We start from the raw sequence: 72,089 nt of genomic DNA on the forward strand, positions 1-72,089 counted from the left end.
AGGGACAGGAACGGAGTGAGACCGGGCAGCTGCCCGGTTGGGCCAAGGTAAGTCTGAAACATCTCTGTCAGTGTGGCTGCTTAGTTTGAGTGCAGCCACAATGGTACTGGGAGCCGTGACAGTACCCTAAGAAGGACTATTGCTCATATTGTACAAAGGTTCCTCTGCATAAGTATGTTCTTTTGTTACAGCACAATATAAGGTGTATATTTATTGTGTGTTTCTGTGCATTTCAGTTCAGCTGCCCTGGCATTCGCTCTGGCTTCGGCCATTAAATTCACTCTGAATTCTCACTTTAGTAAATATTCTTGTATATCACCACATATGACAGAAAAAGAGCTTTGCTGTGACCGCATGTGATATTTAGTGAGTGATTGAGTGAGGGAGTGAAGGCCAAATTGTCATCAGTGTGCCAGATTAGCACCATGAGCTGATTTGTCAAAGGAGTGTCACCAGTGTTCAGAGTGAACCTTATTGTCAGGAGCCTGCAGTTAGTGTGAATGGACTTCATTACGAGCAATGCAGCTCACAGAAGATTGCAAGCAGGGCCGACCCAAGACATTCTGCTGCCTGTGTCCAAAACTGAAATGCTACCTCCACCCCCTCACATAAACCACTCCCAGCAATACACGCTACCACATCCATTATGTTATGCAATGTGTTTAGTGAATGCAGTGTCTGTGTTTGTGTAGTGGATGCAGTGAGTGTAGTGGATGCAGTGTGTGTATTTGTGTAGTCGATGCAGAGTCTGTGATGTTGAATAAGTGTGGGGGGAGGGAAGAGGAATAAGCAGTTCTTTTTAAAATTGATTGGACTTATTCCTCCTATGGCCAAGAAGGGGGGACACTAGATTCCCTGGTGGTCCCAGTGGCACAGTGGAGCTTGCTGTTTAGTCAGTGCGTTCCTGCGGCTGTATAACCTGGTAAAGTGGTTCAAGAGACAAGGACTAATATCTGTACAGAACCCTTGGTAGTAGTATTTGTGAATGCTACGAGACGGAGTACAGAGATTAAAAAAAAAACACACAGCACAGAGTCGAAGTTGATTTAGGGCAAGAGGAGAAGACAAAAGAAAAATACAAGTATTAGTATTATTTTTAACAACACTATAGCTCTTATATGAGATATGCATATCTTTGAATTTACCAGCAAAATGTTTACAATGCCTTAAAATACGTGTATTTCTTTCATAACACAAGTACAGGCATCATAGTATCTTTTATTACATGCTCAAAATAGATATCACTTTCACAACCCATCATTTATTAAATATCATGGTCATTATCATTTATTTATATAAAGCCAACAATTTCCACAGCACAAAATATAGTAATTAAAGGTTTTTATTGGACACAAACCTATTGAGCAAGCAGCAATGGCCAAGTCTGCAAGCTTAAGATCTATTTATCTATATACACTGCACATTAAGATGTCAATTAAATCATTCCCTGGTACCTCCTTTGTCTACAGTATTAACAAAATATTAATATGTTTAATAATATATTACAAATGGCATGAACATCCATCAACATTTGAATAAATAAAAAATAAATCATAAATTTTTCAAAATATAGCAGAGACTTACATTTAAATCTCTTTTAAAAGTGAAAATGTTATTTTATTATTCTTTGGGTTATTATTGGTATGTAAAATTCTTGAGGCTGTATTTTACTACCAATGTCAGCTGTATGATATTTGAACTGACTACATGTTGTCCTGAATTGCCTCAATAAATTGCTTAACCCCTTAAGGACACATGACATGTGTGACGTGTCATGATTCCCTTTTATTCCAGAAGTTTGGTCTTTAAGGGGTTAAAGGAACACTATAGTCACCAAAACAACTTTAGCATAATGAAGTCATTTTAGTGCATAGATTATGCTTCTGTAGTCTCACTGCTTAATTGTCTGCCATTTAGGTGTCATTGTTTTCCTGTTTATACAGCCCTAGCCTCAACTCCCCTGGCTGTGACTCACAAAACCTGCATGAAAACAAAAACAAAAAAAAATAATTTATTTTTCAATCCGATGTTAACTTGCTTTAGATGTTTTTTAAGCTTCTGCTCTGTAAATGTAACTTTAATCACACATAGACATATCATGCAAGGTCTAGCAGGCTATTAATAGAGCATGAGATACATTCTAAATGAAACAGAATTTGCAATAAAGGAAGTGTAAACATTAAATTACTCTTTACAGGAAGTATTTGGGAAGGCTACGTAAATAACATACAGGGAGGTGTGACTAGGGCTGCATAAACAAAGTGATTTAACTCCTTAATGGCAGAGAACTGAGAAGTGAGACTGCAGAGTCTTAACATAGACATTAAAACTACGTCATTATGCTAATGCTGTTTTGATGTCTATAGTGTCCCTTTAATAGTGAAAGTTCTAGCAAATAAATATTCATTAAATATTTGGGAAGGTGATGCAGTAGATGAGATTTAAGAATTTACGATGCAGATAATTTCCATTAAGTATTTTTATAAACTTTAAAAGTAGAGAATTTCCTGTAGTTCTTGTTTACGGTATATAGCTAATGAAGTTGTAGATTAAAGTGAAGAAATTATGAGTTCTCATATAAACCTAGATGCCCAGCCTTAAAGGTTGTTCAAGATAAAAATGGTACAATTGTGCACAGGCTGGACTTGTGACTTTCAATATTATTATTAAAAGGACACTCCGGGCACAATAACAACTTCAACGGCATAAAGTTGTCCTGGTGCAAGAAAATTCCAAGTGCTGGCTTACATTCAGGTTTAAACTGCTAATGAATGGTTTAACTCCAAAATCTTTAATCCAGCGCTCATTTGCTCTGCCTCTTTACTTAAGTTTCAGTCTGAGGCTTCAATCACGAAGCCTCGAATCAGGCACAGCTGATGGAGAGTCAGCAGCTCTCAGCCTAGTAGCTCCCCATTCACAAAATGAAGTGAAAAAGATACGTACCTTTTCAACTACAATTTGTGAATGGGAAGCTACTGAGAGCATCAGATGACACTTTCAATCTATCAGTGGCACCAGGTCCGAAGTTTCTTGATTGAAGCCTTGGACGAGAAGTGAAGGGGCAGAGCTGAGGGGTACCAACCAGATTTAAAGTTTTGGAGTAAAATATTTGTTTAAATGTAACCCCTGAAGGTAAGCTGGCACCTGTGATCCCTTCAAATCATAACAACTTAATTTAATTACGTTTTGGTACCAAGGGGGGTTTCTTTAACAGCCCATCACACATTTGCAGGTATTACTTCAAATTATTTTTTGTCAGCTCAGACCACATTAGACGACACGTCTGTTTATACACTAAACATTGAACTCTGATAAATTGACAACTGAAGAGCAAAGTGTAGGGAAAAAGTGCTGAATTGAAAAGAGCTCCAACTCTGTTTGGGTATTTATCCTAAATTCTAATCATTACATTTCGAATTTAGTGGTTAACTCTGACACTGACTTACAGCCCCTCCAACATGTAAAAGCATTTGCTTATTCTTCTTGCAAATGTTATCGAAATCCAGAACACAGATATAAAATACTTGATCTTTTTATGTAGGGTGCATGATTCATTTAAATGACACTGTCATTCCCAAGATTTTAAATCTAACCTTACACAGAAAATCATACAAACTTCAGGTGAACTGCTAGCAGGTATAATAATATGAGTATCAGTATAATAATAATGAGTAAAACAAAAAAATAAAGTCAAAGCCAATATTGCAGGCTGGCAGGAGTGGCACAGATGTTCTGTGATCCACCGGGCATTCTCTCTGATCTGTGCTGTAATAGCTTACATTTGGGTCAGATCAGGACAGATCCTTAACAACAAGGGTGTTTAGTCAAAGTGGCTTATTAACTAGATACAGAAGCTGAAGTGAACTGAAAACTGAACTAGTATAACCACCCTGTGACTGTAGCTGTTAGAGAATTTTTCCAAATCAGCCCTTTTCCCTAGAATTTGCTAATTTGGTTTTCAATTCACTGCAATTTACTGTTTAGAAAATAAACTGTACAGTGTCTACTTCTAAACCCAGCATGTAAAGGATTACTCAACGTCCATGGCCACTTTTGCTTTTTGAAGTGGTCATGGAGGAAGGAATCTGGTTGTGCTATGTTTCAGCTTGAACTACTGCACATCCAGAGGTATTTGCATTTTTGTGCCAGGGACAAGTTGCACCCCATCACCCCCAAGTGGTTTACTTGTATGTAGTGTTTGCTTTTGAATTTAGGGGTGAGTTTGTATGTAATGTTGGCGTTTGAATGCAGGTGTGAATCTGTGTGTATGAAGGTTTTTAAATGCAGGAGTGTGTTTATATATAATGTTGATGTCTTAATACAAAGGTGTATTTGTATGTAGTGTTGATGTTAGAATGCAGAGGTTTATTTCTGTGCAGTGTTGGTGTTTGAAGGTTGAGATGTATGCACATATGCACATACACTGCCACACACGCACACTGACACACATACAGATACACAGACACACACTAACACACATGCAGATACCCAGGCACAGACACACTAACAAACACAGAAACACACACACAGATACACATACTAACACACGCAGATAAACAGATTCAAACACTGACACACATGCAGATACACAGACACATAGATACAAACACTGATAAATATGCAGATACACAGACATACAGATGCACACATTGACACACATGTAGATACACAGACACTCAGATACACACACTGACACATACAAATACAGACACAAAGCTACAGATATTGGGTGACCCTAAGTGCATGGGCAACCCAATGGGCCCCGTCAGTGTATGGGCCCCAGTGGAGCAACACCAGCTGCATCGGCGATACTTCCACCCCTGGTTCCAGGCTGCCTAATGTCAATTCTGTGCATATTTTAAATCTGTCGTTAGCACTCACTGTCTGGTAACAGTCGTTTGATTCAACCCTTTAGGGCAGAGCCTACAAGGGGAATTTTATGTCTCCCTCCCTGCCTGCAGTCCTCCTGCTTCTCGATCCCATCCATTCAGTTTTTTCTCAGAACGCCCTCTCTCCCTTCCATTGTTGGCTCGCATGCGTGAGCTGTCGTCTTGTCAGGAGTTTCGCCTGGTGCTGGATTAACGTAGTTAAAAACTTTAAACTATTTTTGTAGCATTTGGGAGTGGTTCATAAACAATAATGCCCAATAGGGCATTCTTTTTTTATTTAATTTTTTCTATAAGGGATGGAGTAACCCTTAATACTGAATATTGTACATTTGTATACAAATCTATAAACGTTAGTCATTCAACTATCACAATGGGGGGTTCACTCGCAAACAGGAACTGTAAAGAGCTGGAGAGGGAATTACAAGTTTTAGGTCTAAGTCCCTGTGCTGAAAAAAAACTGCTACCAAACTATCATGATTTAAAATGAGCAATTTCCTTGTCAATTTTCCACAACTCACTATTTAGTGAATAAACCCCAAATGTACAGTCAATGATTTGCTAGTTACAATGGGAGTCCCTTTAACATAAAATTGAGGTTGGCAAGACATATAAAAATGCTAATGTTTTAAAAAACAAAATAGTTTAAACTTGGAGAAGAGTGGTTTTAGGTTAATGTGTTTAAATAAAATCTTTAGCATGTATTGCAAGCTTATTAGGCCCTATAAACACTCACACTTTCCCTACGCTACAGAGTGGAAATTAAGTTGCGACACAATTTTAGTGCAATGATATTAACATATTAAAGTTTGACTCTTGGAAAATGCACACTAATATGTTTTACAGCACCAAAAAAAAATATTTTTCTTCCTGCGTTAGTGAATAAAGCACTTGCAATTGTACAATGTTGCAGAACATGTCAGTGCTATAAAAATAATAATAACTATTAGTTCAGAAAATGTTATTACTTGAATAAGAGTATGCTAAATATAAAATTAAAAGAGATAGGTGTATGTTAACCCCTTTATTATCTAGGAGATGCTGGAAATATCACTTTAAACAAAACAATAAACACAAAAGAAAAACACAGAAATTCCCTAGTGGATTCTTAAAAATCTTCCCACTAATGGACATGAGTTGTGTGAAAAAAATCTATGTTCTCTTTGATAAACATATTGATTACAGAAGAGAAAAAAGCAGAGGTGGAAATGCAGATAAATTGGTGTGAGTGAATAATGTGATAGATTATTTTTATCATTTAGATGTTTCCGGGTTCGACCTCCTATGAGAATACCCCTTAGATTACACATTGACGTTGGAGGCAAATTGGTTAAAACTGGGATGGCCAAAAGGTAGATCCCCATTTGTTGCAGAACTACACAGCCACTCTGAAGCTTTGTCCGCCTTGGGCCAAAGAGGGTGCAGATTAGAAAGAAGTATCACAAGCTATAACTACAAACTAGCCCCCCTCTCGGCATACTTACTCCTCTCCTGAAAAAGGAATTGCAAACATTTATGAAATATTAACTCTGTTGTTGCCTGACCCCAAAAATAGCAGTCTAGACACCAAGCAGACAACAGGAACATATCAACAGCTGTCTGAGTTTGTAACTCCTGATGTATCTTGAGTGGGTCATCATGCAAACTTTATTTTCAGCGGTGCATAAATTAATTACACGCATTTAATAACCAAAATATCATTAGATTTCCCCTTTAATATCATCAAGGCAATGCGCCAGGGAAGCTCTTAATAGTTCAGAGGGCCATAACAGGCCATTATCCTTGTGTAATGCTATTATAGAACCAATTAGGTACCATTATGATGGGTTTTTTTTCTCTCTTTTTTTTCTGTGTATGAGATTTGATCCAATCACTTCTCTCTTTGGCTTGAATGATACAAGCATGAACACTTTAGTTTGCACAAGGCTGAGAGAGGCTCTCCATTCAACCATGCCTTTTCCTCCCCTCCTTTCCTCAGGTCTCTGATGCATTTTAAAAAGTAATTGCTAGGGTCCCACTGCATAATATTTACAGTGGGAAGAAGTCATAAATCCAAGGACCCCATGCTGGGAAGAAAATCAAACTTTGTCTGTGTTACCGCTTGCAAAGCGCATCCCTGTGCAAGGAGTGCAGTAAAAGCCATCCACATGGGCAATTAGAGGACTGATTGTCAGTTACAAGCCAGCAGCTAGGATCCTCAGGGCACCCAGAGCAATCTGTGCCATGTACAGGAGGAGGGGGGCAGCCCCTGCTAGATTCAGCAGCCAGCACTCCTCATACTCTCAGACTCAAAACACAGCACTCAGAGAACCATCTAACCATCAGTTTAGTGTATCCTGCCCCAACACCACTCACCCACACAGGGGGGCAATTCTCACCTCTACTTCTCCAGAGATACCAACTCTCTTCAACAGTCAGCCTGACCCAGATCTGCCCAAAGGTGAGTTAATCCTAAACGCCACACAGATTTTTTTGAGCTCCTTTTCAGGTAGGTACAAGCCAACCATTAAATCTGTTTTGTCAAAAAGCCCCCTAACTGTGGATGCTAGTATTTACTGGGCCACAAAAGGGTTAACTATACTCCACTCACCTAGTGAGCTAGCCTTGCTGGAGCATGCACTCTCAAGCAACAAATTCCACTCAAATATGACTGAATTAGCCAAGATCAGTCAAAAAGTCACCTCCACTCACTCAGGGAAAAAGTCCCACTCACTCAATGAGCCAGCTCCACCAATGCCCAGGACAATACAGCAAGGATGCTTATAAAGTGATGTTGTTTTCTGGGAGGTGACGCAGTGCACCTCGTGATTCATTAGTGGTACCCAGCAGACCTATCCATGCTACTGACTGCACACAGAGCTACAAATAATCCGATTAGGGCCAATTATGCGTGAGATTATAAAGGCAAGTGCTGAAAGGCGAGGCAGGCAGCAAGCAGCAGCAGCAGACAGACAGCTGGCCCCTCATCAGAGCTCACACACACTGCTCTGGCTTCAGCACCAAGAGGAGGACAGCTCCTTCCTCTCCCCAGCCCTGCTCCTGCCCAAACTCTCCTCTGAGCCCCGGCTCTCCCCAGCTGTGTCCCTTTATTACTCCCCAGCTGCCTCTCATTTTCCTTTATGACCCAACTGTTCTTTTTGGGGTTTTTTTTCTATACAAAGTATCAGCTTTGCCAAAGTTGCTTGCTGCATGCTTGGTCCCATCTCCCTGTGGTCTCTCTCATTCACGCTGGGTTTTAAATGTATTGCAAATATTAGGTCATCTCTGACAATCTACATTCCTTGCCCAACGTTCTACTCTACGTGGTAGGTCCACCAACCCTCCATGACTGCTGATATCTCCAGGTCCTTCACCTAGCCTGGTTTGGATAGTGTCCCATCTCTGCCCACTGTCTCACTCCTACTACCACCCAAGTACCTGGTATCTCTGAACCCATCTATTGTATACCAAGACCAAAGGAACTACAAGATCAGACCTTCCTGACTGGCTCCAGGTAACTACATGTTTTATATATGTGTAGATTATATCCTTCATTTCATCAAATACAGATTACAGCATTACAGTAAATACGAGTAGATAGACATATTCTTTTTATCATATATATATATTATTTATAATTCTATTTCTTTATTTATTTTTTTTACACATTGATTTCATGTTTTTTTCTAACATGTTTGTGTTTTACAAAAACAGTCCAGAAAGTTAATTAAAATTGTGTATTTAGAGTCAATTCTGATGAGGGGGGAAAAAAATGATAATACTTTTTTTTTTCTACTTTCAACCCTTTGTAAAGATTCAAGTGATATGGTCATTTGAAATCTTTTTCCTCATATATCTTGCTGAGTAAGAGACGTTGTGAACAGATTTTCATCGTATAAAAAGAACAATATATTGCTTGTGAAGTTCAGTGTGTAATTAGTCAGGCTAACTATAAAAAAAAAAAAATTAAAAAAAAAAAAAGGTTTGTGTTACATTTTTGAAACGCATACTTCACACTAGCCAGTTCGGTTTATGTGCAAACAATAATTATGGCGCAAAGTTATTGAAAGTGCAGCAATCACTATGGAAACCAATGGAATGTCTCTGCTGATTGCTCGTTTTTTTTACCCTTACTTCAGAATTGCTGTCCATAAATGACTCCTATGGTTTGTAGCATACGGATGGATCAATTATGGGTAAACGTTGTAAAAGTTAAGGGACCACCAGGAACATTCGACTGGTTCCCATGGTGATTACTGGACTTTTAGAACTTGATGCATAGCCCACGGTGCGTTTGCTTAGATTACTGCCCCTGTGCAGGTATTCTAGGTATATCGAGATATATTATATTTGTTACAATGGACAAAAAGACCCTTGAAAGGTTTATTTACTAAACAGCAAAGTACACTGAATTGTAAACAGAATTGCAAAATGTAATTTAAAATATTAAATTAAAATAACCAAGCTGTGAGTGTGATTGTAGCTGATCTGAAGATTATTTTCAATTATTTTGATGATTAAGATTATTATTTTTTTTTTGCCTACAATTTTAAGTTTGGTTTTCAATTCACTAATTGGGTGCTTAGTAAATAAGCTTTCATATCGCTTTATATGTTTTATTTTGCATAAAGTAATACATTTATTGATTTGTATGTCTGCCACAATATATTACAACTACATAGAGAGCACTGTAATGAGAAACATAAAGGTGGGCAGAGGTCCCCCCAGAAGAAATACCATATTCTGTGAATAATGGACACTTATTTGCAATTAGATAGGTGGGCTCATTAGAACATTATATTAGAAATAATTGTAACATCTTCTTGATTGTCTGATATCTGGATAATAATATAATTTCTGATTGATGCTATGGCAGCTGACCATATGTCTTAATATGATTTATAGGGAGAAATCCGGTGAAATGTTTTATTTCCATTGCCCACCGCAGCTGGAAGGTGAGTCCATGCCTCTCTAACTCCATGTTTATTGACTGAATCATGTCATAATATATCCCGTGAAGCAGCATTAAGGATAATCTGCTATGAATGTCATCATATCTTAAAGACTAACTCAGAGAGCTGTATATTAGTAAATATTGTAAAAAGATAAGGCCCATAAAACTGCACTCACTTTAATCTGCGGTGCATAAAACTGCACTCACATTCATTTGTTCTAAATTCTGAATATACGACAGACCTGCACTCACTTTAATCTCCTGTAAATTAGTAATAACCAATAGAGCTGCACTCACTTTAATCTCCTGTAAATTAGTAATAACTAATAGAACTTTAATCTGCTACAAATACGGAATAACTCACCGAGTTGCACTCATATTAACCTGATGCAAATACGACTCAGCCATGGTGCTGCACTCACTTTAATCTAAATCCACAGAGCACTCACTCATATCTGCTGTACATTGTGAGTAATCCACTGAGCACTCACTCATATCTGCTGTACATTATGAGTAATCCACTGAGCACTCACTGATATCTGCTGTACAATATGAGTAGTCCATAGTGCACTCACTCATATCTGCTGTACAATATGAGTTATCCACTGAGCACTCACTCATATCTGCTGTACAATATGAGTAATCCACTGAGCACTCACTGATATATGCTGTACAATATGAGTAATCCACTGAGCACTCACTGATATCTGCTGTACAATATGAGTAATCCACTGAGCACTCACTGATATATGCTGTACAATATGAGTAATCCACTGAGCACTCACTGATATCTGCTGTACAATATGAGTAATCCACTGAGCACTCACTGATATCTGCTGTACAATATGAGTAATCCACTGAGCACTCACTCATATCTGCTGTACAATATGAGTAATCCACTGAGCACTCACTCATATCTGCTGTACATTGTGAGTAGTCCACAGTGCACTCACTCATATCTGCTGTACAATACGAGTAATCCACTGAGCACTCACTCATATCTGCTGTACAATATGAGTAATACACAGAGCCGAATTCAATTTAATCTGATATAAATTAAGGATAAACAACAGAATTTCCCCTAATATAATCTGATGTAAATTATGAATATCCCATAGACCTGCACTCACTTTAATCTGATGTAAATTATAAATAACTCAAAGAGCTGCACTCACTTTAATCTGATGTAAACAATATATATAGCGCTCTACTGTTTTAATGAACTGCTCTTTTTTTTATCTGTTATAACTTTCTGTTATAACTTTCGCAGTTTAATGAACTGCTCTTTTTTATCTGTTATAACTTTCACACGCTCATTTCCTGGGAAACTTTTTTTTTTTTTTTTTTAAGTACTCCAGTTTAATTTTCGATCTCCATCCCCTCTCTCTCATGCAAGGATCACTAATGTTGCATAAAATATGAAGTAGGGCTTTAGAAAGTCTTCCATTCGTTTCTGTAAAAGGCTGGGGGTGTAAATTGGATTTTTGTAGGGGAAAGTCTGCCTTTCCCACCTGCTCACTAGTGCCTGGGGCACAGGCTCCAGATCTGACTACACAGATGTTCACTGTCCAAAAAAAAAAGAAAAAAGAAAACCCCTTGTGTCAGACCTACCCCAGCTCTAGCACCCTGTCTCCATTACATTAATCTTTCATGTTGTTTTACCAACATAATGTGTGAACTTCAAAGAGCTTCTAACCTCTACAGTGCCTGGGGGCAAGGGGGATCAACAGCCCAACTCAAGCAACCACTAAGGGGTTAAAAGTAATCACAAATGCCAGCCACCAATCTCATGCCCCAGGTGCAATCACAAGCCCAAGTGAACCCAGTTGCTAATTAATAAATACAATCAATTATCGCCTTTAATTAAACACTAAATCTTAGTTTTTTTCTATCATTTTTTTATTTGATCTTTTTACAAACTCAGTTTGTGGACACGTTTCGCCCCCAGGCAGACACATTTATCTTTCTCCATTTGAAAGGTATCAGGGTTTGTTTTGGCTAATTTATTCAACCATACAATTTCCTGCACTTGTGATCATGTCATAATTGGGATTTGGTTCCACTTTTTTTTTTTTAAATGAACATAATGCAATGTGGCTATCTTGTTGAATGGTACGATTGATATCCATTTCATACTTCATTAATTATATATGTGCGTTTGTTGATTTAGCTCTATATACACATACACACACATATATAATTAAGAGGATTTTCTAACATGTACCAATTGCGGCCATAACTTAATAACTGTTAAGTATAATGCACACACATTTGTGTATCTTATATATAATTATTACTGGCTCACAAGAATAGCCACACATAGTATATAACTATATATACAGTACACTCATATATTTAGTCTTTATCATTTTATTGCATTTTTTTTAGACATGATCGTACAAAAAGTAATTTTCTCCTTAAAAAAAAAAAAAAAAAAAAAAACACACACACACATACAAACGTGTTTCGGTCGAAATATACCTTAGATGATAATCCAGGGTAATTTAAAATTCTGACAGATTCCCTCTGTATACAAACTAACAACTAACATGATTTTATATCTATTTATATATATCTAAAATAAATAAATTACAAAAAAAATGTTTTTATACACACATATATATATATATATTTATTTTTTTACTTATATATTTTTTATATATATATATATATATATATATCATTTATATATATATTTTTATATTTTATATATATATATATATATATATATATATATATATAAACACACAGACTGATTTTTATATATAAAATATTTTTTTATTACTTCTACCAGTTCTACCAGGTATTCATGATTATTCTTGAAATGATTAAATTATTTTAATAACATGTTTCAAACAGTTCAGCACAATGATTTGATTTTCTTTGTAAAACTCTTTCTGTCTCCTTACCAATCCATACAATGTCCTGGTATGACCCCCCCTAACCCCCTGCCTGGATAGATAGCAGTGATTAATATCTGTATATATAGATATAAATAAAATCACCAAAAATCAAACGAATGCTGCTCCATTAAAAAGCACGGAGACTTCAAAACTCAAAGCTAGATTAGTAACGAGTATAATTACCGAACTAAGAAATTAAGAGCCAATAATAGAGGGTTTATTTATTAAACACTGTAGTTTAGTGAATTAAAGGTCAAATTAGAAAAATACAGGAAATAATTGGCTAAACAGTGAATTGTTATGTAGTGTAAGCCGAATTGCAAAACTTATCAAAAAAAGCTAATTAATTTTTTTGGGGAAAAAAGGTCATTTCAAAATCAGCTACAATATCACATATTGGATATTTAAGCCTAAATTGTGCAATTTTGGTTTTCGGTTCATCACCAGCAATTCGCTATTTAGTGAATACATGTTTCTTCTGTATTTAATTAAAACCAATCGAATTATACAATATTTTAAAATAAATCCCAGTTCTACAGGGGAATTCTTCATTTGCAACAGCAGGCACCCAATCCCCAGATCTAACAAGCACTTTATTTTACACTGAATTCTTCATTTAGTATATAAGCCTGTATGTGCTAACAGTTACTTCTGATAATAACAATATAATCGTCAGTGTTCGCATTATTATATAATGTAATTAGTGTGATTTCACTTAATGGACTTTTTAAACGAAAAGTCTCAACATAATAATCTCAGCACATTTATTGCTTGTATGACCGCATCTCCTAGAATGAAATACATCTGATGTTCTATAATAACATGACTGATATTACAGCGAGTGCCAAATGAAATAACTGAATGAATAGGATTGCCTTAATGAGGCTGTGAATGTATATGGGAGCTGGTGAGAAACTATATAATGTGGGGAATGGTGGGCAAAGTTCTTCAAGCGGAGCTGTCTCCATGGAAACCAATGGAATGTTCACGCTGATTGCTACATTTAGAACCTTGCCCACCGTTGTCCCTTTAAATGACCCTCAATATCCTGTGCTGGCATTTTTAAGCGTAGTGTGGCTGCTGAACTTCTTATTAGAGGACCTCCATGTGCCTACATTAAGCTTCTCATTTGGGGTGCACAATATGTTTGTATTTTGTGGCTAATCCTTTGGGGGGCTAAGTGCAATATATTGGGGGGGGTGGTATGTTTTGTGCCTATGTAGAGGATAATAAACTATGTCATTATCGTCATTATTATCGTAATTTTCTAGTAATTATGTTACTTAGAGTTTCCAGAGTCAGAGATCATTACAAGGGGGGTTGTCTGATGCTTGTTACTCTCTCAGTAGGGTCTGCTCCCTTTGGGGGTCACTCGGCAGCCGAGTTTGATGATGGCTTTCTTCGGAGGAAACAGAGAAGAAATCGAACCACTTTCACACTGCAACAGGTACTTAGAATGGGTAGAGAATGATCTGGGAAAGAGACAACGCATGGCAGGACAGCTGCTGCTGTGGACTGCAACTCCCATCAATCTCTAATGTGATTACCAGCCACCAGCAGTTGTCCTGAGATCAGGTTTAGTTTATATGGTAATTTAGAACAATCTTAAGATTAGAACCTGCCCTGTCATTTTTTTTTAGTTTAGCACACAAACAAATGAAGAGACTGTGTGTCAATCCAAAATCATGCAATGGATGTCAGCAGTGATATAAGGAACAAGTTTTAATCATATTGTTTTGGAAAGAAGACAACACCTCACATTTAAATCTATAACTCTATGAATATAAAGTATATATATATATAATGTTTGTGGACCCAGAACATATTTGAAAATGAGAAACATATCAATGTACCCTTCCTGGTAAATAATATAAATAAAAAGAATAAATAAAATAAAGATACACACACACACACACACACACAAAAGAATAGGTGCTCAATGTAAAATTGCAATATGACTATTTGCTTTTTCACTTGACTGCATTCTTAGAGATCTTTGTACACATCATATCCTTAGGGGAGTATAATAGATATACAGCCATCTTTGTACATGGGGAATCAGATGAAATAGGTTGAGCAGATTTCGAGGAATAATCTAATGAATCTGATATCCTGTCTTCATAACTTGTGTGTATTTTCACTAATAAATCAGTTTAGGACTAAAATAATTTAGAGCCAGATTTCATTCCCCCCTCCTTCCTTACTTATTGGATTAGATGAAAGAGGCCTTGCATATGGAAAGAAAATAACCATATATTATTCATATTGGGTTGCAAAGAATTAGATGACCTAGTAGCAACCATTTTACTCAAGGCCTGTTAGAGGAGTGAGTGTGCCATTTTGTCAAGTCTCCCAGCAAAAAAAGACTCATTATTTACTAAACACTAAATATCTGGATTCTAAAGACAGTTTAAATACATTTTGTGACCATCTGCAGCTTTTGATTCGTTCACGATAAACAAAGAACATGTCAACAAAATAACAGCCATTTGCAAACGGCAGCAAAATCATAATTCTTAATTCCTCACGAAATTATATTATTGTCATTAGATTTAAAGCTGCACATTCTCATGAGGCCAATCCAAACACAAATAAAAACAGTTTGTGATATGTATCTTCAGAATATACATTTATAATGCATTCATATGAAATGGCTATTGATAGATCTAATGTAATATAAACAGCAAAGTAAATAAAATATGACATAAACATGATAATGATAGAAAAAAAACACGCACTCTGATCTCTGCCCTTCTTCGGGCCTTTAGGGTTGCAACCACGCATAGATAATTAATGTAATTACTACCAAGCTAGTTATAGTGAGCTCACAACCTAACTTGCAACATTCTGGCCCAAATAGCTAGGATAAAATCTCCCATTGTAGTCAATATGTTTTTTTTTTTCTTCCAATTCTGCTTCTTGAGTCAAAATGTCATAGCCAGTTTAGCCAGATGTCAACCCACTGAAACCTGTTGTTTTAATAGACCCCCTATGCTTTCAAGGCATCAGTTGACTCATGGCTTAATGGTATACACTGCTAGTAATTGAAATGGTTTATAATAACGGGTATGTAGAAATAAAAATGCTATTTTTGTCTCTGTACTCACCGTTTTACCTTTAGTCATCGTTTTGCCTTTGTAATTAATATTGAAAATATATATGTTCAGATAATTTTATGTTTTTCTTTAGAACGCAAACGAACAAACGAACAAGTTAAAATTTCGTTTTACTTTTCTTATAGTCTGTATATGGTGTGTCATGCAATTATAACATTACTCGTTGATCGAAAAATAAATGCACAATTTTTGCTTTTTTACTTTTTTACTTACACTAATGCTGGATATTATTTCTCGCAGTTATTATGTTAAACCTATGCTCAAGAACATATGCAGTCACAATTGTACTTTTGTCTTCTTGGAATGTTCATGGATCTGCCCTATATTCTAAAACAGTTTAGCTTTTTGCATTACATTAAATGTACAGATTAAATATATATATATATATAGTTTTTATAATGTATCAACTGTACAAGCTGTTCAAGCTTCATGGTTGCAAGTTGTATTCTTGGCAGGGCCAACACAACCTTTCTACACTTGAGATCAATAAAATGAGTATTATTGTCATGGAAAATAGTAAGATCTATTTATCAGCTGCTCATTCAGTTCTGGAGCGTGCTGCAAGCACTTTGAATCCCATTTAAGGGGAAAACCGTGCTGTATTAGTAGATTGTTATTATTATAAGTAAACAGAATGAAATTGCCTTATCCACATTGTTACAATTATAAATGAAGTGCATCTATCAATCTCTCCAGCACTTGGGTCAAACATAATGTAAAAATAATGTTATTGAAAATATATCAACTATGAATTTGGCAGAAGTCCTAGATTGCTAACATAACCACAATTGGATATTTGCCCAGTGTAATGCAGCAACTTATAAAACATACCAAACATACCAGCATTGCATTGAACAGTATATATATATATATATATAGTGCAAACAATACTTAAATGCGTTCAACAGACAAATGAAAAAATCAAAATAATCAAAAATATATTTATAGAAATTACATTAACAAAACATTTGTACATATCACATAGTTACATAGTTACATAGTTACATAGCTGAAAAGAGACTTGCGTCCATCAAGTTCAGCCTTCCTCACATTTGTTTTTTGCTGTTGATCCAAAAGAAGACAGAAAAACACAGTTTGAAGCACTTCCAATTTTGCAACAAGCTAGGAAAAAAATTCCTTGACCCCAGAATGGCAGTCAGATTTATCCTTGGATCAAGCAGTTATTACCCTACATTGAAAGATTATATCCTTGAATATTCTGTTTTTGCAAGTATGCATCTAGTAGCTGTTTGAACATCTGTATGGACTCTCACACAGTTTTACATTCTGTAAAATACAATTCCTTTTACATTTTGTAACACTTAATAAACAATAAATGAAAAAATAAAAAAGGGATAGGAGCAGATAACTGAATCTAAATGGTATATAGAGAACGTATAGTAGGCAGGAAGAACTAGGGGATCTAATTGTCTGTAGAAACACTCTATATGGTCCTAACTCACCCTGAGCCTAACACTCACCTTACCCTAAGAGCTCTCCCTACCCTAACCCTGCCTTTATCTAGGTGACAAAAAGATACCCTACTCCTCTGCCTATCAAAGCCCTACCTCCTTACCCTATCTGACCCTCTCCGAGTCCCTATCTTTCTCTAATCTATCCATCATATCAATCAAAACTATATATATTTGGGATATATGTAGACCAAAACTTACTGGATCACGTTGGCCTTTTAACCAAGAATTTTTACTTATTATTGGTGACATCATCAGTGGCGTTAATCCTCCTAATGAACAAGGAACAATCCTCAGTTTAGGTCTGTGCAGTTTAGGGCCCTGCAGTTTAGATTAGTGGGAGTTACAGTCTTGAGCAGCAGTTTCCTCCATATTATTTTAGCTCTTTACCAAGCTAAATTGATGGCGTCAGATGAAACAGTTGCCTCCCAGGACTATTACTGCCACTAATCTTGGGCAGAAGCTGGGCATCTTCCAATGTTGCTCGAACAATGAACTCCTTCTCTTAATCCCCACACTACCCTAACCCATAACAGCTTTACCATCGTACAATTACACTACCTCAATTCGCAACACCAGTCAATGGTTAAAAGTTAATGCTAACCCTAATTCTAACACCAACCCCAACTTCAACCCTAACTTACAAACTCTAGCCTATAAACATAATGTAAAATAACAGATACATAAGAATTGAGAAAATTATGCAATTTCTGCGTTCTACAGGCATTTATAAAACACTTGGCCTTTGGTGTCACGGTTTATTATGGCAAACCTTCTGTATTAGTACCTCATTGAACCAATCCTCAAATATCCCAATAGTTCATGTTTAACCCCTTAAGGACACATGACATGTGTGACATGTCATGATTCCCTTTTATTCCAGAAGTTTGGTCCTTAAGGGGTTAAGGAAACCTATATAATTAGTGGGGTAACAGCTTCTTGATCCAAGGAGATTTCTGACTGCTATTCTGGGGTCAAGAAGGATTGTTTTCTTAGTTTGTTGCACAATTGGAAACGCTTCAGACTGGGTTTTTTGCCTTCTTTTGCATCAACAGCAAAAATCTAATGTGAGAAAGGCTGAACTTGATGGACACGTCTCGTTTCAGTTATGTAACTATGTAACTTTTAGAACTGGCTTACAAGTGGAAATATGTGCTTATTTGCATGTCGAGCTTGGAATTCTGGGATAGTTGCTGAAACGTGATTTCTTGTAATTTCTGTGCACAAAGCAGACTTCTCAAGGTCCAACTTGATACACAACAGTTATGTGTATATATTTTAGTTATATAGAATTCATTTTTTAAAATATAAAACAGAAGCTCACAGCAATCTCATGGCTATGGGTACAGATCAATCATTATTTAGCTACATATTTACATACACACTATAGCGACTGGATAGGATATCCCATGTAATCTGTACAGTGCAAGTGTTTTTGCTAACAATATGTGTTAATAATTCTATGAGTGTAAATGAAAAAAAATAAATATATATATATACTATGCATCCTCTTGGGAAAAAAAACATTTAAAGAAAATCCAACTTCTATATTCTGGTACATCGGCACAACAGAGAATATCACATCTCCTTAATCAATTAAACACTCATTAGTGTCTGTACTGCAAACATTGGGGCAGCTTTAGCCACCCGCTGCTTGAGTAGCAGTAATTATATACACACACAAATATTTACATGCATAGGCCTGGAATGATATCACTATGGTCTAATGGTCAGAAAAAAACTATGGTACCCTGTTATATATGCAAGAAAGCTGTTTTCTATTTTACTCATCTGCTACCTTTTTTGCTTAATACAGTTTAATGAGTCAAAATAACCAGTGATGAGATCTACGTGTATTATAATTATAATTTGACTGTGTTTGTTTTGTGTGTTTGATCTGTAACTGGATAGAGAGAGAGCTTTGACTATCTTTTGCATACTCTGTTAAGTGAACAGTTTACCGTTGCTTATCCTGCGTTCAATGCAACTAAGGCTAATTCATTGGCCATTTTGACATTATTTTTTGTGACATACCAATTATGACGTTTTGTGTGTCTTGTTCAATGTGTAGTAGTAATATGACTGGTCTGATTCACTAATGTAACGAGAGATGGTTAAACTCCACCTTGTTCAAATCCACCCCTTGTGCCCGGTACTCTCTCCTACCAGGATCACCCTGTGTTGTTTAGCTTTGAAATGTCTTTGTAATTAGACAGTTATTCTCGCTCTGCTGATAACCGACTGTTTCCTTGCAGCTGGAAGCCTTAGAAGCAGTATTCGCTCAGACACATTATCCCGATGTGTTCACCAGAGAAGAGCTGGCCATGAAAATTAACCTGACAGAAGCTAGAGTACAGGTAAGAAGCACCTTAAAATTGTAAAAGAGCGATCACAGAAGACATTTTTGATTTAGCGAAGTGTAGGGCCTGTGTGTCATTGAAAAAGAAAAATACAGAACTAGGACTATGTAACGATAGTCTTGTAGAATTTGCATTTGAATTTTATAGTAGTGCATTACTGGTAAAGATAAATTTGTTTGATCATCATTATTTATCTATTTATATGTTGCCAATAAATCGTACAGTGCTTTGTATAAAAGTGAACAGGCATTTTAAAAATAAATTTAGAAATACTTTAATGCAAGTTGTAGTAGATGCATGGAATAATCTTTTAGCCGAGGCGTTAGAGAATGATATAGTGGAATGATATAGTGGAAGAATTCTAGAAAGATCAGAAGAGACCAGGAAAATGAAGAATGAAGCCTTTGCATTTTAGAAATCGAATGGAATAATGAGATTTTCTTATTTTCTTTCTCAAAAGGGTTACAATGGGCATGGCTTGTATCTGCAGTCTATTAATGTCTCTCAATGTGACTAACCACAGCAGAAGCTTGTGAATTGTCAGTTCTAATGTTAGAATTGTTAGGGATTCAAAGTAAATTTCAAATTCCGGTTAAAGAAGCCAAACTGGAAAAATTGGCTATTTTGGCCTTAAATTTGAAATTGGCTTTGACTTCACTTTGAATTTCCAACAATTCTCATTTAGTTCATAAACTTGTAGATGTCCAACTCGGCCTTCGAGTCCAAACGGTATGAGAGAGGTAGTCGGGTGCACGGATATGAATTTATTTTAAAATGTGTGTGGAGGAGGGGTTTGATCCTGCTGAGAAATGAAAGAAATTGAAAAATAATGAGTTTCTAAGCTAGCAAGTTACAAAGGAATGAGGCAGGTTCCAATATTTAGATTTTCAATACTTTCAGTTAAAACCAACAAGTATGTTAAAAAATTGTGACCGCACAATTCTGACTGCGTTGCAGCCCAAATGACAACACAACTCATCTAATAACTGCTTAATACCAAGGGTAACAGTGTAACATTTATACTGTCATCCTAAATAGTCTCAACATGCCCATTAATCTGTTGTGCCTTATTGTTCTGCTGAGTTATTTGATAAATGCAGGAATCAGTATGTCACTTATTCATCATTTGCCAACTTTCTTTTGAATCATGTCATAAACATAAATAAAAAGTCCTTAGTCACTTAATAGTGAATAGGTAAGGAAAACAGAAAAGTGCAACAAATGGGCCAAAACAGCCAAGCTGTATAAAAATCCAAGCTGGATTAATAGTTGGTGCTTTGCACTCGTCGTATCAAACTGTGATTACATAGAAACATAGAATGTGACGGCAGATAAGAACCATTCGGCCCATCTAGTCTGCCCAATTTTCTAAATACTTATCCTTATCTTATAGTTAGGATAGCCTTATACCTATCCCATGCATGCTTAAACTCCTTCACTGTTAACCTCTACCACTTCAGCTGGAAGGATATTCCATGCGGTTACTACCCTCTCAGTAAAGTAATACTTACTTAAATATTTTTAAACCTTTTCCCCTCTAATTTAAGACTATGTCCTCTTGTTGTGGTAGTTTTTCTTCTTTTAAATATAGTCTCCTCCTTTACTGTGGTTCCCTTTATGTATTTAAATGTTTCTATCATTACCTCCAATCTATACATGTTAAAGGGACACTCCAGGCACCCAAACCACTTCTGCCCATTGAAGTGGTCTGGGTGCCAACTCCCATCACCCTTAACCCTGCAAGTGTAATTATTGCAATTTTTATAAACTGCAATAATTACCTTGCAGGTTTAAGTCCTCCTCTAGTAGATGTCTATCAGACAGTCACTAGAGGGACTTCCGGGGTTCTTAAAATCCGAAAAGTGTTTTAAACGATGCTGGACGTCCTCACGCTATGCATGAGGACCTCCAGCATCGCTGGAATCCCTATAAGAAAGCATTGAATAATGCTTTCCAAGGGGGGGGTCTAATGCGCGCGGAGCATGGGCGGAGCCTGACCCTGCGCCGCGGGACATCAGCACTGGATTCAGGTAAGTCACTGAAGAGGTTTTAACCCCTTCAGCAACATGGGATGGGGTTGGGAGGGAGGGGGGCACTGCAGGATTCTGCAGTGCCAGGAAAACAGGAATGTTTTCCTGGCACTGGAGAGTCCCTTTAAGATCCTTTCACCTTTCCTGGTAATTCCTATAACACAGTGCAAACCTCCGGTTAAAGTATATATAATAGCAGATGAAGCGCACTCAGTGGACTTGTGTTCACTAAAACCATTTTTATTTACATACCATAAGTTTTGTCAACGTTTCAGTCTTTGAACGGATTTTTATAAGGACATACATACATTTTTATTTTTATTTTAATTCAGCAATTTTGAAGTTAATGTTGCAATTTTCCAAATAATTGACTGTTTAGAGAACAAACCCCATAGAATTTGAAGACAGAATCAATCATAGTGTGCAAGTCCAGCCAACCAGTTTCCCTATCATCTCTATTACATCTTCGTCAATTCTATATTTAGTATAAGCTGATGTCTACAACAATCGTTTTACAACTCCATTAATGTTGTATTCCATGCCAGATCATCTGGAAACTATTCAATGTATTAATCCACCCTTTCCGATGTACTTATATTTTAATGAAACCCTTTAAATAAGTAATAGTCACATATGGTAGATATTATTCAAGGAGTATACTTTTATTTTTTTTAGCTTTCGCTGTTAGAGGGTTGAGTAAAAGACTGCTGTCCCCCACCAAAATCTGACAATTAATAAAATAGACAAAAAGACATGTTTATTTTTTTTATTGTTTGACTATGTAGTAAGGTGTTAGATGTGTACCCATTAGCATAATTCTTTACACATATTGCATTTCTTTTATTTTTGTTTACTCTGTTTTTGTACGTTGTTTCTCCCTTTGCCAAGAGTATGCTCTACGCTCCCTGTGACTGAGAGAATTAAACACCGCGATAAATATTGTTAGTTAGAATGGGTTCCAGACTGGCTCAGGCTCTGTGTAATAGATAAAACGTATTCACTACCAGAACAAAGCAAAGTATTAATATAACATAACATATTCAATATAATATCGCAGTTTATTAGGGTAGTTAAAAACACTCATCCTTACATGCTCAGCTGTATATATGTAATAGATTGTGGTGCCCACCGGACTTCATAGTAAAAGTTGGTACTTGATGTAAGTATTTTTAATTGGCTGATAACTTTTTATTTGGTTGAATCATATAACCAAAACTCCTCTTTTCTAAAGTACCGTATATATACATTTAGTGTTACCACGGAGCACAAGTCTGGTTTTGTGTAATATGTAATTAATTCCGGTGATAGATATCTATCACTATAGGATACATCGCCACCTCCAGGCTTATGGCATACTAGGATGTCTTCAGAACTATAGAAATATATGCTTTTTGTATCTTTTATACTACATTTTTAGACTTGGTGAGTGTGTTAGATTTAGGGATAGAGCAGGGCTGTCTTATTATAGGCCCCCAGGCAAAGCAGTGCCTATACAACACAACTCACAGGAATAAATATGTGAATTATCGATAAAATGAAGCTTATATTTATTGGTACCTCAAACAAAATCAGTGTTTAAACATGAAATAACATGCTGTACAGCAGAGATTAATCCACACAAATGTTTAGTCGCTAGTAGGGTAAGGGGACTGACACAGACTGTTAAAAATATTAGAAGAACTTTATTATAGCTTTACGAGTGTTGATTTTGTCTTGATTATGTTCAATTACGGTAGTATGTGTACGCTGTTTTCTTCAAGGTCAAGATATGTGTTCACAACAGCAAGTTCGCATGTATAGATAACATCTGATACTGGGGTGATTAGTCCACCTAAATGTTTTAATAAAGGTTCTGAATAAATCTCCCAGAATAATATACTGAAAAATTGGAAAGCCTATGGCACCACCATGCTTGTGGGGCCCCCGGGACACTGCCCAGTGTGCCCATGTGTTAAGACAGTCCTGGGATAGGGTTAGAATTAGGTCTACGGTGACTGTTAAAGTTAGTGTTAGTTTAAGGATTAGGGCAATAAGGTGTATTATGTCAGAGCAGTTTGTGTCAGTACTGCCTAAAATTAGTAAATCCCCCTTCTGTGCGGCAGCAGTTTCAGCAGCCATAATTAAGTCAACAGGGTGACAGCTATCAGTGCCGTATGGATAAATAACAAACAAATAAACATACAAAAAAAACAACACTTTTATTAAGTTAATCTGAAATATGGGGAGCATAGTAAAGGAATTGGACATTTTGCCATGAATAGCCAAACAGGAAAAACTCTCAAATTCAGATACTTTTCAGTTTTGGCTCTTTGTCTTTGGTCTTACGTTTGCAATGCTGCACAAATTGCTTGTTTAGTGAATAACCCTGAATGTCTATGAGCTTGTAACCAGTTTAGTCCACCACTGTTTGCCATAATTGTACAATAATGCAGCATGATGCAGCTAGTTTGTTAATACATGCATTATCAGTTGATCATCCTATTAAGGCAAAGAGCACTCTGTGTTATAAGATGTGTTGACACCAACTGGCCAGACGTGAACCTAACATTTACTTATGTTTTAATTTAACCTCTTGAGTTGCAGAGAGGCGAGAACATATCTAAAATAACTGGCTTGTTCACCTCTCTGGGACTAATGGTTAATAAGTATTTAATTTCTGAGTGAGAATGATCTGAAGAACATTTTTCTCGAACTCTGTATGGAAGAAGAAACTTCTGCATTTATTTAGAAATTCCGTAAATCAAGTTATGAATTGAAATGCGTATGATAATTTCGTCATGCCTTTTTACTTCTTCGAAAACTCCAATTATATCAACCATAGTGGATTTGCTATTGCAAAATCAACCTGCGCAATGACATGTCTTCAGTTTTTTCATCTGTGAAATGCCGCTCGTTGGGACTGTGGGTTTGCAAATTGTATGGCAGATTCGTGCGGTTATGTCATTCGGCAATATAGCAAATTGATTAAAGATGAAAAAGTAAATCCGATTTGGTAGTTTGCAAATGTAACCCTGAATATTGCCTACTGGATAAAATGACTTTACATGCAAAGAAGTAGGATATCTTTTTCATATTTCTGCTCCTGAGTGCTCTGGTAGTAACAGTATCAGTTCAGAGAGATAGCCTAGCACAAAATATTGCAGCAAAACCCCCCTCACTCTGTCTCCAAAATGCTCCTGACATCAGTTTGCAGAGAACATTTGGCCACTGAGAGCAAATGAAGGCTATCTGTCACTTTCACCGTGCACTTTAATAACATCAACATAATGTGGAATATTAGATTAGCTTGATTAATCGGTCATTCATAATTAACTAGTGATAATGTTCTACACTAATTTGTCCGCGTCTCTAAGGTACTGGATTGCATCAGAGAACATCTATTTCCTTGCAATGGAAAAAAAATAATAAAATAAAAAATGCAGAAGCTCGCAGAACAGGCTCAGCATTATCATAGCTCGGAGTCCTACTTCTTATATACACTGGTTCTCCAGCGGCTGGGATTCTTGCATAAGAAAGCCCTTTGCAGCTTTATATGTGTGTGTGTGTTTGTGTAATCTAGTTTGCAAGGACATCTGGCTCTCTAGGGCAGGTGCAAAAATTATTAAACATTTAGGAAATGAGTCCCCCTATATAAATTCTTAATTTACAGATCTGGTTTTCAACCATGAGAGAAACAAAACAAAACAAAAAAAAAAGGAATGAAAAATGTTTCTTGAAGGGAATCATTTTCTGACTTTAAAATAAGGTTACTCTGCTAACTAGATGGAAAGATAGACAGATATGTAGGCATATATAACAGTATCAGTTTGTCTCAATCATCAAATATCAAATAAAATAGATACACACTGGTGTATACATTAAAAAGAATCACTAAAAAAAAACCTCCTCTAAAACAAGTCATTTGCCAGTCACAAAAAGTAGGTCTGCACTTCTATAAAAAAATAAAAAATAAAAAATGAGCCAGCTAGAATGACACTTCGGGGTGAGAGATAAACCCAAAATGGAAAAGTAAGTTTTTTTTCCGTCAATTTTAAAAATAAAAAGTAATTCAAGTGCAATTAATTTTAACACATTTGACAGAATTTGTGTAACTGCTTATTTGGTGCATTATTTCGCTATTGTATACATAATTCTAACGTATATTAAGACTTCTTTAACTTTGTACAATGTCAATTGCTACAGAACTAAGCCACTGACAATAAGGCCTGAAAGGGTTATGAAACCCTTTTTTTTAACTATATATTTATTTTATTTTAAAATGCCCTATTGAGCACCTGTATCATGTCCAGCTTGTAAAAAAAGATAATAGAAACTTACCTGGAATTCAGCGAGGATCTTCCATGCCCTATCCAAATTCATGCGGTATCAATTCTTCCCTCTCTGTGCTTCTCTGCGGAGAAGCATTTGATTGGACTGTTCTCGCTGGCTCAGAGTGCATGCGCATACTTTAAACTAATGAGGGGAGTGAGTAAGCGGGGATATACTAGGTGGGGAAGGGATTAAAACAAAATTAAAATAAGAAAGCTTTCCATATATGGAGCTGGGGAGGGAGTGCACTAAGGGGAGGGAGGAAGTGCACCAATGGAGGAAGGGAGGGAAAGGAGATCTGGTCTTCCTCTTGCAGGTTCATTTTGCACAGAATTTACATTTGGCAGCCTTTATTAAGTCACATGTCTTGTGGATATAACTACCCCCCTTCACAAACATGCATATTTCTTTGTATGTGCAGTATTTCAAGCAGAAATGCTACACATACAGATTCCTGCCAACATAACCATTTCTAAAAATAGAAGTGGTTGTGGTGGTTGGAGTAACCCTTTAATTGACATCTATAGAATAGGTGGTACGTTATTTATTTCTGCCTCATCCCATATAATCTATTGATCTGTATAACACTGGATAGCATGCATAGAAGATAAATGTTATAGCACTTTAGGGTTATAGGTGCTCCAAGATACTTTCTTGCCTGGAGAGGGTAGGGGGGATGTTTATAGAAACAATGCCATGAAATCTCACTCCTTGCTGCTAACCTAGCCTATGTAGCACAGGCCCATTGCTGCTTGTATAAAGTGTTGATGATTTTCTTCTATACAGAGTCAATAGTAGAGAAAACAATGAGATCCCTTTGAATGGTTTATTTCAGAACATACACTTCTGACCTCAAAAGGAGACTCAATACAGACTCCGAATAAGGTCACTCCTGTCCTTACTGAGAACATATACAATATTTTGGTTACATAATCTCTTACTAAGCAAGATGTGTTTTTGCACATAGTCACTCTTGCATTTAACCAATCCAAGTTTTAGAGTTTTTGCATTGACCTCTATCTAGACAAGGTTTGGGCAAATTTGCTGTGTTATTTAGAAGCCTGTCCTAGAGAGGAAAAGATAGTATAGTCTGCACTGTATTTGTAAATGGTACAGGTATAAATTCCCCCAGTGGCATATGTCTAAGGGGCTTATAACTGTAGCAGTTTTTGCAAATAGCTGATGTATAAGCAATTGCATACAATCAAACATTAAGGAACACTGCAAACACCATAACCACTACACCCTTCTCTAAGGGTTATTTTGCCCTCCCAGAGTAAGTAATCTGTTTGAACACTTACCTAGGTCTCGTTGGGCGCATGAGAGCATCAGCTATGTGCCAGGAATAGTTCAGTGTCAAAACGTCCAGCTGCAGCTGATAACTTGACTAGCTATTCTTATAATGACACCATAACCACTACAATGAGATGTAGTAGTTATGGTGGTTGCAGTGATAATTCACTGGTAAGTATGTATTGATGAGGACATTCTCTTGCCATTGCCAGACACTGCTTGATTTATTACTCTTTAAAAACTGGCACGATGGTGATCTGTATTATCTGAACATATGCTGTTTGTCATGCCTAATGAGATCATAATTAAAAAACAACAACAACAAAAATAAATTATCAGACAGAAATATCTCTTAGATTTCATGAAAGTTACCTTTACTTCAGTAAGTCTGCTTCTGTCATTAGAGCTAGTCCGTCTCTACACAGAGAAATTTAGAAACCAGCAAGGAATGAGTTAAGGGGATTCTCTGGAATTCTATGGAAGCTATTAATGAAGGGTCTTTGTATTGCTGCTATTACTCACATACTGTCATTGTATTGATTTGACTTATTGCATAAATAAAAAATAAAAAATAAATAAATAAATAACGGGTCCGTGAATATAAAAGTAAATAAATAAATCGCTCCCCATAGGTGGATCTCCCAGATAGTAAGAATTTTACCCAATGCACATAACCACTTTTTAGATAAACTGCATTAAAGCAGAATGCTTCGGCCTAGTGGCAGGAATTGACATCCTTTCCTCCAAGGGGGTTCTGCAGCTGATTTTAAATTCCCCATTTCAATGTGCTGCAATACCCCAGACTACATTCAATCTCTACTTGCTTATATGGTGAAATTATAAGGGCTATTAATATTTGGACTCATAATGAGGATATGCACCTGGTCAAAAAAAGCCATAGTCAGCCTCTGGCATAGAGACACATGCCAGAATATGGGCGGAAAGGAAGAGGCGATTGAGCATAAAAGTGGTTGGGGGGAGGGTTATGCTTTCTATATAGTACCCTCTCACCCATTCAATGATGATTAATGTGCAGCAGACAACAGCCTCATGTTGTCAAACAAAACCCTAAATGGGGAAATGAACGAGTTTCTCCCCAGCCCGCCAGTACAAAGTCATTAAAATATGATAATGAAAAATAACTCAATTAAAGATCCTTCTAGCTCCGACCTTCGCTCAATTAAGAGACAAAGCTTCTGCTCAAGTGACCTAAATTTAGACTAAAGATACTCATTACTCAGCGATTGCCGATGCGTGGGATTAAAGGCTACTTAAATATAATAACGAGAATCATTAATTACTGATAACTAATAAACACCCATACAATGAGGAGACACAGTGCCAGTAACATTTTCAGTGCTGGAGTTGGAACATGTTGCTGACCGGCCGTGTCTGGCCAAAGAACATTAAATATGCCTGGAAAAAATGGAAAATGCATTGTCTGTAGCAGCTGTTCCCCACTATTGTCCATTCTACAAACCAAAGGACGTATTTACTAAACAGTCAATTGTAGTGATTTGACTAGAGGCACATCATTTTGACCTAAACAGAGATAAAAGAAGAAATAAATGTGTAAAATGTGTAATTCAGCCAAGATTAAGATTTATCCAATTATGTCTGTAAATTTGGCCTGTCAAATCTCCACGCACTATAAAATCCTACAGATTGGTAATAATTACACATGCAGGTTTAGTTAAGTGATAATTCAAGGTGAATTTTAAGTTTAAGATTAAAGTAGCCAATTTGAAAGCAGGGCTCACTTATAGAATTTTGACAGTTGAACTATTTTGACCTTAAATTTGAAATTTACTTTGAAGTCTCACTTTAGTAAATAACACTGACAGTCTGTTTCACCATTAAAAGGGAATAGAAAAAGAAGTACAGTGGAACCTTGGTTCTGGAACGCTTCCGTACTCAAACAATTCGGTATTTAAACAAAATATTTGAGAAAGCAATGTCTCGGTATTAGAACAAAACTAAGTATTAGAACAAACTCATACAGCATTAACGTCGATGGTACCACTTTGGAACCTCGTTGGTATGACGCATCGGCCTCCTAGCACTAGACAAAGCGAACGGAGCTCCATTCTGTCTGCAAACAGAGCTCCATTCTGTCTGCGAATAGAGCTCCATTCTGTTGACAAACATCTCCATTCTGTCAGCAAACAGAGCAGACAGGTAAAGTAAAGTTACATTTTAATTTCATTTCCATTGTGTTTATTGGTTTTCTGTATGATCTTATGCATTTAAGGCATTATTAAACTGTAAAATGTGTGTTAAAATGCTGTACTTTTGGGGGTCTGGAACGGGTTAATCTAATTTACATTAATTGTAATGGAAAATTTTTATTAGATTTTAGAACAACTCGGTACTCAAACAGCCTTCTGGAACGGATTAAGTTCGAGTTCCGAGGTTCCACTGTACTTACAAATGCCTTTTTAGTTCTCCACAATTCTCCTTTGCTTAAATAAACCCCCTATGTGGTTGATAGTCTTTATTCGCCTAATTTTTATAACAAATCATGAAAACACCGCTTGGCCCCTGAAATAGCCAGAGACTTATATATTTTAAACTTGCACATAAGGGTTTATTTCTACATGATGGTTATAGCTGTGGATCACTATTCTTTAGACATGTGCAATTCGTTTCGGTCCAAATGTGAATTCGGACGAATTTCAGGCAATTCGGACATTCGGGTACTTCCGAATGTCCGAATTGCTGAAGTTCCGAAGTGCTGAAGTGCCGAAGTTGCAAAGATGCCGAACTTCCGAAGTGTCGAACTGCCGAAGTTCTGAAGTTGCCGAAGTGCCGAAGTTCCGAAGCACAGTATTGCCTAAGTACTAATATACTTACCCAGTGAAAGAAGAAAAATTTTACATTGTATACGATTTTAAATAAAAAGTATTCAAACATAGCCAGGATTCAGCTGTAAGCATTTGCAACACTTACAACAATCAAGTAACATACATTCATATAAAATGTAAGTTACTTGGCCAGTCAATGTAATGACAGGAATGAATAAGTAGATAACTCCCTAATTCCCACGGTATTAGGGAGCTATCTACTAAAAGGCTGAAAGACCTAAATTGGTCTTTCAGCCAAATTTACTAATACTAAGTAAAGATTAGAAAAAGAAAAAAACCCGGGTGCTTCCTCGGTATAAAACCTAGAGGGAGCCCCAGAGAGAAAGGGTTATTGGGGTGGAAATAAGGGCATAACCCTGCATATAGCACAAATGGAGAAAAAAGAAGGATGAAGGATAAGACTACCCTGTAAAAAACAGGCTAATCACCTTCAAGCCACCCCAAAAAGGAGGCGTCTCACAAAAAATAATAAATAACTTTAATGGAAAAAAGAGTAAAAAACTGGAAAAAATGAAAAGTGTGTAGGAATATATATATACACACGTGTACATTCTTGTATCCGTATACACGTGTGTATATATATATTCCTACACACGTTAATACATGTGACTTGCACCCCACTGACATATAAATTGGGTATGTGTACTCATTTCCTTGATATACTGATCGTGAAGAATTTTCTCTAATAGATTTTTTCCAACAGTAACTTGTTAATGTATATATATGTGTATACATCCACTCTGCATGTACATTGCTTATTTACTAAATGGACACTTGTATATACACATGTTTGGTGTGGTTGCACGATTTGTATATATCTCCATATATTTACATTCATATATATATTGTATTTATTTATTTATTTATTTTTTCATCATTTTTCATAATTTTTTCTGTTTCCTTTTCATTTTTTCCAGCATAGTGTGATTTATTTAGGTTTAAACTTATCATGAAGTCCTTTCTTTAGTCTCATTGTACTATTTACTTACATTTGGATTACTGAATATCATTATTGATCCTTTGTTATATATATATTTTTTGTTTTGTTTTCTCTCTCCCCTGACTCTCCTTATATAGGACCCTAGGGTCTTAACCATGGGGCTTAGTCGTTTTAACCTGCTCACTAGTTCCTATGGCAGTACCCGGCTCACTAGTATCAAAGTGAGAAAGGGACGACTCACTCCCTATGTTTTAGGTCCTGTCGCTAGACATATGCACGTATTTCTTCAAAGTTCCAGCGCATGCTTGATTTACGGCTTGCCGACATATATCGGCAATGTTAAAGTTCTTGCGCATGCGCGCATATAGAGATACTGACATGCGCATTTGAGTCCCTTGTTCTGACATGCGCACAGACGATACTGAGCGCCTGGTGACAAGTTCTTGCGCATGCGCGCACACAGAGATACTGACATGCGCTTCTGAGCCCCTTGTTCCGACATGCGCATAGACGATACTGGGCACCTGGTGACATGCGCATTTCTCCCTACCCCTCCCATTGAAAGGTATTACTTGATTGGTCGTCAGTGACCAATCACGATGGATAGGAGGCACAAGGAGACATTTAAATTGAGTCCCGGGAGGGAACCTGAGTGCGGTCTATTCTCACTCTATTTACATTTACTTTGTGCCCTTGAGAAAGGCGGCTGAGACCGCCGAAACGCGCGTTGGGCTACCCATGGGCTACCATGGTGTTTGGTACTTTAGACTGACAATACTTTTCTAACAGGATATTACACCCCTCAAACCTCGGAGTTACTTTGAAACTCTGATATTGGACTTAAAGGGAGATTGGGCTATATTTGTGGTTTTTTGGTTTTACAGTGATTACGATATTGTCTGTACTTATTACCTACATCAGGTTATTTATTTGACTACACTACACTTTATTTTTCACTCTTAAACTAAGCCCTCCTCTATCCTTTCGATTTCTGTTATTTTACTATTAACCATGTGGGATTAGGTGACTGCTATAAGGAAACTATATTGCTGAAATTGTATCCACACTCCATACCAGTGCTACATTTTTTCATACTCTTGAGAGTGCCAATAGGATACATCTTGCAGTTATCTAACAAGCACCTATCCCTGGTTTAGGCATTTGCTTGCCGTTTGAGTTTTTTACCCCTTAACTATTAAGCATGTGGAACCAGGTGACTGTTACAAGGAAACTATATTGCTGAAATTGTATCAATACTCCATACCAATGTTACATTTCGTTTCATAGTCTTGAGAGTCTCATGAGGATACATTTTGCAGTTATCCAACAGTCACCTCTTCCCGGCTTAGATATTTGTTTGCCGTTTGAGTTTTTTACTCTTTTTTCCATTAAAGTTATTTATTATTTTTTGTGAGACGCCTCCTTTTTGGGGTGGCTTGAAGGTGATTAGCCTGTTTTTTACAGGGTAGTCTTATCCTTCATCCTTCTTTTTTCTCTAAGTAAAGATTACTTAGTATTAGTAAATTATGCCCCTACTCGCTATACTGCGAGTAGGGGCAGGTCTATTAAACAGTGAGCAGCCTGTGGCTGCTCACTGTTAAAAGAAAAAAAAGGTCCCCCTTCCCGAGCCCCCACCCCTGAGCGGCGGGTGGGGGCCCTAAATTATAATAAGGGGGGGGACACCTAATGTCCTCCCCCCTGGTCCCCACCCATGAGCGGTGGGTGGGGGCCCTAAATAGTAATAGGGGGGGACCTAATGTCCCCTGCCCTGGCCCCCACCCCTGAGCAGTGGGTGGGGGCCCTACAGTAAAATAAGGGGAGGGACCTAATGTCCTCCCCCCTGGCCCCCACCCCTGAGAATCGGGTGGGGGCCCTAAATACTAATAAAGGGGGGGACCTAATGCCCTCCCCCCTGGCCCCCACCCCTGAGCGGTGGGTGGGGGCCCTATATACTAATAAAGGGGGGGACCTAAAGTACTCCCCCCTGGCCCCCACCCCTGAGCCATTTGTGTGGCATAACAGATAAAGATCAGAGAGGGGTAGCTATGTCATGTGACAACCATAATAAAAGGAACCCTCTGTGACCAAGATTAATGAGTGCTGAGTGCTGACATTAATAAAAAAAAGTAAAAATTAAACGTTAAAACAAATTAAACTTGCCAGCTCAGAGATAGATAAGGCGGTTAGTGCACATGAGTTGCGTTGAGCAGGGTATTGCAACATCAGCATAGTGTGTGAACACTCCGTAGACCCCCATCGTGGGTAGTTGGATAGTAAGGCCATAGGAAAAATTAAAGTAAGGATATAAACATAAGATTAGGCTCAGAACATAAATTAAAATCATTTCTTACTAAGGTTTGCAATGTGAAGGCTGAAGTGAGAACTCAATTCAGCGGATACCCTCTAGGGCAGTGGTCCCCAACCCAGTCCTCATGGACCACCAACAGTCCAGGATGTATGTATTTCCTTGTTTTGGACTGTTGGTGGTCTGTGAGGACTGGATTGGAGAACACTGCTCTAAAGGCCTTGTATAGTCCTGCTGTAATCTGGCTGTCTTCAAGCATTGCGGCCCCATCAGGGAGGTGCAGCAGGTTATACCAGGGAGAGGAAGCCACATTTCACGCTGTGAGCCAGCTACCCAGCCAGGCATGAGGGTAAGTCCTCTAGGGCTAATGGGTGTTGGCTGGTACTGTGCTGCGTTCGCTGACCCGCAGTACCTCCACCATCTTTGCCACTTGTGGGCTCGACCCAGGGCTAGAGCCCAGGCTTCGCGTTGGGTCTTTTCTGGCAAATACTGGAATGGGATACCACTTTGTTCCTGCTGAACAAGCTGCCACAGACATGTAGTGAGCTTCCGCCAAAAGTCAAAAAGTGGGACGATTTTAAGTGGGACTCCTGTTTAGATAACGGTATAATGGTACCGTGGGGCTTCGGAGTCCCTGTCATGGTAGGGGCCACAGGGTGTGGACCAGGATCAGCCCCACCGGTCCGTGGGAGAGGGGGGAGAGGGCCAGGTGCACACAGCTTTGGGAGTCCAGCTTGAAATAGTTGAGCAGAATAGCAGGGCAGCGGCCCTCAGTGTTTCAAGCAGAAATGCTACACATAAACACTCCTACCACCGTGACCACTTCAAATTACTAAAGTGGTTATACTGCTTGAAGTAACTGTTTATGACCCTCGAATGACCATGTTCTAGTTCAGACAAACCACAGCCAGGGCAAACATTGCAAATGAAAAGGAGACATAGAAACAGTTTTTCATTTTCCTATTCTCTGTATGATTTTTTTTATGCCAACTGTCAGGTACAAAGAATAGAGCTTATAACAATGATTGAAAGTTGCAGAATAAAGCGATGTGAACTTTCTACATTAATTTAATGTTTTGCATCTAAGAAAAACATATATATATATATATATATATATATATATATTTTAATTCTTTATTTTTTTAGTGCATATGGTTGGAACAAAAAGGCTTGTGGTACCCCAACGGCATTCCTCTCGCTGCTTTCAAAGACAATAGATACAGTGGGGAGCGATTAACCAATGCACAATTTTTTAAGTAAAATATAGAATAAAGCATAAAGATAAGCATTACGGGTAATGTTGCATACTGTCCCTTAAGATGGAAAAACACTGGAAGCAAGTGTCAACAAAAGTAAACTGACAGAGAAAGGTTAGGGAGCTGTCTAGAGGCTTTGTTTGGTTGACTACGTTGCCTTCTGCGAGTGTGGGAGTATTGGAAGTAGCCAGTCTGATGTTACACGTCCCACAGAGTCCCACTCTGCCCGAGCTTCAGCCTATCCCCTGAACAGTCAGCCTCCAGGCTTGCAATGTACCGGTCTGAACTTCTTGCCAGGGTGAGAGTCGATCAGTGCTTGGGCGGAGGAGGCATGTGTGAAGTCCGGTTAGGCCTTCGGGATGTTGCAGGTGAGTGTTCTGTGTGGTGAGATGCAGAGTGGCCATTGCAGCCTTTCTGTAAGTTCCATGAGTAGGCCTTCCCCTGAGTCGTGCGCTAGGGAGAGTCGGGCACCTTATTGCAGTACCTCGCATGGGTGTGGTTCCCTTCTGCCCCCTGGCCCGTGAGAGGACCTGCGCTGGTCGAGGAGTTAAGCCCTGCAGGCGGTCTGGTTTGGCAGCGCGGAGTCTCCATGATTGGGGTACTTGCCGCTTCTTCCTCCTCCTCCTGCTTGTCACGTGTCACGTGTCGCAGCCCTGCAGAGCAGGTTGTGGGTTGTGGGTATTTCTTGGGCTTGTAAGAGTGGGGCTTGCCTCTGCCTCCAGAAAAACATATATTTTAAATACAGTGATAAGTAAACCTAATTTTAAAAATCCCGAGAAAGTGACAGTTACCGTTAAGCCTATTTGAACAGTAGCCACATGTATTCATTGCCTGCTCTGTAAACCCATGTATGATCCGAAATTCACATGACTCACAGGATTTTTCTAATAAAGTCGTGATCTCACTTCAATCCACAGGTTTGGTTCCAGAATCGGAGGGCAAAGTGGAGAAAAACTGAACGTGGCAGTTGTGACCAAGAAGGAGGAAAGGAAACTAATTCAGAGGTGACCTCTCCAAGCAGGAATCTTAGCTCACCTTCTGCTGGAGAGCCTCCGAGGTCCAAGAAGGACAGCCTGGATTCACAGCAAAGGTAAAACGCTTCTCTCCCCAGAATATATGGCCAATAGTATTTCAGCACAAAACATGACACCCAGAGCTGCTGTCTTGCTCTGAATCATTAGTTTGCAAATTATCGAGAAAGGCTAATAGTGGTCTTTTTCTATCTAATACTCTTTATATATTGAAACACTCTATACCTTTTTTTAATATATATATTTAACATGAAAAAGGTGAGGATTTCTCTCATTTGGAAAGATGTTATCTTTCTTAAGTCTTATTTATGTTTATATTCTGTTGTGCCCATGTTCATAAAATTCTGTTTTTTGTTTGCACATATTTTCTTCTCAGTCCTCTTACTTTATTATATATGTGTTTATATATGATACATACATGTGCATTCAGTTCATTGATTCACCTGGAGGAGTTGAAAACTGTCATGGGCTTAAAACTATAGGACGTGTGTAGGATCGCTCTCCAGTTGTTAATAACCCACCTGGCACAATCCTCAGATAACGTGTGACTCGGAATATAATTCATGAGGATAACTGGATGAAGATCCATAGCAGATTAGCACATCCCAGATCTAGGCAGGGTCTGAACATCTCTAAGAAGTTAATTAAGCATTTGTCTGGAGTTCTGTTCGGAAAGAAACAATCTGCAGCTCTGATGGTTGCAACACTGAACACTGTTAGCATTAGATTCTGGCTCTTCTGATTGATTCCGGGCATTGCTGTCTAATCAGTATGCTTACAGATTCATGCAGACATGTAGAATTTGATGGAGCAATACAAGTGATCTGCATCCATAGATACTCTGGAATCATCTTCCCCTCCCTGCCCAAAGAATAATTGATATGGAAGGGTCGATAGACCACCCACCAAAATAATTATACTTCCATCATGGCCATGGTTGGACATCCCTACAAGCAAAGTCTATCACACCCTTATGCAGGTACACATCATACACTTCCCTACCTCTATCATTGAGTATTACAAACATACTGCAAGTAAAGAAGATGGATGCTGAGATGGAGTAAGTCCTAGATTGAGAAAAAATTATATTGGTGAAGAGAAGAGTGGAAATGGTTGTGTTAGGATGAAAAAAGTCTGATAGACTAATGTAGAGGGGAAACAGATTGCATGACAATGATTGAAGTTTAAAATAAAAAACTTTTTGGAAAGTTGGGAAAAGAGTTAAGAGAATGATGTGACAGAGATAGGAGGGGAAGACTAGAGAGGCAAAATTATGGGAGAAAGGGTCTTAATGGAGATGTTGGACACACAACAAGCTAACAGACTATATATACTTTTGCCTAGCGAGGTAAAGATCCTTGCGCAGGTCCTGAATGTAAGACGATATACTTTTTATTTATATTTTTATTACATCTTTGATTTGTCAGAAGCCCCAAAACCATCATAAAAATAAATTAATATGGCAATAACATACAGAACACTTTGACAGATGAAGTCTTTATTATCAGTGGATATATATCTTTAGTTCTAAAGTCATGAGCAAGACAAAATGAAGATGGACAGACCAATGCAACGTAAACAAAGAGCACGCAAGACCATTGCCATTAAACAAGCAAAAAACACATTTATAAATCTACTGATCTCCTCATTTCATGTCATCAAATGTTGGAACATTAGGCTCTTTATTATGTACCAGTTAGTTTTTTCATGTTTTGACATCCATCTCACAAGTATAAATAGACTTGATCAGTGGTTCCCCACCCAGTATACAAGGCATACTGCTCCAGTAGGGATACTGACAAAAGGGCACTAGTATGCCCTGAAAACTGGTATAGACTAGACAAGCCACTAAAGAGAGGTTTTACAAGTCAAAATGTGAATACATTACATTCCTATTGATACCAGTGATCATATTAAAGAAAATATGTGTCTAATATCACTGTTTGCTGTTGGTTGTCAAGTTCAGTAGGTAACCGTACCCATTCTTTGGTGTTTACAACACAGGTGCCTGACTCATGAAAGATCAGTGGGTCCAGCCACGTCTTTCTTTCCATCCTGCTTGCCTGGAGCCATCCTAAACACAGCCAGCTACGCCCAAGCTCTGTCGCATGTGGCTTCACTAAAAGGTATGAATTCGAGAGTTGACCATATATTATTTGTTAAAGAGACCTGGGGAAAGGTGCAAATATGCAAGCACATATTACCTTTCCCTCTATCAATGTGATTGTCTTTTAGTATGCATGATATGGTTATCCATTAGTCTGATGGGTAAAATATTACACCACAGAACAAAAAAAAATATTTAACAAAAAGATTACATCTTGGGAATAGGATACCAGTTGGAAATATTCCCCCTACCCACCGTAAGATACAGTAACTTTTTTTTGCTCTTTTTTGGGCCACGGGATATTATAACTGAAGCACTCTAGGCAGGTATTTATTTTATGAATTGCTTAGACCTCAGTAACATTGCTGTTTAAGGCTTTATTTGAAAAGGCCATATATTATAGATGAGCATATATTGGACGCTATCAGATCAGCAATGTCATACAATAGAGCAGGTGAATTTCTGAGCAGTCGGGGAAACCTCAAAACTCTGAAATAGGCCCACATTCTGTACACTGTTCAGTAGGATGCTACATAGACAGGGGTAACCGTCACATCCCAGATTTTTATTAATTGCATCTGGGACGTGCATAGCAGAGCACACACCTATGTCCTCTTGCACAGCTTGGAGTGCAGTCTGCTTTCCCTGTGCAAGCCTGTGTTTTAATGTCCACGACCGGTACAGGATGCACTGCTGATAGTGCGGTCTGTCAAAAGAGATTTCCTGCCTTTGCAATTACTTACAGCTAAAAGCATCAAGGGCCTGTGGATTCACCCAATCCAGTCACATCCTTTAATGGCTGGCAGCATACCTCGACAATTAATTAATATCATTCATTTATTAATTGGGAAGCAGCAGGATTTGTCCTTCTTCAGCCTCTGTCAGAGCCCAGACAGATAGTCCACAAACAGTAGAGAGACTTTTTCAAGAGATCAGCTCAATGTTTTTTTCTTGCTATGTAATCACCTTTCTATTTTTACCTTGATTGATGGTACCTCCTTTATTGAGCAAAGAAAACAGAGCTCTATTGGTTAAAATGTTTTATTCTGTTCATATTCATGAATGTGCAGACTATTAGCAGGCCACCTTCATCAATAATGGGACCTTGACTGCCTTCTGTTTCAAACGCGTTTACAATCTAGAAGAAACAGTTTCACAGTTTATTCTTCAATTGCCAAATACAATTCCAGCAGATTAAAATTTATGATTCAATGCATGAAAAACACACAAAGTCAGACAAGAGATCACACCTATTCTCCATTAAACTGTCAAAAACTGTTACAATGGGCAAACTGAGCATCTATTAGTCCCTTTATGTAAGATATTTCTCTCAAACTACAGGGTGGCCCATAAGTCCCTACCCATCCATATATCTTATGCATCCAGTGTATCTGTGTGCTGTATGGGTAGGGACTTATGAGCCACCCTGTAGAATGAAAGTGTTTTGTTTTGCCAATGAGACAGTCAATCCATGAAGATCCATTTGTTATGTAGAGGACAAAGGCTATGCTGCAGAGCAGGTGATTACAGCTGCTTCGAATATACCGTAGGTGAGGAAGGGGTAGATAACTGTATAGAGGCCAATGATCAGTAAATTGATATCATCTTAACCGTATTAGTCTCATGACTTTGTTTATATTTTCAAGTCAGACAGTGTTGTGGTCAAGGTTCGGTGGTTTAACAGGAATTAACCTGAACTCTGTATTTAAGTGCATTGGTTAACAAAATGCTCCGCAGATCACATGTCATGCAGGTGTGGTCTGCATGTTCTGTTGCAACGCAAAAAATAAAATGATTACTGATCAGTATGTTTCTCCGGCCAATGGAATTGCTCTCCAGGTCTTTATCACAGTGCAGTGATTACGTGGTTAATTACTGTTCCTTTGGCCTCTCTCTTCCTTGAAAATACTCTACATGTCTTTCTGGGGACTGGAGACAAGATTAAGGTCTGTTTCCAGCGGTCGATTTGTTTGCCTGTGTACGGAGCTTTGATCAGAGGTGGGGAGGCAAGGTTTTACTTGCGTGGGGGCTCTTCCTGTCAGACTCACGGAATTGATCCCCCCCCCCTCCACGGGGAGGCTGGATTATTATTACATTAAGTATTAATCTGTTTAGATGATCTCACCATGAGATGCTCTGATTCAGCACTATATCTGCAGCTAATGGAGAGGTAACCCTTTCACAACCAAAACAGCTTCAGCATACAAAAATAAAAAAATAAATAAAAAAGATTATGTAAAAGCCAAAGCTTGGTTTATAATATATAGAGAGCAAAGGCTACACTGAGAATGTGGGAATAATCAATGTCTGGAATTTGGTTGATACTTAGTTTAGCCACATGATGCATTCATTTGCTATGCCATCATAATACACTATGCCTTAACCCCTTCATTACAAATAACTTGCCAGGATTACCACCATGATTACTGAACCTGCCAAATCCATATTCCTGAAAGCGTTAGCCCACTAAAGATCAGTGTGATATATGAGGTATGTCATGTGATAGAGTTGTTTCCTATTGTCTGGTCCTTAATGGGTTAAAGAAGAAACAATATGAAAAATCGAAATTTGTGATTTCTAAATTCTAATTTGTTTTGCAGAAGTACATAAGGGTTTATTTATTAAGCAGTGAAATGAAAACCTGAAATGAAAAACCTTATAGCCATGTTGAAAAAAAATAATCTCCCATTTTCTTAATTCCCTTTATTGAGAATGTCTGATTAACGTTGGCGACTAAAGTAAAGCCTGGTTTTAAGTCAATAATGATTTCTAACTTTGTGGCATCACTGATAGAAATAGGTTATGATCATGTAAAAAAAATAAAATGTAATTGATCTGATATAGAAGCTGGATTGTAATTTACCGTGGGAGATGGAAGGAGTTGTTCCCCCAATTCCTCCAAATCAGGCTTGCCCAGACTCTGGCCCTCTAGATGTTGCTGAACTACAACTCCAATGATTCTATGAATTAAATAGATAGGCTGAGAATCATGGGAGTTGTAGTTCAGCAACGTTTGGGTAAGCCTGCTCCAAATGAACCAGTGCCTCAGTTCCTAATGTTGGCATAAATACTAAGGCTTGCAAGATGCCACCACATTAACTTAAGAAAACGAAAAACACGAGGATATCTTTCGCTATACATACATTTAAAGCCTGAACGTTTTCTTTCTCTGACTATATAAATGTATTAAGTGTAGCTTTAATATCCAAATTAACTCCAAATCAATTATCAGTGTTAGCCTGTATATGTGCCTGCAACAGCATTGTTATTACATTAGATTAATTTGATTTGTTAATCAAGGCAATACTCAAACAATTATCAGACCATTACCGGATTGTGCTCTGGAGTGGTCCAATGTTTCAATAATCTAGGCTAATACCTGTAATTTGCATTAGTGGGTATTTAAAAAGGTTATCCAGTTTAAAGAGCAAAGACAAAATCAAAAGAATTTGTCCTAAGAAAGAATTATATCACTTCCACATCATGGAATAAACTAGACCCTTGTTAAAAACAATGGCTAAGTCAGGTTGTAGGTAACGGAATAATTGATGTCAGAGAAGGGAGAGCTTTCCCTTTACCTCTTCCTGTGGCTGCCCTTTAGAAGTGGCAGCTAACCATTTGAAGAGGCAACGCATTTAACCACATACCTCCTAATTTCACATTTAAATAAAGTTAATTCAGTTCTGTTAAAATATCTGCATAAGTCCCATCATAAAGTTGACTCCTGGTACATCTGTGCACACAGGTTATCACTAACACCCACTGAGCAAAACTGCACAGAAAGCCTAAATGGAAACCTTCATATTTCTGGAGGTCACACCACTGAAAAAATATTGACAATTACATTCAGCTTGTGTTAACCTTCTCTTTTTATTGTGATGCTCTCTTTTCTTCTAAACATATTATTTAGTAACTGAAACCATAATCCAGTTGAGTCCTGGCATGGTCAGGGCACACATAGCATTTGGTGCGTATACAGAAACAGAAAAGGGGTTTAATTTACAAAATGGACGAGCTCATTTCCAAAATAGAACAGTATGGATTTCAACATTTGTTAAACTTAAATATAGAGAATATGTAAACATAGGGAAAACCCTGGGAAAAGTCAGTTCCCTTCTAAGAGAGGTTCAGAGATAGGATACAGTATGACTATCTGAGCCCATTTTATTATAGACTCCATTTTATTATAGATGTTCCCATAAAGAAATAAAATCAAAACCTAACAAGTTATTCGTCCAGCATTTATTCAGTTCAGTTTCCTCTGTCTATGATTATAGCATTAAATTATATTTCCCTTTCTCTCTCCTCTATTGCAGGTGGGCCCCTATGCTCTTGTTGTGTGTCTGATCCTCTGGCTCTTTCCTTCCTACCTCCGTACAGCTGCCAGAGTCATCGCACAGCCAGTGTGGCGGCCCTTCGAATGAAGGCGCGAGAGCACTCTGAAGCTGTGCTGCAATCTGCACAACTTCTGCCCCCTGCAGGGAGCAGCTCAGGGGCCCCAACAACTACACCTCATGAGGGTGGTCAAGAGAGAGCTCCACAGGGGCAAGAACAGAGTGACAACAATGAAAAGAACGTATGAGGAAATTGCACGGATGTACATTGTATGTGGGGATAATAAGCTGGGAACTTTGGCCTACGAAGCCAATAAGTGATACCACCACGTGCACCCTCCAGCAACTGGACCAAGCTAGCTATGTTTCAAACGATCTCACCACTGCTTGTTTACACAGAGATGGCTGACTCATTCCAGGCTTTACGGAAAAACTTTCAATCTTGGTTGCCCGAGTTTTGTGTTGAGCATAATTTATGGAAACTAGTTCGACAAATTTAGCCAAGGACTATTTAACCGACATGGGGTGGGGTGTTGGCTCGGATGCATCAAGTTTATATAAACAGCGGACCCACAGGGATTTGGATGACGTCAATATGACTCAAGACGACTGTAGCAAGGAGTGAGATAAACAAACTCTTATCTCACCACAAGTCAATCACAGGGTAGTACGTTTGTCCATGCAGACCAAATATCAGTATTGGAAAAAATAAATAAAAAATAAGAAAACATCCTTAATGGAAACAAAGTCTGATGGAATGAGATTCAGCAAGCCCTATTTATTCAGTATATTTATGTATTTATTTTCTCATAGGAGGAGACTCATTTTGCGTTGGGTATTACAAAAGACATGATTAACCCTCTCCATCACGTAAAACTTTAAACCATAAACCCTAAAGTCAGTATTGCAACCAAACAGCAATCCTTTGCCTCAACAGCATCTTTGCTTCTAAAGGCCACATTACCATCTACGCATTGACTGCTTCCTTATCACGTATAAAAGCTTATATGAATATATTTGCAGAGCATGGCTCCAGCAGTCCCCTAGCTTCTGTAAGGCAACATGTGATTACAGAGGCAATGTGATTCTCTTGGATGAAATTCTGCCTGAAACAAAGGGCTTGTGATGACAGTGACCCCCTCCTTTAATTCATGCTGAGTTCTTTCTAATATCGTATATTTACTTCTATATGCTTTCTGTAAGGTGAGGTGCCAACCCCAAGTCTGCCAGCAGAGGGAGCTGCTTACCTAAGTTATTATCTTTTTGAGCCAACTCCATGCAAGAGGTCACATGACTCCAATTAAAATAAAACCTAAAAAAAAGGATGCTACTTTTAACAAAGATCTCTTTAAAAGCCAAAATCTGAGGCTATTTGGTTCTTTCAAGTCTGTGTTGATATTCTTTTAAATTGAAGTACAATAGTCAAGCCCTTTCCGGTGTTGGAGGTGAAGGGTTTAAGATTGCAAACTTGTATTTAGCAGCTGTAAGACTGTGCGCCATTATAGATATAAAACTATTTAATGCAGATTATTTATTCATCACTTGCAAAATTCCTTGATCAGATTCCCTATTTTCTTTATGGGGAGGACATAATATACACTGAAATACAAACTTATTTTACTTTTCTAAACATTTTTGGTGTTAGAAATATTTCCCTTGATGGAATAATATATGCACCTGTTGATGTGGAGAATAGATAATGCTATCTATGATTGGTTCCTTTTGAATCTCTTCACATGCTTTGTATACAGTGGCACAATGGCTTATATAACTGAAAGTGAGATAGTCAGGCTGCGCATGCATGCAATCCCTGTGCTTTTCACTTGATCAGTATTCAAAAGAATGGAACCCAGTGAGCTCCAAACATGCAGATGCCACGTGAACCTGTAAAATCCTCTTAGATGAGGAGGCAGGTCGCTCTGTGTGCACTATGGCTTTGTTGCTGCTCCTAAAATGCTTCTACCCCCTTCTTTAATTTTTACCTTAAAGGGGCTGTTTGTCTGCACTCTGTGGAAAATCAGGACCTTTAGTTTTGCAATTGGCCGCTGATTCAAACTGTCAGGGTCGGTTACAAAACGTACTGGTACATTTCTTTATAATTTACTGTAATTGTGTAAAATATGTAAAAGTACCGTCAACCTCCTCAAAACATTTTGTTCACAGAATAATTAACTTTACAGTTCCTTGAAAAATTTAACTAAACATTTATTTTGGCAACTGATTACCCATACACAGAGTAAACTGTGGAATATATTAATATTATTGACAACCATAATTGTAACTAACAACAGAACTCATGCTATGTTGTTAGAAGAGGAAAAAAAAGAAACTATTCAGTCAAAAGCAATTTTTCGTCCTGCACTATAAGACCACAGTTTTGCAGCTGATTTAAATATGCTATTTTTTACCTTACTTGGCCAAACTCCTAAGTTTAAAAATGAAAAATAAGTTTTAAAAAAGGAAATGTATTTATGTTAATCCATTTTGTGCTACCTACCTGTTATGTGTTTAAAATAACTTAAAACGGTAATAAAAGAAAAATGATTTTACTTGTGTTTTCTTCATTGTTTTTTTCATTTCGCAAGGTGACTTTACCCAGAAGGCCCGGTGCTATCAATGTCTGTCTGTCACCGGCCCAGTCGTGGGAATGAAAATGCCTCTATGGCTACAAGTCTCTTGTAGACTTGTATCTGAAGTTTAAAATAAGCACACAACATCACACAGTCACATTATGCCTGCCACTCCGATGTCAGGTCATTGACAGTGTCCACAACATTCCTATTCCTATGACATGACTCCCAAGATTTTGAATCGCCAAAGAGGGACACTTTTGTTTTAGGGATGTGGCTCTAAGTGAAGTCAGAAGGAGGTCATATTAGGTAATTTCATGTCCTACTGAAAAGTCATTTAGACTGGCGACATATTTTACTTAACCCTTAATGAGTGAAGATTTTCTATTTTTCTAAGTTTCTATGCATTGGTGACTGAAGCAAATTTGGCACTTACATTATGTTTTATTAAATGCAACAAAACATATTGAATATTGTTCTTTAAAGGTCATATAGGGCTTTCACTACATTTATATATAACATAAATATTAAGTATAAAAACTAGTATAGAAAAAATACTATTTATGACTGCACAACTAGCCAATCTAAAGACAAATACCTCAAAATAGATTGTAAGAACACTGTATTGATAATTTGGTAGATATACCCACAAAGACACAATGCATCTATTTGTTCATGCATGTCTTCTTGGGGGGTATATGAAAAATAAAATATTTTTTTTTCCCCTGTAGCCTCTGCAAGCATCCCTCTCTTACCCAACCACAGACTTTCATCTTTGGCAGGGAGTACTCCAATCAGAGACATTGATAAGTCTCTGTGCTGGAGCCACGAGTATCACGACTTTGCAATCCTGTAGTACAGCTTAATGAGAAGGTGGGAAGGCAAACGATAGCACAGCACGCCTGCTGCTTCTGTTGCTACCCTTAAATATAAAAGTGTCTGGGGCAACCTCAGATCGGGTTTTGCTTAATTGCCTTGAATGTTAAGCACCCAGAAATAGTCTAGTGTGTGCCACAATTGCCCCCATTCTGTCCTATGATAATGGCCATCCAATGGCTAAAGCAGAGTACCATAGGGGTCAGATGTGTGTGTGTGCGTGTGTGTGTTTGGAGGGGGGGGGGATTAGTTGTAAAGCCTGTTTGGCCATGTGCAGAGCTGAAAGGAACACCCCAAGTGCCATGACCGCTGTAGTCAGCTGTAGATGCTCCCGCTGTGTTGAACGCTCCTGGAGGAAGTCTCGCACCCAGTCAGACTTTCTCCATTATAGATTCATATTGTCTTCATACAGCGCAGACCGTGCCCTCGCCAAACAGTCCTACTTTTCCTCTCTCATTAGTTCATGCTCCCGCAATCCCAGGCGTCTCTTTGACACTTTTAATTCTCTTCTTCGCCCTGCTGTGGCCCCCCCCAAACTAACCTTACTGCCGATAGCTTTGCATGTTACTTTACCGACAAGATTAAACAGCTAAGGAAAGAATTCTCCCCTCCTTGCCATTCTCTTTCTCAACCACACATAGATCATGCCTTTGCTACCCTTCAGACGTACCCGGCTACTGACTAAGAGGTGGCTGCTCTTCTCTTTTCCTCTCGCCCCACCACTTGCCCGCTCGATCCTGTCCCATCTCACCTTATTAGATCTCTCTCCACTTGTCTTGTGCCTTCATTAACGTACATCTTCAACTGCTCTCTCTCTTCTGGCATTGTCCCTGCTGACCTTAAACATACCACTTTAGTACCTATCCTGAAAAAAAACATCTCTTGACCAGTCCTCCCCCTCTAACTATCGTCCTATATCCCTGCTCCATTTTTCCTCAAAGCTTCTGGAAAGACTTGTCTTTACCCGTGTGTCTCATTTCCTCACTTCCAACTCTATCCTTGACCCTCTTTAATCTGGCTTCTGCCCTCTCCACTCTACTGAAACTGCGCTTATCAAAGTTACTAACGACCTAATCGCAGCTAAGTCCAAAAGCCACTACTCCATACTAATTCTTCTTGACCTCTCTGCTGCCTTTGACACCGTTGATCATGCTCTCCTTCTTCAAACTCTTCAATCACTCGGGTCTCTGTGACTCTGTCCTCTCCTGGTTTTCATCTTATCTCTCCCAACGCTCATTCAGTGTCTCCTTTTCTAATGACACCTCCTCCCCTCATCCTGTCTCAGTTGGAGTCCCCCAAGGCTTTGAACGTGGTCCCCTTCTATTTTCTCTTTATACTGCTTCTCTTGGCAAACTTCTTTTGGATTCCACTACCACCTGTACGCTGATGACACCCAGATATATCTCTCCTCCCCGGACCTCTCTCCTGCCGTCCTTCAACGTGTCACTGCTTGCCTTTCTTCCATCTCTGACTGGATGTCCTCCCGCTTTCTGAAACTGAATCTCTCCAAAACTGAGCTCCTTCTCTTTCCTCCTCCTAATACTGATCCTCCTCTTTTGCTCTTCCTTGAAGTTTGTGGTACCCACATTAGTCCATCCTTGCAAGCGTCATACTTGATTCTGGCCTCACCTTTGAGCCTCGCATCCAGTATGTTGCCAAATCCTGTAGATTCCATCTTAAAAACATAGCCCGCGTCCGCCCCTTTCTTACACAAGATGCTACCAAGGAGCTTGTCCATGCTCTAGTAATTTCCCGCATGGATTATTGTAACCCTCTCCTGATTGGTCTTCCCAAAAGCCATACTGCACTGCTACAGCCCATAATGAATGCTGCTGCCAGACTGATTTTCCTCTCTAGTCGGTTCTCTCACACCTCACCCCTCTGTCAGGCCTTACATTGGCTTCCTGTATGCTATAGGAGTCAATTCAAGGTACTAATTCACACCTATAAAGCACTGAACAACTCTAGCCCCTATTATATTTCTTCACAGATCCATAGGTATGTCCCTTCTCGGTCTCTCTGCTCTGCCCGTGACCACCTCCTGTCCGTTGTTTGCCCCCGTACGGCCAATTCACGCTTGGAGGACTTCTCGCGGACGGCACCCTTCCTATGGAATAGCATCTGTTTATGTTTGCAGTATGATCTTCTATTATATTCTTTTGACTGTTGGATTGTTTGTAGCTTAACAACTAAAATTTAACTTTCCTTAAACGCTCCTCATTGCCAATGATTGCCCAAGATCAAGCTCCCCAATAGAAAAAAAAGTCCCTACCAAAAAAGGGAGGGACCAAATTTTTTTTTTATTTAAAAACAAAACCTGCAGAGTGACAGAGCCATGTTAAGCAAGGTTCCATTTCAGTTGCTACACTACTTTAAAATAATAGAAATTATTAACTATTTTTCTTTCTTGCAACAAGTGAATGCAACATACTGCTGGGAAGCACTATTCATGTACCAACAAACAGCACATATATGAATAACATGTTAAATCTTATTGTAATATTCCTGTATATAATTTTGTGGCATGTAGACTGCATGGTAGCAGTGGGAATGTACATATCTGTGGACTCTCTAATGCCAAATGTAATATCCTACTCTCAGTAGGCATAGGACACATATAGGGGGCACAGAGACACAAAAGCCCCACAGCGGAGCTTAGGTAAAAAAAAGACACACAGAAAAGACACACTAAGGGTCTCAAAGACACACAGAGGTCCAAAGAGGGGCTTGCGGTACAAAGAGACACACAGAAAGGCTGGGGGACAAAGATACACACATAGGGGCTTTGGGGACAAAGAGACACACAGAGGGACTGGGAAAGGGGAAAAAGAGACACACAAAGGGGTTGGGGGAGAATTAGGCGCAAAAAGGGGCTGGGGAAGAAAGAGACATTCAAAGGGGCTGGGGGCAATGAGGCACACAGTAGAGCTGATGGGAAGAGACACACAGAGGGGAAGGAGAAAAAAATGCACACAAAGGGGTCAGGGGAGATACAGACACCTGCTGGGGGAAGAAAAATGCCTGTCAGCCACTGCTGCCAGTGGGAGCCAGTCTGTCAACCAGCCACAGCAGCAAGCCAGCCGGCTACAGCAGCCCGACAGCCACAGCACCCTGCCTGCAACAGTAATTAAGGTGAGAAGAGCCAACTTGGGATGGGCATCCGAGAGCTATGTTATATAACTACATTGTGAATGGGGGCCAGAGTGGCTCATTAGACTCCATTGTAGTGTCTAATGGGGCTGTAACGGCACCACCAGGCATAAAAGGGGTTAAACCGCTGTTTAGAAGATCTTCCCCTTCCAGAGACACAGGCACAGCTACCGCACAACCCCAAACTCCCGAACTGGATACAAAGTTACATAGTTACATAGTTACATAGTTACATAGCTGAAAAGAGACTTGCGTCCATCAAGTTCAGCCTTCTTCACATTTGTTTTTTTTTTGCTGTTGATCCAAAAGAAGGCAAAAAAAACCCAGTTTGAAGCACAATTTTGCAACAAGCTAGGAAAAAAATTCCTTCTTGACCCCAGAATGGCAGTCAGATTTATCCTTGGATCAAGCAGTTATTACCCTACATTGAAAGATTATCTCCTTGAATATTCTTTTTTTGCAAGTATGCATCTAGTAGCTGTTTGAACCAGTGGCGGATCCAGGGGGGGGGCAACGAGGCAATTGCCCCCCCCCCCGAGATTCTCCCCTGCCGGCTAATACAGGGCTGGCATTGCCCAAGTGCCAGCCCTGCAATGTGCCTGCGGACCGGGGAGGGAGATCTCTGATCTCCCTCCCCGGTCCGCAGGCACATTGCTGACAGCCGGCAGGGGAGGGAGTGAGAGAGGACCCAGGAGCTCTTACCTGCAGCTCCTCCGGGTCCTCCTCTCGCGAGATTTGGAACGTTGCCGCGGTAACCACGGCAACGGTCCAAATCTCGCGAGAGTGAACTCTAGCCCTGTAGCTGGGCTAGAGTTCACCTCACCACCACCGGACCACCAGGGAATCCCACTGGACCACCAGGGAACGAAATATGTCCCCCCTCCTCATCAATAAAGGGGGGACATAAATATATTAATTTTAGTTAAATTTTTTTTTTTTTTTAAAGCCTCCCTACCCTCCTTACCCCCATACACACCCTACCACACACTGCCCCAGAAACACTGCCCCCCATACACACACTACCACACACTGCCCCAGAAACACTGCCCCCCATACACACACTACCACACACTGCCCCAGAAACACTGCCCCCATACACACACTACCACACACTGCCCCATACACACACTACACACACTGCCCCACAAACACTGCCCCCATACACACACTACACACACTGCCCCAGAAGCACTGCCCCCATACACACACTACCACACACTGCCCTAGAAACACTGCCCCCCATACACACACTACCACACACTGCCCCAGAAACACTGCCCCCATACACACACTACCACACACTGCCCCAGAAACACTGCCCCCATACACACACTACCACACACTGCCCCAGAAACACTGCCCCCCATACACACACTACCACACACTGCCCCCATACACACACTACACACACTGCCCCAGAAACGCTGCCCCCATACACACACTACACACACTGCCCCAGAAACACTGCCCCCCATACACACACTACCACACACTGCCCCAGAAACACTGCCCCCCATACACACACTACCACACACTGCCCCAGAAACACTGCCCCCATACACACACTACCACACACTGCCCCAGAAACACTGCCCCCCATACACACTACCACACACTGCCCCCATACACACACTACCACACACTGCCCCAGAAACACTGCCCCATACACACACTACCACACACTGCCCCAGAAACACTGCCCCCCATACACACACTACCACACACTGCCCCAGAAACACTGCCCCCATACATACACTACAAACACTGCCCCCCATACACACACTACACACACTGCCCCAGAAACACTGGCCCCCATACACACACACACTACAAACACTGCCCCATACACACTACACACACTGGCCCACAAACACTGCCCCCATACACACACTGCCCCACAAACACTGGCCCCCATACACACACTACAAACACTGCCCCCCATATACACACTACACACAAACACTGCCCCCATACACACACTACACACACTGGCCCACAAACACTGCCCCCATACACACACTACACACACTGGCCCACAAACACTGCCCCCACACACACACTGCCCCACAAACACTGGCCCCCATACACACACTACAAACACTGCCCCCCATATACACACTACACACATTGCCCCACAAACACTGCCCCCATACACACACTACACACATTGCCCCACAAACACTGCCCCCATACACACACTACACACAAACACACACTACATAGATCAGGTTCTGGATCCGCCACTGGTTTGAACATCTGTATGGACTCTGATAAAACCACTTCTTCAGGCAGAGAATTCCACATCCTGATTGTTCTTACAGTAAAAAAACCTTTCCTTTGCCTTAGACGAAATCTTCTTTCTTCCAGTCTAAACGCATGGCCTCGTGTCCTATGTAAAGTCCGGCTTGTGAATAGATTTCCACACAATGGTTTGTATTGGCCCCGAATATATTTGTATAATGTTATCATATCCCCTCTCAGGCGACGTTTTTCTAAACTAAATAGGTTTAAATTTGTTAACCTTTCTTCATAGCTGATATGTTCCATTCCTTTTATTAATTTTGTAGCCCGCCTCTGCACTTTTTCTAGTGCCATAATATCCTTCTTTAGAACAGGTGCCCAAAATTGCACAGCATATTCAATATGTGGTATTACCAATGATTTATAAAGAGGCAAAATGATATTCTCATCCCGAGAATGAATGCCCTTTTTCATGCATGACAATACCCTACTGGCCTTGGCCACTGCTGATTGACATTGCACATTGTTGCATAGTTTGTTGTCTATAACAATTCCCAAGTCCTTTTCATGTGTTGTTATCCCTAATTCGCTTCCATTAAGGGTATACGTTGCTTGTGTATTCTTTACGCCGAAGTGCATATCTTTGCATTTTTCAACATTAAATTTCATCTGCCATTTGAGTGCCCAGTCCTCCAGTCTATCTAAATCCCTCTGCAGCAAAGTAATATCTTGCTCACATTGTATTGTTTTACAAAGTTTTGTGTCATCTGCAAACACTGAAACATGACTTTCAATGCTGTCTTGAAGATCATTTCTAAACATGTTAAATAGAAGGGGTCCCAGAACAGACCCCTGAGGGACACCACTTGCCACCTCTGTCCAGCTTGAAAATTTACCATTAACGACAACTCTTTGTACTCTGTTTTTATGTTCTACCCAAGAACAAGCATTTTCATCTAGACCGATTTCCTTGAGTTTGAACACTAATCTTTTGTGTGGAACTGTATCAAATGCCTTGGCAAAATCCAAATAGATCACATCCACTGCAACACCCTGATCTATACTTCTATTTACTTCTTCGTAGAATGCAATTAAGTTAGTTTGACACGACCTGTGCTTCATAAAACCTTGCTGATTTTTGCTGATAACCATGTTCTTCTCAAGGAATTCTTGAATATTATCCCTTAATAACCTTTCATATATTTTACCAGCCTCAGAAGTAGCACTCCAAACTCCCGAACTGGAACCTCACGAATAGCTGCTAGCAGCTGAACAGGAAAAGCACCCGGCTTACACTCCTGGCAATCAGTCTCTAACGGCATACAGTAAATCCCCCCAAGAACGAGACAAGGCTCCGTTTTGAGGGTCAAGCAGGAACTAGAGAGCCCAGTCACCTTTCCCCAGCAGCAGGACACTGTGTTGGGAGCAGAGACAGTACTGTCTGCTACAAGGGGGTAACAAGCTCCTCTCCCATACATACTTCCAGCCGCTGGGGAGGGAGACTCACTGTCTCCGCTCCCAATACAGTGTCCTGCTGCTAGGGAAAGGAGACTGGGCTCTCTATTCCCTGCTGAACACTCTGCCGATGGGGAATGGAGACTGGACTCCCAATTCCCTGCACTTGGCTCTGCCGCTGGGGAATGGAGACTGGGCTCCCAATTCCCAATAAATCACTCTGCCGCTGGGGAATGGAGACTGGGCTCCCAATTCCCTTCAGGACCGGTGGGGAGACCTTCGGTCCCATCTCCACCGGCCACCTGGGGTTCTTCCCAGTACATTTCCATGATATCTTCCCAGCTGAAGGGTTCAGGATCTGGGTCTCCGCTTCCCTGCTGAGCCTTCTCACTGGAGTGGAACAGATTTTGGTAGTCCTGCTCCAGCTCCATCTCTCAGGTCACTAAGTGGACCAGGTCTTGCTCAATCTCGTGAAGGTCATCCCAGTCATACCTGCTCTCCCTCCACTCAAAGAGATAATTGAACCGGGTCTCTTCAGGGCTCCCAAAGTCAGGTTCTGCAAAAGTCTCCCATAACAAGCCAGGACAATCAAACTCGTCTCCCTCTGGCTTGTCATGCTCAGCTGTCCGGAGTAGGTACTGGGCTTCATACCACCAGAGTGCCTGGTAGGCATCTTCCAGCAACATCTCACGCTATACCAGGTGCTTCAGATCTTCTCCCCACTCTTCCAGGGGCTGTCTCTCGTCCCGCAGATATTCCACAATACCCAGTGCCTGGTACCAGATGCCTTTGCGGACTGCATCTCGGTCATCCATGACACCCTCATCGTACTCCACTGCTGGTTCCATCCCGGTGCTGTCAGGACCGCTGTACATGCTGGGACATGCGTTGCCCTCAAATTGTAAAATCCACGGAATGGTGTCTCCTGTAGCTGTCCTTCTGGCTTTAGGAACGATCCCGCCGCTTGCCAACAATTGTAACGGCACCCCGAGGCATAAAAGGGTTAAACCGCCGTTTAGTAGATCTTCCCTTCCAGAGACACAGGCTACTGCAGAACACCAAACTCCCGAACTGGATACAAGGGAATGCTCCAAACTCCCGAATTGGAACCATGCGAATAGCTGCTAGTAGACGAACAGGAAAAGCACCCAAGCGGCTTACACTCCTGGCAATCAGTCTCTAACAGCATACAGTAAATCCCCCCCAAAAACGAGACAAGGCTCCGTGTTGTGGGTCAAGCAGTGGTCTGCCAGAGCTGTGGGTTTATTGTTCTTATATTCACATTCTTACACCTTAGTACCACCCACAGGGTTTTGTAAAACAACCAATAAACACGTACAATACACTCAGACACTCCCACACAAAATCCTCCCCTCTGCCTGTGATACAATTACCTTACACAATGGGTTAATGTAATTATCACAGGCAGAGAAATACAGTTTTTCCACATTATTCATAACTTTAAAAGTATACATCACATTCACATTTCAGAATCAGCATACTCCAAATACAAACATATGTCAAAATCATCCAAATTGGTCCAGTGATTCAAAAGATAGATCAAAGTCCTTTGTAACCAAATGAAGCATGGCTTTTCTGCCCAAAACCAGTTCCACAGAGTCTTCTATCCTGGAGATAATTGGGATGTAATCCAATTATCTCCAAGGACAGAGGCAAAACTCCATTGAACACATGGTAGCAAAAGACAATAAAATACATAAAAATATATAACTGTGCAGCTATTGCATAAAACAGGTACATTCAACATATCCCCAGAGAGCTTAGATCTGAGCGCACATGATTACTTAGTCCTTCGTTATACTAATGGGCTCCATGGCATAGCTATCTGGGGTATCACTGTTCAAATAGGGCAAGTACCGAATGACCCGGCTTTCGTGTCTTTGCAGGGGAAAATCAAGTGTTTCAACATGGGGCCATAGTCTAAAGGCAGCAGGTGGGCAACCAGGCTCCTCCAATGCACAGTGGCGAGATTGGTCTCGTCACAGGGGCCTTGAGCGGACTCTTTCTAACATACAGTTTACAAATTCATGCAAAAGATATTCTTGAAAACATTTTAAATTATTGTGGGTGTTTTTTACATTTTAAAGTTGGGAGTGTGGGGTGTGCAGGGTAGGCACTGCATTTTAATCAAGGATCGTAATTCCCTTCCTGGCATTTACTGTCTGCATCTCCAGAAGGCAAGGTAAGAGGTCTAATCCTCTAAGCCCCTAGCAGAAACAATATGAATTAAGTCTCAGGCCAATAAGATGACAAGTACGTCTTTTAAAATGTCTCCTTCTCCAAATCCCATAGAAGAAATAATAAAAACAAAGCCTCAACCCAAGAAGTGGACACATTGTCTATTACAGCTTGAACCTCACATTCATCCAGGCCTCACAGCTTACAAGACTAAACCGGGGTAGCATTTTTGGAGGATCAGTGACTTTTGAGGATCAAGGACAATGGCCTCCTCCTCTTATTTCTCCCAGTGATCCTTCAGTGTCTCCTTTTCTGGTAATACCTCCTCATCCTGTCTTGGTTGGAGTCACTCAAGGCTCTGTCCTTGGTCCTCTTCTGTTTTCTTTCTATACTGCTTCTCTTGGTAAACATATTAATTATTTTGCAATCCTTTGTCACCTGTATGCTGATGACACCCAAAAATACCTCTCCTATACGATCACCACATACGTGGATGACATGCTGTTCTTCATTGAAGAACCTCTACACTCAGTGCCGGCACTACTGAACGTGTTCCAACTATATGCCAACATTTTTGGTTTCAAATTAAATCTAAGTAAATGCGAAATATTAAACATCACCATACCTGCAGGCGTATGTCAACAACTCAAATCCAGATTCCCTTTCCACTGTGTGATCACCAAATGAGGTACCTAGAAGTTTGGATACTGAGTAACCCAACTAATTTGTATGATCAAAACTATATACCAATACTCTCTAAGCTACAGGCTGACTTCAAAAATTGGAACTATAATCACATGTGAAGATTAATTTGCTGCTTAGGATCTCGTTCCAGTTCCAAGCACCCCCCTAGCATTGCCAAAGACTTTCTTCACCTCTTTGAGGTCTATGATTCTGAAATATATTTGGAAAGGCGAAAGGGTGAGGCTGAAGCGTGACAGACTATGTTTACAAAAGAAGTGGGGTGGATTGGCACTGCTGGATTTCCTCAAATACTTTCAAGCCACGGCCCTGCAGAGAATAAGGGAATGGCCTATGGCACCCTCTGACAAACTCTGGGTATCCCTGGATAAGGGCTGTCTAGGGAAATCATTACAAACTTTGGAGTGCCACAGAGATCCTGGTCGCACAACCACTGCAAATCGGAAAGCGCGCCAGACCCTGAATATCTGGGAAACCATCCGAAACTAGCAACAGCTCTCTCCATGACCGAGCCCAATTATCCCACTGACACACAAAGATGATCTGTGTGGAGGGCTTCCACCCTCCGCATGGTCTTTGTTGGCCACTAATGAGGCCCCGGCAATGAGATGGATACTAGGGAACGCAGATTAGAAGAACATCCATGACCTAATGGGTGGCAGGCCCCCACATATATGTAGCAGTTCCACATATCCCAATTGAGACATTTCTATCACAATCACCCAAATAAAGACCACCGCGATTTATCATGGTATGAAAAATGATGCCTGGAGGCTAAGGATCTGGAGGCGAGAGTGTCCTCACTATACCAACAATTAATGGTTGCCAATTTTAGATCCAACCATTTCTTTAAGAGAGGGAGGAGATGACGAATGTAACCTTTTCGGAGGCCCAGTGGGAGAAAATCCTTATCCTGCAACACAAGAGTACAATTAGATAGAAATAACAAGAGACAAATTACAAGTTAATTTCCCACTGGTACCGTACCCCGGCACTCCTGCATAGGATATTTTCATCACCATCGGATAAATGCTGTAGATGCGGTACAGAAGTGGGCTCAGTACGGAATCTTTGGTGGGATTGCAGAATCATCGCAAACTTCTGGACTGAAGTCAAAGCAACTATCATGACTATATTGGACGATGAAATCCAACTGGAAATCGAGAATGTACTATTGCATTCAACACCCTAGCATCTCTTCAAGTATAAGAAGTCAATCCTGCGACACCTGCTTAATGCAGCTAAGTCACTGATACCTGCCTTCTGGAAACAGCCACTCACCCGACTCTAGGCCAATGGAAGGCGAGAGTCGAAGAGATGCAATCAGTGGAAGCATTACACGCACCACTACATGGTCGTGGTACAAAACAGGCTGAACAGTGGTACCCATGATTTGATTACAACTTGCACTCTGACCACCACAGCAGGAATGCTGGGGTAGCTTAGGACATCAAAGAGTGGCCATCGTGCACCCTAGTTTCTACCTTAACCTTTCATGTACCTCTATACCCTCACTCTTCATAACCTTATCATGTTCAATTTCTTTACCCCTACTCTATTTCTAGCTTAGTCCAAGTTTCTCATGGCCCTATATGAGTCTATATATTGTGGCTCAGGGGGATTGATCAGAATGGGACATGACAACATCAATAATAACATAATAATAATAATAATAATAATAATAATAATAACACAACATTGCACATGCTTTACATCTTCTGGTGGAGGGAGGACAGCTAGCGCAGAGGGGGCAAGGAGGCGGAAAATGATTGGAGATGAGATCACTAAAGACACCGTACACAATAATGACTGCAGGTATGCCCCTCCCCCCCCCTTCATCTCTTGTCTGGCACACCTCTTTAAATGTAGGAATGTAATCGCACTCACACTATGGTCTGCTCCTGTAACCTTATTGGATTTCCAAGGGAGGCCTTTTATCTAGTAATCGTTAGCTTAAACCAGTAGGGTGGATGCATTGATCGGGTGAACCGGAGATTGCTCTCCAGTCCCACGCCCTGCAAGCTTATCTTTGGATGACAAAGGTCAAGGAATAGGCATCAGATTACATGTCACCATACCCTCAGAAGTCAGGTTGGAAAATAACAAAATAGTGCTAGTGCAGGCTACTCAATAGAACATGTCATACAAAAGGTTATTAACATCCTAAGTGCCGGACGAAACCGCACAACACTGAATAACTCTCCCGGGGGCTTTGTCTGTTTCCCCCAGGATGACTACCTCTCACTCACCTATCTATTTGCACGGCAATGTCCCTGATAGCAGTTGAATGTCCCCCTTATATGATGCCGGCTGAAAGCTACTACCGGTACCAACTTCTCAGATCCTACCATAACATTGTGCAGATAACATTAGGACATCCATGCAGAAGTTTACCTATTATGCCAATAACACTATGTATATATATGCTACTAATATTATATATAATATATATATACACATAAGTAATGGTTTATATTTTTAGTATTTTACACTGTGCATTCATACCTATATTTATTCATACTTTTTAACACTGCTAGGACAGCTATTATGGAACATCTTAACATTTTGGTGTGAGCAGGTTTAAAATCCTACTCTCATCAGGGATCAATTGATACCTGGGCATCTCTCCATCAGCTGGAGCCATACTGACAGATGAGCTGCATGTAGCAGTCAAAATGAGTGCTACATACAGCTTTTTAAATAACTTGCTTGAAAGTCTGGTGTGAGAAGGATTAAATCCCTGTTCACATAATGAGACCCAGGTATGAATCGATGTCAGCTGGGGCGACATTTAGTGACCTCAGACTGACAGATGAGCTGTATGCAGCAGAGGGAATCCCTTATGTGTAGGGTTAGGATTAGAGTTAAAGGAACACTGTAGGCACCCTGACCACTTCAGATCATTGAAGTGGTCTGGGTACAGTGTCCCCATTGCCCTTAGTGCTGCAATGTAAAACATTCCAGTTCCAGAGAAGCTGTAATGTTTACATTGCAGCACTAAGTCAGCCTAAGTCAGCTGTCTGCCACTAGAGGGCTTCCTGGTTTGAAACAGACCTTTGGTCCAGTATCTGACGCTGGACATCCTCACACTCTGCTTGAGGACCTCCAGCATCAGATTTTTCCCCAGAGGAAAGCATTGATTCAAAGCTTTTTTATGGGGCGGTCTAATGCGCTTGCGCATTAGAGCCTGCTCGTTGCAGGATAGAGGAGGAGCTTCGACCTGGCGCCGAAGGACATCAGCACTCGGATCAGGTAAGTAAATAAAGGGTTTTTAACCCTTTATTCATGGGGGAGTGGGTGTGCGCGGGAGAGAGGAGGCAGGGGAGCGATCGTGCCAGGAATACAGCTTTATATTCTTGGCACTATAGTATGCCTCTAGGGTCAGCTTTAGGATGAGTGTTAGACTAAGGTAAGGGTTAATTTTGAGTTAGTGTTAAGGATAGTGCAACCTAGTTAGTGCTAGGTTTAGGGAAGGTATTTAGTTAAAGCTATTGTAAGAGTAGGGTTAGAAGTAAGCAGGGGAAGGGTTAGTACAGGGCAGGGGAAGGATTAGGCAAACTTGGGCACTCAAGATGTTGTGGTTTAAATCTCCATTAATGCTCTTACAGCCATAGTGCTGGTAAAGCATCATGGGAGATGTAGTCCACAACATCTGGAGTGACAAAGGTTGCTCGTATAGGGATAACGTTAACTACCAAAAATTTGTATAGATCCTAGATATATATGTTAGGTGTTTAACAGTCAGGACTAATCTGTGAATCTATTTTGAGTTCTCTTTCTTTAGTTGCACTTGATGCGTAAAAATTATTATAAGCAAAAATGTGAAAAAAACTTAAATTATAGTGGAACAAACACAACTAGTTTTTATTTTCGTGCAGATATTGGAAAATTGCCTCAATCCTTAAAAGGGTAAAGGTAACAGTGCTTAGAGTGTGAAAGACTTGGTAACATTTTTCAATTCATTTATTTAAGCCTAAAATGTGGAGCGGAGCGGTCGCAGGGAAGATCAGCTCCGGCAACTAACAATCCATTCAGCTTGTAAAACCAAGATATTGATAACTCACATCGCCCATAGCTGCGACCCTCGATGGGAAAAGGCTACCGGAACCGGGGAGAGGCTTGCTCCCGAAGTTCTAGTCCCCCGGGGGGAGATCTCTGCTACCTCAAGCGGGACCGCCCTGGCGGTGAGTGGAGTGGATGGCCGCCGCTCCACTATCCTGCCGAACGGAGCCCAACAGCCACGCTGCCTCTGTGCGGACCTGGTCCTGGTCCCCCCCCTCTGGATCATAACGAATGAGCATTGCGGGTCCCCAAATAGATGACTACTGTCAGAGGCCGAAGGGAGACGAGGAGGGGTGATGCTAAGCAAATGGCAGCACAGCAATCACCGCAACCGGCACCATGCACCGAGCTATTTACTTACTGAAAGATCCAAAAAGCCAGAGCCTGGGGCGCAACGCTGAACCCCCCCCCCTCCAGCACACCAAGCAACACCACCCACCTAGCAGTGCCTCAACACGATACCCCAAGACTACGGACGGCACGGAACTTGCACTGGCTGACAACGACCAAACGGAATGAAAAGGGCTGTACATCTCTTGAGACCCAACCGCACGGAACATACCCGCGATGAGGCAGCACTCCGGCCCTCCATTTGGGACTCCTCCATGCCCAGCCACCGCCGCAAGGCCGTAAGTACCGCCACAGCTGTCATGGGCCGGCTCAGAGACACTCAGAGACGCTAACTTTCCTCTATGCATTACTGTGATCAGATATCCCTCATTGTGATGGTGTCACTGAACATTTGGGAGCTGCTGTTCTTACTAATGTCTTTATTTTTCTTATTTCTTTTGCACTTCTCATACCACCGACAATCGCTTCTATACCCTCACACAACAGACATGTCCATGCACACACATGGCGACTGGGAGGTACCGCTTACTTCAAACGCTCACACGAGGCTCTTCACAGACGTAACAAAGCAGACTACCTGACCATTCAATAATGTACACACACGGGGGCTCCTGCTTCTGAGGGCTTGGGGGTGACTGACTTAAGCCAACGACTCAACCTACCCGCAAGCAACAACCTGTTCATATAACCGAAGCCTACTCGACTACCGTTCCTGTCATTACATAAAAAAGGGGACAGTATCTCGTTCAACCACGCTTGATGTAACTATGCATGTTTTTTTCCACACTGCTGATCCTTCACCTAACCTGGAGACACACTAGAAGTATTACTCTCTACAGTTTACTTACTCTAAGATGCCAGCGTAGCTAGGTGGAATTATTTGTACTCTTGAAATCAGTGCTCTCACTTTCTGTTTTAAACCGCTATTATGCAAGCACTGATCTTATTTAGCATGCATACTCTCCATAACAAGCGCAGACTAAGCGAGTAAATCTAATCGTAATACGTAACCGATAGTATACTATGCTCTGTTTATGCATATATAAAAATTGTGCACTGTTCAAATGCCATAAATGTAACATCAATGTGAAATATCTATGCTCATGAAAGCTATTGTGGCAGAACGAGCTGTCTTGTCTAACCATGCACTCAAAAATAAAGAATTAAAAAATATATAGTATATAGCTCCAGGTTTTTAGTATCAACCAGTGGGCATTTAGACGTAAGCTAATCTGCCAAATCAAGGCAAACCTTTTAGGTGAGTTGTACACTAACAGTTCACCTTGATTCTTTGGGCTGACAGACAAAATATCTAATGAGACAGAGAGGTGTATTTTTCTAAACTCCTACATACTTAATAATCCTTAATAGGGAACACATGGGATCTGCGGCAGCACCCCTATAAATGGCTCATAATGTGGACTGAGGCAGTGAGCGGCCCAGCTGAACATCCATGCTCTGCTCAGGCAGTAAGGAGATCTCCCCAGCCAGAAAGCAAGAAATCAACACTTATTCTAGTGATAGGATCCGGGCCCCCTGCACCCTTTCACATTGTAAGTTAGCCCCCTCCCACCCACCTACTTAGTAGTTCTCTTCCTGCCAGGTCTCCTCCATGCTCTCTCTGTGAGGTGCTCTGTGTGAGTAGAAGAGGCAGGATGGAAAGTGACATCACTTCCTGCTCTCTCCTCTCCTGCAGAGTGTTACTTGACTGTGAGCACCAGAAAGGTAAGAACCTTGCACCCACTAAATAACCCATGCCCCCATGCACCCACTCCAACACCCAATCCCTCCATGAACAAACTACAGCCCCCTTGCCTCCAGTACAGGCCCTATCCTTACTTCACCCACTGCAGGCCCAAATCCCCTGCACCCACTACAGCCCATATCCCCCTGTGCACACACTACAGCTCATATTCCCCCTGTGCACAATAGAGCCAATATACCCCACACACACACACTACAGCCCCTATCCTCACACACATACACACACACACACACACACACTACAGCCCCTATCCTCACACACACACACACTACAGCCCCTATCCTCACACACACACTACAGCCCCTATCCTCACACACACACACACACTACAGCCCCTATCCTCCTCACACACACACTATAGTTCCTATCCTCCTCACACACACACTACAGCCCTATCCTTCTCACACACACACTACAGCCCTATCCTCCTCACACACACACTACAGCCCCTATCCTCACACACACACACTACAGTCCCCATCTTCCTCACACACACACTACAGCCCCTATCTTCACACACACACTACAGTCCCTATCCTCCTCACACACACACTACAGCCCCTATCCTCCTCACACACACACACTACAGCCCCTATCCTCACACACACACACACACTACAGCCCCTATCCTCCTCACACACACACTATAGTTCCTATCCTCCTCACACACACTACAGCCCTTATCCTCCTCACACACACAGACTCACACTATAGTTCCTATCCTCCTCACACACACTACAGTCCCTATCCTCCTCACACACACATACTGCAGCCTCTAAAAAAAACAAACAATTCTAACACAACACTGACATACAGGAACACAACATCACAAGCAGCATCCCACACACACACAACCCAACATGTAGCCTCCATAAACATGTGCTTGGAGACTACTTGTACATTAAATTTGCTTTATTTTATTTTTTTAATGGGAGGGGCACCTACATTCAGCGTCTCCATGCTCTGTAGGGAGGCTTGATCATCTCAGCCATAAAGGCGGGGAGACCAGCACGGCGTGGGGTAAAAAGGTGAGTAAAAACACAATTTCCTTGCAAACGGTGGGGGCTGGTCATTTAAAACAGTGAGTTAGCACACACAATTGTATAAAGCTCTCAAGTTAGAGAGCAAAATATTGGTAGAACTTATTTGGAAAAATGTTTTTCACCATAAAGTTCATGCAGACACACACAAATACCATGGCAGACACACACACACACACAAATATAAAAAATAAGAAAGGAAAAGGGGTGGCGCTAATTGAAGAATGTGCTAATATTGTAGCATGCAGCAAAAAACACCTTAGTGTATAGTCACTCAATACACTTACAAATACAAGTGAGAGAACAAGAACAGGTGATTGCGCAGATAGGATATAGCTTCACAAATTTGTAGGACCTCCCTAAGTTCTGTAAAAATAGAACGCCAACATAGGGTAATATGCTTTACACATAATATTAAATTTGTAAAGCTTGGTCAAACTCACAATTTGTTGAGCATTTATAAGTTTGCTCTAAACTGTGTAGGCAGAGTAAATCATTCAGATGTACATAGATCAGAGCTAGGTCCCCCAAGAGGTGTTTGCAGTCCTCAGTCAGGTAGATCAGGAACCAGGTAGCCAGGTACAGGTGAAAAATAAATTTATTCTCAATAAAATACACTAAAAAGCACAACGCGTTTCGACCCAATAAAGAGGGTCTTCCTCAGGTGCAGATACAAGTTTCAACTGAAAACATTCACATTTTTATAAAGCAAACAATTAAAAATTCATTACAGGTGTGTATTTAATCAATCCCTCCCTTTATTTCCATATAAGGGATATTTCCGGTCCTGAACTGTGTATTCCCGCCACCTCCAAGATGTCAGCCGTCGCCACAAACTCCTAAAACGTCTTCTTTGACCTTCACAAGATGGGCGCGGATCGCGGCTAATTCCGGTTCGTCACTTCCTGTTATCGGTTTACCGATTAAGTCACTTCCGGTTTCGTCATTCTTGTGGGACTGTCTGGCGATCATATGCTGACGTATTAATGTCGCTCAGAAGAGTGGGAATATCTTCTAAACATGTTTATATTTTATTTCATATTTCCATAACAACACTAGATATTCATTGTGTGAAACAATATGACTTTACACTGTGTTTGCAGTGCTCAGAGGACATTTGTGGAGCTCATGATGTGTGTTTATTCAATGTAAGATCCCCTGGCTCACTGCTACCCAGTATGCACAAAACAATACATGGTATCATTAAAGCTTATGCTGTGCCACAAGTGAGTGTGTGAGAGAGATGTAAAACTGGTGGTAAATGCACATATCTCCTGCGCCAGGTGAAGATCCCAGACACTACCTCCCAGTGAAGGATACAAAACAAAATGGCGAATTGGACTGGGTGGATGTAGTGTCAAAGGTGAACATTATGACATAAGCAAGGAAATATAGCATATGTAAATTGTGGGTTGAATATGATATGGATGATTAATCATGGGAGATGCATATGCCCCATGGGAGACAAATAAGGCCAGTGGCGTACACATGACCCATGGGGCCCCGGTGCGAAAATTGATCCGTGGGCCCCCCCCAACCCCCCGCGCTTACTCTGGCGGACCGGGGCCGCAACACATTGCGGCGGGCACCTGGTCGCAGGGGTTGCAGGGCTGCGAACCCTGCGACCGCGGTATGTACGCCAGTGCATACAGATGCACACACTGAAAGGACCACTACAGACACCCAGATCACATCAGCTCAATGAAGTGGTCTGGGTGTCAGGTCCCTCTGGTTTTAACCCTGCAGCTGAAAACATAGCAGTTTCAGAGAAACTGCTATGTTTCACTGAGGGTTAATCCAGCCTCTAGTGGCTGTCTCACTGACAGCCGCTAGAGGCGCTTCCGCGATTCTAAGACACTGAACGTCCATAGAAAAGCATTGAGTAATGCTTTCCTATGGGCGGTTTGAATGCGTGCGCGGCTCTTGCCGCGCATGCGCATTCGGAGCTGAGAGGCGGAGGGTTCCCCTGCGCCAAGGGAGTCCGGCGCTGGAGAAAGGTAAGTGCTGAAGACACACACACACTCTCACGAACAGACGCATACACACTAGCTAACAGACACACACATTTACAGACAGAGACACACTCAGCGACAGACATACATACACACTCACTTACAAAACATACACTCTCACTGACAAACACACACTCACTAACAGACATCAAACAGACTCACTAACACACACACAAACACACTCAGTAACAGACACACACAGTAACACAATCACTGACACTCACTAGCAGACACACACTCACTCACTGACACTAGCAGACACACACACTCTAACACACACACAAACACACACACAAACACACACAGTAACAGACACACACAGTAACACACTCACTGACACTCACTAGCAGACACTAACACTAACACACACTAACACTCACACACACACTAACACTCACACTAACACACACTAACACTTACACACACACACACACTAACACTCACACACTAACACACACTAACGTTTTTTTGTATTTAATCCCCCCAGCCTCCTTACCTTTTGGAGTGCTGAGGGGATTCCCTGGGGTCCAGTGGTGCTGCTGGGCTCCTGGGGGTCCGGTCACCCGGCGGGCAGTCAGGCTGGCGGGCGCGCGAGGGAGCACTCTCCCCTGAGTGCTTCCTCTTCAGCTCCCTCGCGCGCCGCGTACTGATACCGGCGCCGGAAGATGACGTCATCTTCCGGGGCTGGCATCCCTACGCGGTGCGCGAGGGAGCTGAAGAGGAAGCACTCAGGGGAGAGTGCTCCCTCGCGCGCCCGCAGGACCGGCCAGCCGGGTGGCAGCAGGGCCAACCTCGGGGGGGCCCGGAGGTGGCCGGCTCTAGGGCCCCCCAGGAGAAGAGGCTGGCCCAGTGGCTACATACCGGGTCGCAGGGGCGGCCGGGCCCCCTGGTAGGCCGGGCCCGGTCGCAGCCGCGACCCCTGCGACCCTGGTATGTACGCCACTGAATAAGGCAGTTCAGACATTAAAGTTTTCTTCAGAAAATCTGATAAAATATGAAGCCAAAAGGGTTGTATACGTGGAATGTCACACAGTTTGTAACAATTGTACATGTCTACAGTTCAATTTTAGAGGGTTGTGTAACATTTCAATATGTGTGTGGATCTGGGGCTGTATTTATAAAGATTGTTATTGTGTTTGTGCATGAGTGGGTGCAAGGTACATTTGCCTGGAATGTTGCAGTGTTAATATTAAATGCAGGTGTTCTGGCATTAATAGTAAATGTGAAAGGACCACTTGAAACTGTTAATGACATATAAATGCTTGCGTGCCATTTTTGGATTTTAAATTAATTGGACAGAGGCACTGGGTTTATATATTGGAAGGCGTAGCCTGAAGTTGTGCGAGGGGTTACCCGGCTATTTAAACTCAGGCCCCCCCTACACCACAGGGCTGATGCTGCCTGGTTCATGACTACTTCCGGTTCAAAGTTCATCAACACAGACTGCCTAAAAACTCCAAACAAGCTGGTCTGGGCCTACTGTGGCTCCCATGCCGATCGGACCAAGTTTTTCCCTGCTCCAACAACTCCCATCCTGCTGTTCCAGCCACATGCGGTCAGAGACTCCCACGCTGATTGGTCCAAGTTCTCCCTGCTCCAACAACTCCCATCACGCTGTTCCAGCCGCATGCGGTCAGAGACTCCCAGGACGATCGGACCAAGTTCTCTCTGGTCCAACAACTCCCATCACGCTGTTCCAGCCACATACGGTCAAAGTCTCCCAAGCCGATTGGACAAGTTCTCCCTGCTCCAACAACTCCCATCACGCTGTTCCAGCCACATGCGGTCAGACTCCCACGCCGATCAGACCAAGTTCTCCCAGCTCCAACAACTCCCATCATGCTGTTCCAGCCACATGCGGTCATTGACTCCCACGCTGATCGGACCAAGTTTTCCCTGCTCCAACAACTCCCATCACGCTGTTCCAGCCACACGCAGTCAGAGACTACTCACCTCCTCTCCAGAACTGGTTGTTCGTTCCCGCTGGCGCTATGAGACCCCTTACCGGCTTATCGGGCCTTTTCCTGGACCAAACCTCCGTGTCCACCAAGTCTGGATACTTTCCAGCCACATAGCTGACCTCTCGTTTGTTTCCTGTACCAGTCAAATCCACGAACCGTGAGTCTGCCTGTACGGGCCAAATCAATGAACACACAATTGTTCACACGTTTACGTTTTTACATACCGTCTATTCTGGACTTTTTCCCGTTCAGGACTTAAGTCAGTTCACCTACTCCTGCCTGCTCTTTGTTCCATTCCTATTCGCTAGTTTCTTTTCGTCAAATTTCTACCGAACTAGTCTCCAGTCTATCTCAATTCCATGCTTCCATCAAGGGCCACCAGAATCATAGTACCAATTCGTTAGTTTTACATTGTTCCCTGATACATGAAATGTCCAGGTTCTTTAGCCTGCTACTAGTTATCCTTACATGCCCCCTGTAGTTATGTTATATTTGCTATGTTTCTTGTTATTATTTACAATTGTGCATGGATATTGTCAGTTTCCCATTACTAATTCAGCTCTGGTAAGCATTTAATATTCACTACATATATAGCATTACCATCATATATCGCATATGTCTTATTCTATCACTTATGGACCTGGTACTGTTCTGAGGCAGTCATCACGCTCACATTTGTTACCATGTGTTACGGCCAATCTGTATACTTGCTCCCACGATAGGTATATTACTTATTTGGAGGACGATCACCTATTCGCTAAACCTTTTTTGTAACACGCCACACTCCTATGTTCATATGTATCGTCATGTTCCCTGGGACAAACCCTAGTGTACCAGGCTTTACCATACCATCATATGTTCCCCCTGACTCTACGTCAAAATAATCACGTATTATGCACTAAAGGTTATTTACTCATTGCTGCTATATTCTACTCAAGCAAGTTCATCATCCTAACCGACCCTTGTATCACTAAACCTACAGCAACTCCACTCTAACTGTTCTATGTTACATCAGCCAACGCTGGCACGCAATTCCTTTGCCAGGCCGTACACAGGCCCACGCCCGGGGATCCTTAATTCCCCACACATACACCCCCCTTCCCATGCTGGCACGACCATAATTAAATATTCTAAGTCCTACCGGGATAGCTCAAAACTGCCATCATAGCTTGGTATTCCATATCCCCCTATATGTATTTTAGCTAAAGAAGTCACAGGACCAATTAGCGGTCACTCATGACTCTGCCTATCCCCCATTATTGTCGCAGTATTGGTTAAACACTCCCCATGGTCTCTGGTAATGGCCTAGGATCCTCACCCTACTCACTTATAGGGATATTTGATTTATGTCCTATGAATCTTGTACCCACCATCGTAGGGTCAGGATTCTAACAACTATGTCCTCAGGTTACCTATTCATAGACCAGCCTCAAGAACAACCACCCCGATTATACAGGCGTATTTTGTTCACAGTAAGTCAAGCCCAATTCCAGTTCCAACTTGCCTCCCACCATCATTTCCCTTTAGGTTCTCCAATATCTCATTCCTCTGGCAAGGAAACCACATTCTACCCCAAGCAAGGTATGTTTACCCACCTCGCTACTACCCATTACCCGTCCCATTCTCGGATCCGCTATGTCAGCTATCGGCCTGGTACCCAGCTATGCCAGTAACTAGCCTCATTATCAGTTCCGTGAGGCCAACACCCATCTTCATCCACATATGGAGGTACACGCCCCTCGGCCCAACACATAGCTAACGCCTCACATCAACCTCTCCAGGTTACGAGTTATGGCCTCTTATATTGACTCTTTTTACAGTCCCCAAGAGGCCAACGTTCTTGCCACACCTTTCAGTGGCCCCTGCCCACTAGTCCAAATCACATGAAATCAAACCGTTGATATCCACTCTACTTGCCTCCATACATAACATCAACGATGGACTACAGAGACGGGAATCTCCACAGGCACTGATGCACATCCCAGCCACAGGACTCCCAAATCCCTCTCATGGTTATGTTATCCTTTCAAATCCCTCCCTTAGCACATCGGTTTAGATTATTACTCCCTCATACTTTGTGTCCCTGACCATACGCAAAGACATCTGGAAAGGTAAATTTAGTCTCCTTACTGATTGCCTCCCACGATGTCTTAGAGTACAAGTCTTACTACTACGATGATCTGTACGTCGTTCTATACACCAGAATCCCAGACTCAATCAGAAACTCACTATCCCAGAATTCATCCTAGCCTTCAGACTTTTGTGATGTAAGTGGCTCTACTTCTCCTCACCATAGAGAAGGTTTGCATCGACAACCTGGAGTTTTACCTCTAAGCACAGCCTTTCTGTCACTCAGTCGACTTCTACATCAAGGTTACTACACACCAGTTCCACACAGGTCTGGTCACACTCCTGTCCGGTATTCACGAGTGTCAGAACCTTCTGTCTGCATTAATAGACCCCGCAACACAATCACGTTGCTTAAGAAGGTATTCAACCATATTAATTACCCACCCCTAGCCTCAACTCATTGATTTCCTCTAAGGAATTCTCCCAGCACTATGCCAAAGGGGTTGACCAGAGCTTGGGTGGGCAAGACAGACATTTCCTATGCCTCCAAGCTTCTACCTATTCAGCCATCCCAAGGGCATGTTCATGGCATTTTATGGAGGGATTGTCATGAATTTCCCACACGTGTAACTTTTAGAGCAAAGAGTAACCCCAAGCTGTTTATCTTATTTGCTAACACACTATGTTGACTAACACTCAATATTAGCGAATGTCCTGTAGTCACCGGTTATCTTAGATAACTTCCTCACCATAGAACGCCCTCACGAGAATTTCTATTCCTCGTCAACATTTCTTTGGAATCTGCCCCATAGTGGCCGCCTACAAGGCCTGGGGAGGTATGATCGGATAGGGGAAGTCAAGTGATTTTCTGACAATAAAGCAGCTGGCTATACCCACATTCCATGGCTTAATACTGCACTAACTTGCCTCATGGCATTTGGCAGATTTCTGGATTGAGCTGCCCTCTCTGATTATACATCACAAGCATACAATAGAGATTTCACCTTTACAACAAGTTTACCACCGATTACCATAAAACCAATATTCGTTCACTAGTCACCATTGCGACACTCCTCTCCTTTTTGCCCACACAATTTATAAAATCTCTCTTAACACTACAAAACTTACCTGGCTGGCTACACCATGTCTTAAGTGCCCATCCTAGTACCAAACAGTTCACATCCTCTTGCCATATGTAATACGTAGGGACAATCCTACGGGCAATAAGGTGCCGGTCAAAATGTCAGACCTTTACAGGTTATCACTCACAGGACCAAAATCTCAATATGCCCCTATTTAACTGCAGGGCAAACCACTCACTACAGCTAAATTCATAATGTACCTCAGAACCCTCTTAACTAGGCGGGGACTCAACCCCAATGCCTTTTCGGGACATTCCTCCAGAATCAGGGCAGCATCAGCTGCTTCCAGAAAAATGTCCCTGCTCACACCATAAACATTAGGACGCTGGAAATCCACAGTATAATACTAGATACATACCACAACCAGAGCTAGAGTTGAGTAGGTAAAGCCGTTATGAATCTTGCAACGTAAAGATGTGTAATAAGGTATCTTATTCAACTTTTTGCCCTCTTTTATTACAGGCCTACCCGATACGTCGGTTTCGGCACACCACAACCGACTTGCTCATATATCTAACTTATCATGTATACGGCTTTTGTCCCCGACTACAAATTGGAAGGCGTAGCCTGAAGTTGTGGGAGGGGTTACCCGGCTATTTAAACTCAGGCCCCCTACACCACAGGGCTGATGCTGCCTGGTTCATCCCTCCCACCTCTCCCCTTATACATATTACTATTACAGGTGGGCCCTCTTTTATTACAGGCCTACCCGATACGTCGGTTTCGGCACACCACAACCGACTTGCTCATATATCTAACTTATCATGTATACGGCTTTTGTCCCCGACTACAAATATTTTTTAGATTATTTTCTTGGTCTTATTTGTTGTTGTTGTTGTTATTGTTTCAAATGTGTTTTTTGTCTTATGGTCCTGTTTCCTGGTCAGAAGATAGTGGTTTTAGGTGGTAAAACTATATATTTATAGTTTATTTTTGTCCTTATTCTGTAGTTCAACAATGTAGTACAGTCATGAAGTTGGTATCAAGTATACATGATTTACATTTCTCAAAGAAAAACAGCTCACATAAAGTCAGATAAAGACAAGATAATAAACAGGGAGGGAAGCTATAGTGCCAGGAAAACAAGTTTTTTTTCCTGGCACTATAGTCTCTCTTTAAACAGTTTGACAACTTACCCAGGGAGAGTTCCAGTTCTCGCTGTAGTGGTTATAGTGCTTGGGATATTCCTTTAAGATGCAGGGGTTAATTTAATAAACAAGGATTTAGAAACTGGATTTTTTTATCATAAATTATCTATTTTAAAAAAAATGTTTTTAAATGACTACAATTCAACATATAGCAAATAACACCCACACTGATTGTGTCTTCACAAACCTTTACATTTTAATGACATTTATCTGTATACAATGGTTGTATACTTCACCAAATTCAGTGTAATTAACTGATGTTTTTTTCTATCAGTTGGAGCTGGCACACATTAAAAATTAATAGATCCATATAAACGTAAAGCATTAAAAAAAAAAAGACATAAAAAAGAAACATCTACAAAAGAAAAATAATTATCACAGCTGGCAGTCTATAGAAAAAATAAATATTCAGCTTTACCAAAGGGGATTTACACCCATGTGTCTTCACTAAAAGACAAAGTCATTGGCTGAAATAATCCAGCCAATCACATTGCCCATTTATTCCACATTCACAATTTTTTTTTTTTTTTATTTATACTGACTTACATTGACACATGGTGAAAACAAGGGTTAACAGAATACACTGTGTACATGGGAGGAAAACTGGTCAGAAGCTACCTTGCCTAGCCATGTCTGTCTAGAATATATGTGAAAATGAGATCTCAGTTTAATCATCCTGGTGAAGCATGTTTTATATACATTTTCCATTTTTATGATCTGAGAAATAAAAGGTTTAAGGAACACTGTATGCACTGTATCTGCTTTATCTCATTAAACTGGTTATAGTATCTAGCATCCCCTGGTGCCATAATTTAATTCAACATTAAACAGTTCTGAATGTTTTTATTTTTTAATGCTAAATGAGAGTCCCCAGCAAGCATCCCATCACCTCTGTGCTGCTTTGGCTAACAAGGAAGTATTAGCTTGAACAGCAATGGGCAGCTGTGATTGATTGAGAATGTCAGCTGACTGATTTTAGCCTATCCGAGATCAAACTGATGGTATGACAACAAGGAAGTGTGTGATCTCTTCCTTAGCCACACTTCCAGAAGGGGTCGGACTATGGATGGCCAGGGACACTTATTTATTGTTAAATTGCTCTAAAATGGTTTAACACTGACTGGAGGGACAGTGCTGGGGGACTCCATGCACTAAAGCCAATTCATAGAGATGAAATGGTTATTATGACTACAGTGTCCCTTTAAGA

General features: G+C 40.7%; 1 protein-coding gene across 1 annotated transcript; it reads left to right on the forward strand.

The window, feature by feature from the left end:
- The first annotated feature begins 7,840 nt into the window (after nt 1-7,840).
- On the forward strand, nt 7,841-44,037 carry DRGX (dorsal root ganglia homeobox). The gene is made up of 7 exons (XM_063434657.1): nt 7,841-8,379; nt 9,771-9,820; nt 14,072-14,169; nt 19,566-19,667; nt 35,584-35,756; nt 37,720-37,823; nt 42,121-44,037. Exons 2-7 carry the CDS (start codon nt 9,787-9,789, stop codon nt 42,384-42,386), a joined length of 777 nt encoding a protein of 258 aa, XP_063290727.1. The 5' UTR covers nt 7,841-8,379; nt 9,771-9,786; the 3' UTR covers nt 42,387-44,037.
- Nucleotides 44,038-72,089: the final 28,052 nt, after the last annotated feature.

The sequence above is a fragment of the Pelobates fuscus genome, chromosome 10, assembly GCF_036172605.1.
Source record: "Pelobates fuscus isolate aPelFus1 chromosome 10, aPelFus1.pri, whole genome shotgun sequence".
Lineage (NCBI taxonomy): Eukaryota > Metazoa > Chordata > Amphibia > Anura > Pelobatidae > Pelobates > Pelobates fuscus.

Excerpts from the sequence above, each read along its gene's own strand:
- DRGX (XM_063434657.1), top strand. The coding sequence starts at position 9,787 with ATGTTTTATTTCCATTGCCCACCGCAGCTGGAAG. Across the intron at positions 9,821-14,071 it reads TTGCCCACCGCAGCTGGAAG|GGTCTGCTCCCTTTGGGGGT; the intron begins GTGAGTCCATGC and ends CTCTCTCAGTAG. Across the intron at positions 14,170-19,565 it reads CCACTTTCACACTGCAACAG|CTGGAAGCCTTAGAAGCAGT; the intron begins GTACTTAGAATG and ends GTTTCCTTGCAG.